The sequence below is a fragment of the Lactuca virosa genome, chromosome 4, assembly GCF_052849685.1.
Source record: "Lactuca virosa cultivar CGN04683 chromosome 4, Lactuca_virosa_CGN04683_v6, whole genome shotgun sequence".
In the NCBI taxonomy this organism is placed as follows: domain Eukaryota; kingdom Viridiplantae; phylum Streptophyta; class Magnoliopsida; order Asterales; family Asteraceae; genus Lactuca; species Lactuca virosa.
In genome coordinates, this window is record NC_136429.1 from 500,450,577 (window position 1) to 500,522,665 (window position 72,089).

Genomic DNA, 72,089 nt, shown 5'->3' on the forward strand with positions numbered 1-72,089 from the left:
TTTAAGTAAAGTATTAGGTACTGATAAATCCTAATATTCTAAAATATTATATTACTTCAAATTTTCAGAACAATGGCTGAACAAGTGGGTAGCCATACACCAGAAGTGGGTGGAGATCCTCATCCTGATGAAGTAAATACTCCAGTATCCCCTCGTGAGGAGCGACTCTTGGGTAAACTTACTGGTGTTATTCGAAAGACTCTCGAAGAACACAAAAGAATGGTGATAAAGGCAAAGAGAAAGCCATCAGAGAATCTTCAAAAGGGGAGGCGAGACGTCCTTCATTCAAAACTTTCAAGAGTAATGGTGCTACGGAGTTTTCAGGTGTTCTTAATCCCATTGTTGTTCTTACATGGATCCAGAACATACAAAAAGTATTTTTTATCTCTCATGTGGTTAATGAAGACAAGGCTAATTATGCTTCTGGAATGCTCATCGGAGAAGACTTAGTCTGGTGGGAAGCAACATTCGAAGCTCTCAACGAGTATGACCAAGAGAATTTGTCTTGGGAATGTTCAGAACTCGCTTGCTAGGAAAGTATTGTCCTCTAGAAATGAGGAGAAGATTGGAGAAATAATTCCTCGATCTTAAACAGGAAGGAATGACTGTGATTGATTATGAAACTCAATTCAATCAAAAAGAACGGTTTGCTGCAAAGTATATTCCAACTGAAGACGAATAAAATTTAGTTATTCCTAGATGGACTACGGTATGAAATCTGCGATTTCGTGGCTAATCGGGATGTTCTGTCATTTGATAAAGCTGTTGAGTATGCTCGAAAGCATGAACATGACTTAGAAATACGTGGTGCCACTCTTTCTGTTCCAAAGCATCCACGTATTGATCGAACCATTCCTGTTTCCCCTATTCCACCAGCTCAATCTATTCGAACTGATCCTGGTAAACAAGTGTAATCTCATAATACCCCTCATGGCCGCGGTAGATCACACTCTTTTTCTCTTCAATCACCATCGTGTCGAAATTATGGAAAGAATCATCCGGGTGAATGCAGATTAGAAAAAGGATCAGTGGTTTGTTATGGGTGTGGAGAAATAGGCCACATGAAGCCCATTTGCCCGATGAAGAATGTTACATGCTTTGCTTGTGGTGTTGCTAGCCACAGGAAGCGTTTCTGCCCTACTCTTACTAGTCAAATGACGGGAAGTCAAGCTTCTGTTCAACAACCGGCGTGAAGTCAAGCTCCTGTTCAACAACCAAAGAGTACTCCAACTAAAAAGGAGGAGGTGCCAAAAGCTAAAGGCCGTGCATTTCAGATTACCACGGAGGAGGCACGTGAAGACCCGAATGTTGTGACCGGTACATTTCTAGTCAACTCTAGACCTGCTCACATCTTATTTGATTCTGGTGCCTCAGATTCTTTTGTGTCTCATGAATTTGCGCATTCCTTTCAAATTTCTTGCTATGCACTCGCACAACCATTTCATGTAGATACCGCGGGAAGTATATCATTACTTGCTGATAAAGTTTATAGGGATTGTGTGATAGAAATTGAAGGCTATAATTTTCTTGCTAACCTGATTCCTATCTCCTTGCCCAACTTTAATATTATTCTCGGCATGGATTGGTTGTCAAAGAATAGTGCAGAACTCTTGTGCTATGAAAAGATAGTACACATTTCTATTGAAAGAGATAATCCTATTTATGTCTACGGTGAACAAAGACTTAATCGTAAAAATAATCTCTTTCCTAAAAGCTCGAAAATTCATATCGAAGGGGTGTTCTATCTATCTGGCCTATACAGTTGATATCTCAAAAGAGGAGAAGAAAACAGTAAATGATGTTCCCGTTGATAACGAATATCCTGATGTTTTTCCCGAAGATTTTCCTGGACTTCCTCCGGATAGGCAAGTAGAATTCCGAATTGACCTTGTGCCTGGTGCTGCTTCGATTGCAAAGACTCCTTATCGTCTTGCGCCAGCTGAAATGAAAGAAATGATGATCCAACTGCAGGAATTACTTGACAAAGGCTTTATTCGACTAAGTACCTCTCCTTGGGGTGCTCCAGTGTTGTTTCTGAAGAAGAAAGACGGTTCGATGCGAATGTGTTGTTGGTTCAAAAATATGGTTTATACTTTGCTTTTCTTGGAAATTGGGTTTTCAGTCATGTAATATGTGTTTGCAGTTGTGTGTTCACGGCCCAAGTGGGTGTTTATGACCGTGAACTGGTTCACGGCCGTGAACCTGTTCACGGCCCATGTTCCATATAAATAGATGTAAGGGTGAGGAGTGCAGGTGTGAGTGGGTATGGCTAGAGGAGCTTAAGTGTGTGAAACTCAAGGTGTGTTCTAGAGAGAGAAACTAGAGAGAAGAAGAGAGTGTGTGTGAATCTCTTGTAAGGATCTTCATTCATATCATCAATACATTAGATTCATCTTATTCTTCTTCTCCTTCTTCTCTATTTTGATCTTGCATCATCCAATTGATTGGGATTCCGCACCATCAATTGGATCTGATTGATACGTCAAGCAAATTTGGGACTTACAGTTGGTATCAGAGCTTGGATTGTATCAATCAATTTAGCAGATCTGGAGCATTTTTGATCTTATTTTTGAAGGATTTTTGCGTTTTTGGATAGTTCTTGGCAAAATAATGGGGGTTTGTTCTTTGCGTTTTTCATAAAAAACGAGTTTCTGATCGAGTTTTGGAGCAAAAAGAGGTGAAAACCGCTGTTTTTTCGCGATCTGAAGAAGCTTTCATGTCCACCGAAGCAGTGTTCACGGCCGGGAAAAAGGGTTCACGGTCCGAGGTTCGTATACGACCGAGAAGCGTTCACGGCTTAACATTCTCGCACGTTCACGGTCTTCGCACGTTCACAGTCCTCGCCTCGTTCACGGCTCAACAACGTTTCCGGATTCGGACAGTTCACGGCTCAGCATCCTCGCACGCAGCATCCTCGCACGCGCATCAGCATTTATTCAAAAAATCCTGGGGGTTGCAAGGATCGAACCCGGGTCCCCTGCCTTCTAAGTCCAACGCCCCTTCCAGTTGATCTAACTTGCCACATGTTTCATTCCTTCCGGATTTAATTCAAAAGGAGTGGTTATCTCGGTTCCTAATTTCGCAATTTTAACACTTTTTGCCCAAAATTCAATTTTTCAAATTTTAAAATTTCATTTTCAACCCAAAAATTTTGGCTTTTAATTTTTGGCTTCCTAAATTGACTTTTGACTTAAAAATTGACTTTGACTTCCAAGTTTGACCTTTGACTTTAAACTTTGACTTTCTCGTTTAACTTTAAAAATTCAAATTTAGCTTTTCGGTTTGACTTTTAAGTTTGATTTTTTAAGTTTGACTTTTAAATTTGACTTTTTAAGGTTGACTTTTGAGTTTTTAGTCAAAGGTCATTTTTGGTAAACAACGAGTTCCTCAAACATCCCGGTCAATGAAGTTTCTTGTTCTCAAACTTGCATTAACACTGTTAAATTTCTTCGTGAGCAAATTGAATTAATAAAAAGGGAGAACGAAGACCTTAAATGGGAGGGGTACCAATTTAGGAAAGGCCAGAAACCATTGAAAGAGCAACTAGAGGCCAAGACTAAGGACTTTAGGAAACTACAGGAGGACTATAGCAACAAGTATGTCAATTATAGATATCTTCAGAAAGAACTTGCTACTGTCACTGAGGAACTTAACACACTGAAGATACGTTTTGAAAATGCTGATTTTAACTTTAAGAAATTCGATGTGTCAAGTGAAAAGGTTGCAACAATAATTGAAAATCAAATGAAGTGGAAGGATAAAAAACAAGTAGGTCTAGGGTATCATAGTGTTACACCTCCTTTCAATGACAACTATAGCCCACCCCTTGAGACCAACGAGGTAGAGACACCTACTCAGTTTGGCCCACTCCCTGAACCAGCACCAGCTTCAGTTAAGACTGAACAATCAGGGCCAATTGAGGGTGTTGAGATTAAAGATAATAATGTTTCTACTTCCTGTGCAGGTAAAGTAGCAGAAGATGAGAACAAGGAGAACACTATTGAACAAACCAATGATTCCTTGAAATTAGAATCTGTTGCTTCTAATTCTGTTACTCCTAACAAACCTGCTATTGAGAAATACAGGCCACCAAAACATGTGAAACAGTTGGCTTGCTGCAAGTGTGCTTGTAGGAACAACCAGAAACGAGGCAAGGGCACGCCACCAGGGGCAGGAAGAAACAACTTCCCAATGAAGAAACAAACTTGTTTTCACTGTGGAACACCTAGACACATTGCCAGAAATTGTCCTAAACGCGCATATATTCCCTATTACGCACAAGGATGGCAGAATGCGTGAAGAGGGAGATACTCCAAAAGAAGCCTTTCAAGGTCACAATCGCGCAATGGTAATTGGAATGCACAGAACGCGACAAATCAAAATCCCAAGGACAAGAAGGGAAAGTCGGACAAGAAGCCAAGCTCAAGAGATGCTCCAATGAAACCAAGACCGGTTAGGTCAAAGTCATATCGGCGATCGACTTCAAGTTCAAAAGCAAGCGATAAGGCACCCATTGGATCGAACAAGTAATGGGTTAAACTCAACTACAAATGGGTACCTAAGGTTCAATCTCCCAAATCTCCTAATGCTTCTAAAGTTTCTTCATCTTCTGTTTGTGATAAACAGGATATGTCATGGAAAGAGTACCTTGCAAAGATGACAAAGGTCAACCCAGTTTCAAAATGGACTGGGTTCCAAAGACCAACTGATCCCACTCTGTGCTGGAGCAGCTATGGAGGCATATCATTAGACTTCGGTTTGTTGGTAGGGGCTATTCCAGGCACATGATAGGAGGCATCTCTCAACTGTACAACATTCAGAACTTTGTTTGAGAGTATGTGTCTTTTGCGGGAAAGAAAGAAAGGAAGGGATCACTCATGGGTTTTGTGGTTAACGATGTGAAGAATTTTTAGATATGTTCTGAGATTATGCGTCCTGTTCTCAGACCTTCTGGATGCAAATTCAATCGGTGACATACAGTTTGAGTTTTATTCTTGATACTCCTGAGTTTTTCTTAAACTGATTCATTTTGAAGAAATTTTTTTTCTTATAGTTTTTCTTTAGTAGGTGTTGGTTGGGAAGTGATATCAAGAAAGTGATAACGGGCAGTCTAAACATGTGTAAGGGACTGAATCTGAATTGTCTAGACTCTGTGTTCAATGTGCTAGTAGGCACGAACGATTTGACAGTGTGGATTTAGATAGGATTGTTTGGACTGACCATATGACGCTCGGGTAGATTGAGCAGTGAGATAAACACGGGAACCCACGAGATACACTAAATTAATACGCATCTAGAACAGTGGTTCAACTTTTCCTTGATGTACGGACTTATGTCCTTAATTCTGGTTCTAATAGGGCGACTGGGGGGTTCTGATAAAGTAGGTCCGTAGGAAATTATTTTCTTGCTTTCTATCTGTCAGTCATATGTTGCTTCCTCTGCGTGATTGGAAGAGATCCGACCTGTAATGCAACATATGCAACTCGATTTCTATGCATCTTCTTTATCTGTGCAATTGTTGAATCATAAAGGTGACCCTCTTAAACTTGGTCTACCATAGCCTTCCAAGATCTGCAGTCGACTCCGTTCAGCAACCCCATCCGAAGTCATCATCATCCGCAGTTCACTATCTAGCTTTCTTAGTTTAACTCTTTATCTACTATTGTTAGAATACTCTCTTTTGTCCAGTATGCCTTGCATGGCTTCACTTAGATAGTTGAATAAATGTAATATTTGAGTCTCTATATATAGAGCTCAATCTTTCTTATTCAATATCAGATAATACTACACATTTTGAATCTCACATCTGGTGTTATTACTCTCATCTCCTTCTTACTCTCAAAGTTCACTTGAATATAACTGAATATTATCTCTATTCGGAGCAAGTCATTCTTGACTTAATCACTAAGTTTGATCTCACTTACTAACTTGGTCTAAATGAATTCCTTGTTAAGAATCAACTTATGTGTATACTTGATATGATACCTGCTGTCATTTATATTTCCTTACATTTCCGCACCTAACTCTCTAACTATCTAACTCTAACTTATTATTATTGTTGAGCTTTTAGATCCTTTGAGATAAACTATTCCGCAACTATACGTGTTCTAACGTTTGTTCAAGCGTGTCTTAAGTTTTTCTCTCAACAATTGGTATTAGAGCCAAAGTGGTTGCCTTTTGAAGCAAAACTCTGATTTTCAAAAAGCCTTCTATACCACTGAAGCTCATTTCTTCAAAAATAAACAAAAAAAACTTTTCAAAACAAGGAAATATGGCACATGCATTATCTCTTAATGTATCAAACAATGTTGGTGGTTCGAATAGAGCACCGATACTTGTGGCGAATGAATATCATCACTGGTCTCAGAGAATGGAAAGATATTTAAGGAGACTTGGAAGAGACGTATGGAGATCTGTTGAAGAAGGTCCTCATGTTCCTGTTCTTACTCCAGTACAAACCGATGGAGCCACAGCCAGACTAGGAGGAGGTCAACCAGCGTTGAATCGTCCCACCAAAGATGATCTTGACAAAATGGAAAATGACGCTATTGCCTTTTATGAGATTTTGTGTGGAGTTGCGCCTGACAACTTCGACATAATCATAAATTGCAAGTCCGCAAAGGAGATCTGGGATGTTCTTAAAAATCTGTATGAAGGAACTGAACAAGCTCAAGACAAAAAGCTTACTACTGTACTCAATGAGTTTAATAACTTTAAAGCTCATGCGGGTGAAAGTTTGGAAGATTCCTTTAAGAGGTTTAATCTGATAGTCACAAAGCTATCCAATGCTGGCACGATTCGAAGCAACCATGAAACAAATCTTCAGTTTCTAAACGGTTTAGGAAGACACTGGACGACTGCCAAAATGATTGTTCAAGGGGATAAAAAAATTCATTCTCTGTCTCTCTATAAGCTCTACGGTGAACTGCAAGCCCAAGAGTCTACGATACTCAAAGAGTGTGCAGACTTCGGTGGTCCACTTGCTCTCGTAGCACAATCTCCTCACTCTCAATCATACTGCACCGCATATGACAACCCTCCGTAGTCATATGAAGCAGACTCAGAGTATGACGACGAAGAAGAACTTCAGAATGCAATCGCTCTTGTCAGCCAAGAATTCAACCGATTACCACCTTCATTCCGAAAGAATCAACAGTATAACAAACCACCTTTCAACCGTAATCTTAACTCTCAAAACAATCACTCTCGTTTCACTAAAAAACCTCACCCAACACCGCAGTCTCAAAATACTCAACCCAAGGAGGCACCACAGTCCATCCAAACCACTGACTCCAGTACTCCCTCAGAAGACAAAAGTGATGTTGTGATTTGTCACAAGTGCAACAAAGAGAATCATTTTTCCAAAGACTGCAAGGCAAATATAGTAAAAGATAGAGCATTCTATCTCAGAATGGCTCAAGAAATGGAAGAAAAAGAAAAAGGAAGGGCATATGTTGCTCAAGTAAAAAGAGACCATCAAGTTTGTGCCTCTGGGGATGAAGATGAGGACATTAGCAGCATCAAAGGAAAGGGAAAGATCTGTATGATAGCGACTGCTGATGAGGATGGCTCTACAAAGATGGAGAAGAATTATTGCTATATGGCGAAAGATGGGACACTCAGCATTGTCGAACAGGTAAAACTTATGATCCAAACTCTAAATTATAGCATGCATGATTGTCAGCCCTTCATAGACAATCTTAATTACACATGTGCTGCCGTCCTTACAGAGTATTGTTGGTCAAACTTTTAAAACAAATAAAATAATCATATCATTCTATCTTTTAATAAATTGACCTAATTCAACTCTTGTAGTAAAGTGACTCAAATTTTATAAATAATTAGTTTTTCATAAAATCAAGTAATTATCATAAAATTTGACAAACTTCATGTTTTTTTTTTCTTTTTTTTTCCTTCAACTTGAAAAAAAAAAATACATTTGCATCAAATATAATAGAAAACAACCCATGTCTCTGATACCACTGTTGGGTTTTAGTATACTACAACATCCTATGGTGCACATACAACCCTAAATACCTTGGATCTATGTTTTCTCTATTATACATGCAAATGGTTTCCAAGGCATTAAACCTATAACTAGCATGCGTTTGACATAAACCATATAATATACTAGTTAGGGAAACATACCTTTTATGTGGCTTGAAGTCTTGATGTATTTGGCCTTAAGAGCTTAGCACCAATAGTATGAAATGCCTCAAATGGAATCACAACACACCTAGGACAAAGGTGGCTCTTGAGAGAGAATTCCATGCACCAAAACACCTCCATATTTCTCTAAGAAAAGAAGTGGTGATTTTGGCTATGGAGTAACCTATTTATATGTAGGATTCCAAGGGTCATGGGTATAACCCATAATCCATACCCATGGGTTTTATGATCCATGGGTCATGTGGCCCAACTCTTTATGTATCCATACATAAACTTGGTCCAACATGGATCATAAGCCCAACACATATAAATATAACTAATTATCATAATTAGTCCCCATAGATTTAATTAGTCTCTTTTGATCACTAAATTAATTCCAAATTAATTCTTGATCGATACTAATTAAAACATATGATTTCATATTAATATATTATAACTTATAATATATTAATAAACCATAAATAACCTTCTCTCAAAAGTCCATCCTAACAAATTGTCCTGATGATATGCAACCCAAATGGACCATGCTACTCTCGGGTCAAGTACATACCAATAATAGTTATGGGCTTAGACATCTAATCCAACAACTATAACAAAGCATTAGATGAGAAGAACATTACGTCCCAATAGATGCTTCACGTAAGAGGACGATTGGACAATAAAAGACTCAAAATGGCTATGTCAGAAAAGGACTTAATGTTAGAAAAAGATGCAAGAATGTTGAGTGAAACACAGTTAGAAATAGCATTGAACCAGAGAGATTTAGCTCAGAGTGAAATTGTACGTTTAAATCTTTTAACAGAGGAATTGTTTAATGAAAGTGAAGCCATCGAGAATCTTGTTAACAATGGGACTACTGACAATACTTACAATTGGGGTTGGTCCAATGGGTACTCTACCGCAACGGACTCATCACCCCGATTCAATAAGGACCATCCCTACGTCCCGCCGGACCGTGAATTTTTGTTTCCAATCAATGACAAAACATTTCCTGAAGATATCAAAGCTCATTTTGGTAGACTTCACGATCTGAGTAACAACTGTGTTATCGAGGAAATTCTCCCTGAATTTTCTAATCCTATAGATAGCACAACTCTTCCCAGTTCTCAGACTTCATCAATTGCTGATGAGGAAATTGTCTTGGAAGGTCCCGAAGTCTCAATAGACTTCTCTTCTTTGCCGTCAGACCGCAGTATCCCTTACTGCAGTCATGAACCGCAGTCTGTCCATCTACCTTCCATCAGTTGTCCCACCAATGTATCCACTCAGACTTATTCTGCGGTTGTTCAAAGCTCCGAACCGCAGACCATAGTCAAAAGTACCATGACCATCCAACCAGTTCATCATGAATTACCAATCGAAAACTTTGAAGTTGGTCAATGTTCCCTGAATCCTGAACTCTCCAGTTCGGATGAATCAAGTCCTTGTTTTTCAAAATTACCAAACGTTTCAAGGAAACCGCAACTGAATGTCACTGACTGCGGTTCTCCTAAAACCGAGGCGAAAAAAGCTTTCAAAGAAGAAATTCAATCACGTGGCAAAAAGCGGGAAAATCTTTCAAAACAAAAGCAATTTGTCAAAATTACTAAGTCTAGGAGTCCAGAAAAACTTGTTTTCTCAAATTATCTGTCCAAAAACTCTGCAGTCAAGAAAACAAAGAAAAAGGAATGTACAGTTTCTAAATCCATCCCAAATTCATCTGACACAACCCAAAAGAAAGTAAAGTCTTTTCGAAGCAATGCTTTTTAAATCTATTCCTCAGATGATCCAAAATGGAAGGGTATCTTGCCAACTCCAACACTCTTAAAGTCACCTCAAAGTTTTAAGAAATCACTTCACAAAAGGTCTACACGTGTTTTTAAACCTGCAAAACCTGCTTTTACAAATCTTACTAATACCACTGTCAGACCTCACAACCCTCGGACTGGTCACAAGCATACTCCCTCACCAAGACCACTGACCAAACAAAATGTCAATGACAAAAGTTCAGTTTGCTAATGCTAGTGTCAAAAGATTTCTTCTCATGTCAAATCTCGTTCTTTTCGAAAACCTCGTAACTTTTCTCAATCTCACAAAACACCAAAAAATCTCAAACACCCAGGACTAGGTTTAAAAGTTAACACAAAACCTGTCACTGCAACCTTGTATCATGCATCAATTAAGAATTCATATGTTGCCCCGGGCTCCAAACTCGTTTGGGTGCCCCAACTGACCATTTAATTCTCAGGCTTTGTGCAAGGAGGACCAATAAGAAGAATGGTTGATCGACAGTGCCTGCTCCTTGCACATGACCGGAAGGTTGGAATACCTTCGGGATTTCAGGCCAGTTTGCAACGGGGGTAACGTTACATTCGGCAACAACGCGAATGGGATCATCCGAGGTTATGGTGTTCTTACTACTGGAAACTTTTCTATCCAAAAGGTCGCCTATGTGGAAGGTCTTAAACACAATCTCATTAGTGTTGGCCAACTATGTAAGGCAGGCCATCGGGTTGAATTTGATAACCAATTCTGCTACATAATGGCAAGCGATAGGAGCACTTGCCTGATCAAATCCAGATCCGAAGGGACTATGTATCCTCTGGATGTCTCTCTGATCATCGGCAAACCGCAGCTATGCTTCCTATGCAAAGCAGTATCCGAAGTCAGCTGGCTATGGCACCGCAAGCTAGCTCATCTCAACTTCAAATACATCAACAATCTGGTCACCGGAGAACTCGTCTGAGGTCTTCCAATCCTCAAGTTCAGCAATGATACTCGCCGTCCTGCATGTGAATGTGGAAAGCAATCCAAAGCAAGTCACCCAATGGTGATTGATTCTTCAATTTCTGAACCACTGGAACTCCTGCACATTGATCACTGCGGTCCATCTACCGTAGCTAGTCTTCATCACAAGAAATACATACTGGTTACAGTTGATGACTTTACTCATTTCATCTGGGTCTTTTTCTTAAGACTAAAATCAGAAACTCTGCAGATACTGATCAATTTTATCAAAGAAATTGAACTTCAGATCAAGTTACCAGTACGTCGCATCTACAGTGATAATGGAACCGAGTTCACTAATCATCATCTAAATAGTTTCTTGGTTTCCAAGGGCATAAGTCAGAATTTCTCAGCTCCATACACACCACAGCAGAATGGAGTAGTAGAGCGAAGGAACCGCACTCTGGTAGAAGCAGCCAGATCTATGCTCAATTTTGCCAACCTTCCTCTCTACTTCTAGGCCGAAGCAGTGGCCACAACATGCTTTGTGCAGAACCGAAGCATTGTGTGCAAGCGTCTCATTAAAACTCCTTATGAGGGCCTTAACAACCGCAAGCCAAATGTCCGATTCTTCCATATCTTTGGGTGTAGATGTTTTGTGATCAACAACAGAGATCATCTTAACAAGTTCGCACCGAAGTCTGATGAAGGCATCTTTCTTGGCTACTCAACAAACAAAGTTGCGTATAGGGTTCTCATTAGATGCACAAGGCTAATAGTTGAAAGCTTCGATGTCAATTTCGATGACTATTACGTCCGCAACACCGCTCCATCAACCGAAACCAAAGCAATCATGGAATGTGATGTTCCTGACTCTTCGGGTCCATTAAACATAATTGAAGTTAACTATGATGATCTCTTTGACCCAATAGAGACTGCTAAACTATCTGAGGTTCTTGTGTCTCCTGAAGCCCAAATGCAACATGCTGAAGTATCTGATCCTACGCTATCCGATGAGGTGTCACTAAATACTTCCACCTCGCCAGTTGAGGGGGAAAACTCAACTCCGGACCATACGACAACCATCGAGGTTCCAGTACTAGAAGAAGCAGCTCCAGTACCTCTCCGCAGAGGATTTCAACCATCAAACGTTTCTTCGGAATCGGATGATGAAAACATAGAGAATATCGACACCAGAACTGACCCGAGAGTTTTCACAATTCCAATAATCCAGGGGGAACCTTCTCAAGCTCAAGAGGAACTTCCATCAGCAATCCAGGGGGAACCTCTTCCAATTGCTCAAGAAAATGCTAATCTCGCTCTAACCGTCCAAGATGATTCTGCAGGCTGTTCTCAAGTCCAGGGGGAACTGCCGTCTCCAACCGCAGAGTCTTCCGATATTGAATACATTCCCTCTACCGCAGCTGTTGATCATCTGCAACCCCGTCTACACGTATGGACGAAGGACCACCCACCAGGTCAAATCATCGGCAACCCATCCACAGGTATCCAGACTCAATCTTCCAAGGATTTATCTGATCACTGTCACTACGCAACATTTATGTCATCGGTCGATCCCCGAACGATCAAAGAAGCATTACTAGAACCAGACTGGATATCCGCAATGCAAGAAGAACTAGAAGAATTCAAAAGAAACAAAGTGTGGCAGCTCGTTCCAAAGTCGCAAGGTCACACTATTGTTGGTACTAGATGGGTGTACAAGAACAAGTTCGATGAATCCGGTGCGGTCGTCAGAAACAAGGCAAGGCTAGTTACCAAGGGATATAGTCAACTTGATGGTATTGACTATTATGAAACGTACGCTCCGGTGGCACGAATGGAAGCCATTCGAATCTTCTTAGCATACGCAACTCACAAGAACATCAAAGTACATCAAATGGATGTGAAAAGTGCTTTTCTCAACGGTGAATTAAAAGAGGAGGTTTATCTTCAGCAATCTCCGGGTTTCGAAAGTCTTGAATTCCCAGACTACTGCTACAAGCTTGAAAAAGCAGTCTACGTTCTAAAGCAAGCCCCAAGAGCGTGGTACGAGACTCTCTCTGAATTTCTTGTCTCGTCCGGATACAAAAGAGGAGTGATTGATCCCACTTTATTTAGAAAAGCAAACGGTAATCACCTTATGCTTGTACAAATATATGTGGATGATATCATCTTCGGATCTACAGATCAGGGAATGGTGGATGAATTTGCTAAGCTCATGACCAACAAGTTCCAAATGAGCATGAATAGAGAGATTAGCTTCTTTCTAGGACTTCAAGTGAAACAAGTCCCTCAAGGGATATTCATCCATCAAGAGAAATACACACTACAAGAAAAATGAGTTTTTGTGACTAAAATACCAGAGACTGATTAATAAGTCTTCGATACTCTGTATCTAGGACTGACAAATTAGTCTCATACACTATCTAGGACTGATTTTAGTGTACGCATCATTAGAGACTGAAAAAACTTATTCGAGACTAAAATTCAATCCCTAATATGTTTACACTGGTTTAGGTTTGGTCGGAAACACAGTGGGGACTGAATTTCAGTCCAAATAGTCTAACACCAACTTTAACTTTGGTGGGAAAGTTATGTGGGACTGAATTTCAGTCCCTGATAGATTTGTGTCGGTTTTGATTATGTATGAAACTTTTTAGGGATTGAATTTCAGCGTTGTTACAACTGCACCAATTTTCATTTCAGTGAGAAACTTTTTAAAGTTTGAATTTTAGTCCTTAGTAGACATGCAATATTTGACATTTGAATGAACACTTATAATTGACCGAATGTTAGTATCTAAAACTAATTATTTAGTCAATATATTAGAGACTAATGAATCAGTCATGAATAAGAATTGTTTTGCGAATAGTTCCTACCACGAATAATTAACTGCTAACAATTTCCTTGTGATTTCTAACAACTATCAATTTGGTTTTAACCAATGAAAAATTATATATCAAAGAATTATAAAAATTTAAATCTTAAAAATAAGTAAAATAACAAAAGAAATGTTTTAGTTTTTTGGACTCCCCCAAAATTTTTAACTCCACTAAATTCTTTCCCCCTTCTCCGTTTTTCCTTTCCCCCCAAATTGATTGGTGAACAAAATACTGCTAGTCCGCCACCCACTCCAATCTCAAATCGTAACCTCCCAAATGACGCCTCCACAATCGACGTTTACCGTGGTTGCTATAATCTGTTCTTCTGTTCATCATATCCGATGTGGATCAAATATCCCGAACCTAGTTCTTTTGTCCGTTGTGGTGTTTGTTCGTTGGCCATGGGAATCGACGCCTTGAATCGGTTTAGGTTCTTGTTTTATTTGTAATAAACATCCAATTTCATATATAATATGTTTGTGTTTGTGTATGTATCATTCGTAATCAGTGTCTCTACATCTGTATCTATATATGCGTATGCGTGAATCGGTTTAGCCCTAGTTCTTCTGTTCATCGATATCTCCTCATCTGGATCTTTTCATGTGTGTGTGTGAAAATTAGTTTATGCAATTGCAATGATGTTTCTGGACAGTCTCATGACCTGCAAGCAAACATTTGGCCAGGTACTATGCTATGTGATTATATGAGGTATGGATGCATGTTTCTTTCTGTAGCCACGTGAAATATAGTGGCCATCACTTGCTAAACAGGATTCTCTCATATGTTTAAATTGAATATTCATTGATGTTCTCCAAACTCTGTAATTGACATTCTTGATTTATCTAACTAGTTAAGTTATGCATGAAAAATCGAAAGTGAGCATCTTATATAAACTTTTCTTTTTGTTGTAACGACACATGGTAACTGATGCTTTTCCTTACAAGTTTCTATGGAGAACGGGCACTTACACTATTGTGTTCACGAGTCCATTTTGACTAGGTAAGAGAAACAAAGTTGGAAGAAAGAGGTGAAACACGTTTCTTACTTTTTTTATGGAGAGAAGAGGAAAGAAGATTGGTGGTAATTATCTCTCCAAACTTCCCTCCCAAACTGGGAGGAACCAAAGAGAAAATAAGTGGATGACTGTTAAAAGGTTTGCACATTTACGAAACTACTCTTAACTCTCATAACTCACGTCGTGTCCTCTATGTTTTCTCCGAGGCTTTGTCCCTGCTAAGTAAAAACAAAGTTCGTTATCTTCTTACCTAGTTCATAAGAAATTATATTGCAAATTTGATTACAACATTATTAGTAAAGTCCTGGTCTTTTATGGTTCCAGCAGACATTTAGGAACTCAAAATACTATATGTTAGTAACCATCTATTAGTGTGATTTTCTCTTTTTTTTTAATTTGTGGAAAACACCCTATCAGTGGTTCAGATTAAGAACTTATTAAGTTGATGCGGATAGAAGGGCACAATGTGAATGTTGATGACATGAACATGCTTTACAAGGACGGTTATGTGTCTGAAACAAATGTTACAAACATTGTAAGTTCATTTACATTTGAAAAAAATATATGTAACTTTTTATATTGAGTTATTAGCATATTTTAATAAGTCAATTTTCTTTTTATTGCAGTTCTTGGTGAAGAAAAGTATTATGATAGCACATTGGCACCTCATATTAATTACTGTCTTCCGGGCATCACATTTTGCAACTTAATTCTATGTATACATGAATTTTCAAGTAAGCCTTGTTTCAAATACAATATGTTCTTTAGTAAATTATTCTCCTTTGACTTTGAATATTAAATTGGATTTTTTTAAATGTTCTTTTACAATGTTAACAATGATTGTTTATGTATGTATTACATGTACTTTCTGGCGCCGTTGTTGATTTTTTCTTTAAAAAACAGATTATGAGGACCGATGGATGTTTAATTGGTGATGGAATAGATGGACCAATTACTAGAAGAAATGAACATAAGAGAAGAATTTAATGACTTGATTGATGTTTTGAACAAAGTAGAATCATACCATATGATGTCATATTGTTATTAAGAAAGAATTTTGTATATTGAATGATTTATTGTATTTCTGTAGTGTTGATTTTGTTGGAAAATTGTTCAAGAAAATAGTTAGATATAAAGTAGTCAAGGACTAATATCTAGTTGCTAGAAAGTCATGTTAGGGATCGAATGATATTGTATCAAAAAAATCATATTGGATTGAATAATATTGTATCTGAATCAGTCATTGAAAAATAATATTTGAGACTAAATTAGATAGTTTAGAAGATTGATATTTAGTCCCAAAATGATGGTATTACGGACTAATATGATATAAGTGGGGCATTAAAAGAAAAATATTGGAGATTGAACAATAGATTTTTAGAGACTAATATTTAGTCATTGAAAGATAGTACCTGGGACTGATACAATATAAAATAGAGATTTCGAGTAAACATATTGCAGACTGAATGATATATTAACAATGATTGATATTCAGTTCCTAAAAGATAGTATTAGGGACTGATATCACATCAAATCGGAGATTTGAAGAAAACAATTTAGAGATTGAATAAGATATTATCAAAGACTGATTTTCTGTCTTTGATACTTTGATGTATTAGGGACTGATTTTTAGTCCCGAATATGTAAAAAATCAACTATCTAGGACTAGGTTTCGGGGACTAGTTGGGGACTAGCTAAATCAGTCCCTGATTCTCATCAAAGACTGATTATTGATCATCGGAGACTGATTATGTCAGTCTCTGATACCCCTTTTTCTTGTAGTGACACCACTGAACTAATAAAGAAATACTTAATGGACAACTGTTCTTCGGCCAAGGTCCCTATGGCCTTCAGATATAAGATATATGCTGATCCTTCCGGCGAATCAGTGGATCACAAGACTTATAGAGGTATAATTGGCTCATTGATGTACCTCACCGCAAGCTGACCAGACATTGTCTTTGCAACAGATGTATGCGCAAGGTACCAGGCTGATCCAAAAATGTCACACATGACCGCAGCCAAGCAGATTCTAAGATACTTAAAGGGCAGCAAGACTCTTGGTTTACGGTACCCCGCAGGAAATGACTTCAGCCTACAAGCATTCACTGATGCAGATCATGCCGGATGCAGACTAGATCGAAAAAGCACCTCCGGTGGATGTTAATTTCTGGGTGGAAGACTCGTCAGCTGGTCATCAAGAAAACAAAGTTGTGTATCACTGTCTACCGCAGAAGCTGAATATGTGGCTGCAGCCAGCTGTTGTTCACAAGTCTTGTGGATGAAAACACAACTTATGAACTACGGATACAAAATGCTGCAGATACCAATTTATTGTGACTCCGAGAGTGCTATAGCGATTTCCCACAATCCTATTCATTACTCTAAGACAAAACATATTGAACTACGGTATCACTTCATCAAAGACCACATCCTGAAAGGTAACATTGAACTAATTTTTGTCCATACTCATGAAGAGATTGCTGATGTATTCACAAAGGCACTTGACTCTACAAAACTCAATAGTTTCTTACAAATGTTAGGAATTATGAATCCGGACCCACAATTCTTTTTGAATTAATAGGTACCGCAGACCATCCTTGGTCTCTGTTGCGGTCCTAATTGAATTTATTTATGATAGATAGTTTTGGTATATCCTATGCACCACAGTATATTCTATGTACCGCAGTATATCTCATCTACCGCAACTATATATCATATCTATCTTTCAATGGACCTTATTGTTAGTTGTTACTAATTTTGTTCAAGTGCTCTCCTCAGTTCTTCTACTGCAGTCATCTAACCATCCATCCGCAATAAAGTCTCAATCCGCAATCACATTGATTAATTTCTCAACTACTTCATAAATTCTTGAAACGTTGTGTGCTATTTAATGATACTTCATTAAATAAGAAAAACATTCTAAAAAAACATTCTTTGTGTAGCATATCACTGTCTCAGTTCTACTTTTCAAAAAAAAAAATCTTTTTCATTAAACTGTCTCTTCCTATTACCCCCAAAACGTCAAATCCGTTACATCTTCCTCCTTTATACAACGGATTAACCCCTCACCACACGTTCTTCAGACGTGAGGTTATAGGGACTGACATTTCATTAAATGCAACCTCTTTTGGAAAATTTTCAAAAAATAAAATAAATCTTTTAATTAACTCATCTGTAGCTGAGATTACTTCTCCTAATCTAAATAAACAAACCAAACGTTTTTTTTATCCGGTTCCACTTAGGGTAAAATCAATAAAGTTTCAAATCCACCACTATAAAACCCTCTTTTTCTTCCCCAAGAAAGCTTTACGCTTTCTGAAAACTCTCAAGACGAACTTCATCTCCTTCATCTTCTTGCACCCTGTTTTCCTGCAAGTTCTTCAAACTTTTTATAAAAATGGTGAAATCGGGTATCTCAAAGAAACATTCCAAGGCATCTGCCTCTGGTCACCCAACTGGTTCAAACTCTGCTTCAAGGAACCAAACGCCAACGATTGCTTCAAGCAATTTTAGGGCAGTGTTCGATGAGCATTCTTCTTACAATGCTCCAATCAAGTTGATGATCAAGTTCCTGTCAAATCATCCATTATTTGGTCCTTTTGACACCTTCATAAATGTGGTACCGCTATCCACACTCTTCAAATGTGCTTTCTCTGCATATCGCCCTCTCAATAACCTTCAAGAGGTGTATCTGAATCTGGTGAATGATTCTTTGGTTATTCTGACCAAAGAGAAATTTCGCAACGCCATCAATCTGTTAGTTCATCCTTTAAAAAAGTTCTTCACCCCAAGCATGGCCGACATTCTATCTGCACTTTACCAGATAGGTTACCAAAAGAAGCTGAAAGGCATAGGCGAATTCAAGAAGAATCAGTTGCCTGCGGTATGGCAGTTCATTTGCCATTTCGTGATCCGCAGTTTGTCCGGAAGAACCGGAGGCACTGATAACATGGGCCTCAAGCTGTTAGATTTAGTATGGAGTATTTTTACTGGCCACGATGTCAACTACGGTCAGATCCTGTGGGATGACTTCTTGCAGTACATCCCCAAGGAAAGTCCAAGAGAAAATCCTACCGAGCTCACCTTTGCAAGATTCTAGTCTCTATGCATCTCAGATCTTCATGCTGATGCAGAACTGAGCATGGGCAACGATGTCAACCTCTTCATCACCAGAGATCTAAAAAGGTACAACCCTTCTAAAGATCAATCTATTTTTGGACCCATTAGACGGCTACCAGTCCTCATATTGTCTACACTTGGACTTGAAACCATTGATGTCACAGATCACATAGAGGCTACAGAAGGTATTGACCCATACCTTCCTACCCCGCCTCTACCTAGTCAGAACAGACAAGCCTCATCCGCACCCATCAATCTTGGTAGTACCGCAGCTCCATCTTCCACCACTCTATCCAACTTACCTTTATCAAAAAGGCTCAAGAAGGTAGCCTCAGCCAACCAAGGCCCCCACAACATCACCAAGAAACATGGAACCCCAAAGAAGAAAGATGCTCCCAAGAACACTGAACCATACAAGAAAAGGAAACTCAAACAAATTGTGCTTTCAGATGACAAATCAAATGACAATCAATCTCACTCTCCCTCCATGGAACTTATGAGTGATTCTGATGATGACGCACAACCCATTACTATCCTCAAGAAAAGAAAAACCAAATACACTGACCAAATGCGTGACCGGACTGATGCTGCAGCCTCTCAAAAGGCTCCGGTAGTCCTTGGGGTGGCCGCAGACCCATTCAATTCAACCATCGAATTCTACTCAGACACAGAAAGTGTGTCTGTTTCAGCTAATCGTGGAGACTCACCCCCAGCTCACTCCCAAGGGGATGGAACTGGTTCTCGCCTAAGGTCTCCAGGGCTTCCCGTCTACATTTCTTTTCATTTGAGGAGTTGAACTCCATCCTTTTGTCAGTAACCCACACACTTTAAACACTTTCCCAACTGCAGGGCAATTCTTCCGCCCTTGCAAGAACTGAGACCAAGGAAGCTCAGGAAATCCTACTCTGCTTACATCTTTTCCAGGTGGTTTAGGCACGGTGAGCACAATTGTGCAAGTATCCGTGGACCCGAGGGACACCTCGGTGCGTTTTCAAGGAATTGACGGAATTGATCTTAATGATTCATGGAGTACATACAAGCCAACCAATGAAGCTGAAGCAAAGAAATATGCCGTTTTCCGTAGGGCATTTCAAGCGAGAAAGGATCGACATGCCATGCAGCTTCAACAAAAACAACAAGAGATTCAATCAGTGGCAAAGTATTGGGCATACGCCATTAACAACGCCAACACCGTAACCACAATTCTGAAAGTACAGGAGTGGATGTCCACAGTGGCTGAGACGGTCCGCAACGCTCAGACCACTCTTGGTGGTGAAGGTTCATCAAAACTCCCTCCAACACCAAATGTTAGAGATTCTCAAGATGATGGAACCACAATCGAAGTTAGCTCCGCACCTACATTCGGGTTCGATGACTTTGATATCAATGAGGTAATTCAGCCTACCCCTTCTGATGACGACTTAATGATTTTTGATGAGGAAGAAGCTTCGAGTGGCTCTCAACACTCAACCTCCAAGCCTAAAGAGAAAAAGAAGAAAAGGAAGATTGCTGTGTCCAGAAAAGAATTTCTGAGTCTACAAGCCAAAGTAGATCAGATTCTTGCTACAGTTAAGCCCACTCAACCGCAACCTGAAGACATACCAGGACCGCAGTCCCTTATTGAAAGGATCGAACGACTTGAAACTCGTGAACGACTAGCTGCTGAGCGAATTTCTCTGAAAGTTGAAATGGGAATTCGACCTCTGGATACAAGTCGTAAGGCTGCCCATCAGCAGTTTATGGCTACTGCAGAGCGCCTCATCTCTGAGGTATCCGCAATAAAGGCAGATCTTCAAACAGCCATTGCGGATCAGTCAACTCATTCGAAGAAGCTGATAGATGAAACTCATACTGCCTATGAGTCCACCATCTCGGTCCTTCAATCTACCATCAACAGCCTTCGACGCTCTCTATCTTCCAACTTTCATGGTCCTGAGATTCTTCAACTTACCAAGGAGATTCATCGACTACTCTTCAACACCGCCATTCCAAACAATCAGCAACTGGCTGAGGCACTCAAAGCTCAATTCCAGGATGTGTGTGCTAAAGTCGATGGTCTTAAGCAATGGCTTGAGGAATCCCCGGCTGTGCATTCCTCAAGAGGGGGAAGTGATGAAGACCATCATTCAGACAACATCTCTCACCAACATAGGAACTCCCCTGTCATAAATGAAAAAGTTCCTTCACCGCAACCATCTCCTCACAAGAATCCAAGCCATCAGACACCACCGCAACATCAGTCACCACTGCAACAGGAAATCATTCAAGAATCTAATCCTTCTCCTGAGCGACCGTAGAATCTTCCCCACTTCAAGAACTTAGCATCCAAAATGTCATCCAAACATTCCAATGATTTTCCCGCAACGAAACAGAAGAAAGCCGACTGGAAAGCAGCCAAATTTGCTGAGCTAATCTGGAGAGAAAACTGATTCGACATCACCATGGATGAATCCTTAGTCAATTCTTGGATCAATCCCCACCGAAGATTTCTGGATGATGACTATAAACCCTATCTTACTTTTGTTGAACCCCCATCTGATGGTTACTAGGATGTTCCAATCTCCTCCAATGCAAAATACTTCACTGTATTTGAGCAGTTTGACCGCAGCTTACCTGATCACAAGAGACTGCCCATGGAATTCGAAAGACTCAATCGATTCCATGCTAAACATGCTTCTTCAATAGAGAAAATCTGGTCTAATGATAGATCATCCGCAGTCAAGAACTTTAAGCCCCGGAAATTCATGAAAGCTGACTTTATCCAGTATACTCTTACAAGAAGGAATCAGGACTACGTCCGCACCCAAGCTGACTTCCCATGCATGAATCCAGAAGAAGTCTTCCTGATAGCAAAGGTGTTCTAAAACAAAACTGAAAAGTATCCAAAGATGAAGATAGCATTTGAGAGGGCAAGCACATTTCTAAGGAAAACTGTCTGTGACTTCGCAAAGATTGATGCAGACATTCACCCTGCCCTTGCCAAAAAGTTCGATCTACCACCACTTGACCCTGCACCGATGCTTACTGAAGGTTATCAAGAAAGATCTCTGGGTGCAACAAATTTCCCAGATCTTGGAGTCATTTTAAAACGAAAGGTCAATGAAACCAAATATTTCATTCCTACGACTGCCATGAATCGTCTCACAAGGAAGCAACTTGAAGTTTGTCGAACCGCAGTTCAAAATTCAAAACACACAACTAACGAAGTCATGTTCGAAATTTAAGAAGAATCACCTGGTTAGAGAATATCAGAAAGTTTTGGTGGATTCTCATCAAGTTCTTAAAACTCGATAACTGAAGAAAAGTTGAAGAGGTCACTTAGGGGGAAATTGTTGAATCATAAAAGTGACCCTCTTAAACTTGGTCTACCGCAGCCTTCCAAGATCTGCAGTCGACTCTGTTTAGCAACCCCATCCGAAGTCATCATCATCTGCAGTTCACTATCTAGCTTTCTTAGTTTAACTCTTTATCTACTTTTGTTAGAATACTCTCTTTTGTCCAGTATGCCTTGCATGGCTTCGCTTAGATAGTTGAACATGTTGGATAAGGTGTATAAGTCCATAACTATTTCTGGTATGTACTTGACCCGACCCGGCATGGTCCATTTGGGTTGCATGGCACCATGCAATTGGATAAACTAAAATGACAGAAATAACACTTATGGTTTATTAATATATTATAAGTTCTAATATATTAATAATATTATTTATTTAGTTTGATCAAGAATTAATTAAGTGATCAAAAGATAACTAATTAAATATATGGGTAGATTATGTAAATCTTCCATATCTTATATAGTGGGCTAAGAGGCTCCATGGATTATCAAGTTGGGTTCCACCCATAGGATGCTCCATGGGAGTTACAAGCCCATGGGTCATGGAAATGAAGAGTCATGACACATTAGGGTTTACATGGTGTAACCCTAGATGTGTCAACACTATATAAGAAACCCATTCTCCACCAAAATAGGCGACACTAAGAAACAAGAGGGCTAGAGCCGATTTTGCAAGTGTAAGATTCTCTCAAAGTTTACTCCTTTGCATTTGGTGTTGTGTGAAGCATTTGAGGCATCACACTTGGGGTGCTAGACTCACAAGGTTTCAAGGATCATAATCAACAACAAGGTAAGTTATTCTATCTTTCATTCAAGTTAAAAATGTTCCCCATGTATGCTAGATAGGAATATAACCTTGGAATTCAACTTTCCATGATTATTAGACAAACATAGATCCAAGGTTATTAGGGTTGCATGTACACTTAGGAAGTGTTAGAATGCTCAAAACCCATCAGTGGTATCAGAGCCTAGGTTTGTTTGTTGTTTTTTTTTGTGTGCAAACAGCTTGAAAAAAAATCATTTTTCTGTTTTCTGCTCGTATGAAAGTTTGCACATTTGTTGCTGGAAATGGACTAGAAACATTACCCTAAACTATTTTGATGTTTTAAAGCTTGTTTTAGATGGTGTAATGTTTATGCTAATCCATTTACAATGGCAATTATTAAAATTACAAGTTTTTTTAAGTGTAATTTTTTGATTCTTGAAAGTGTTCATATTCATGTTCTTGAACTTATGAAGATTAGATGATCATAGGAATTGTTTGTAACCTTCATGGTAGTTTAATTCATGATCATAATGTGTTTTAATGGAGTCCATAACTTGTCCTCAAGTTATGGAAAACCAAAAGTCTCACTTTTATTAAAGCCATTAAAAGAACACAAGAGTTATAAAAATGAAGAGTCTTCATTTTTATTACTCAATTAATTCATAAGTTATAAGAAATGAAAAGTTTTGGAACTTTACAAAACTTGCCCTCAAGTTTTGGAACATGTAAAGTCTTGATTAAAACTTTAGTTCCAACCCTTAGAATTTTAAAAGTTAAAATTCAACCCTTATACTTTATAATATTATAAGTTACTAATATATATATGTATAACGTCAAGTCGTCTTACCGCTAGTACGCCTCATTCACGAAGCCGGTCTATAAGGGGGGTATAAGGTTGTTGCCTATAAAATGGCAACTTAATGGGTGTCCACTCTCACCCACCGCTTCCTTGATCGGTGGAGGGTCGTTAGCCGAACGGGTAGGACAAGGACTTATAAATTCTCATTAAAAGTATGATGAATATTATAAAGTAACTAAATGCTTTTATTAAATTCCCAATCTTAGTTACTTTAGGAAAATGTGAATAAGGTGCTAATCCATGAAATTACACTTTACACTTTGTTTAAGTCGTTAGTGGAGCTCGTGTGGTTAACCGGCACACTAACTTGGACTTAACAAGGTAGGTAAAGGGTGACTTAAAGTTTATTATAGGTCGGTGGAGCTCGTGTGGTTAACCGGCACATCGATTGAGTAATAAACATTGAGTGTACCAAGTGATTTGCATGGTTACTTCACACCTCGTTTTGTGATCCTCGGTATCCCAGTCACAAAACTTGGAGGGCACACTCGAGATTGAAACATGCCTTTGAAAAGTTCATTGAATCTCAAAAGAATCTAGGAATTTCTAAGAACCAATTAAAAACCTAATATTTATATTTCGTTTTTCATGGTGGAAATCGGTAAATCGTCATTCACCTACCTTTCAAATATGTTATAGCTTGGATTACGGCATATCTCTTCTAAGTTATAATATATTGTGATTGGATCCTAGCCTTAATATTACATTTGGGTGTTTTATTAAGGACTCTCTTAATATCTAAACTAATCTTGTTCTCTTCTTTCAGATGTCTTCAAACAATGCTGCTTCTGGCTCTAACCCTAATGGCTCCTTTACCCTTATGAACTTGTGTGGGAAAGTCACTTTTGATGGATCCAACTTCAATGAATGGATCTGAAACATGAGGATGATTACCCGCTACGAGGACAAAGAATATGTCCTTGACAAGGAGCTTAAGGAGATTGATGAGACCACTGCAACTCCCCAGGAGATCGCTGACTTCCGGGCACATGAAAGGGATGCTACAAAAGTGGCATGCATCATGTTGGCCACCATGACATCGGAACTCAAAAAGTCCTATGAGGACTTCTACCCTTTTGAAATGCACCAAGATCTGATGGAAAGATACCATCAAAGTGCACGACAAGAGAGGTAGAAATCATATGCTCTATTATAACAACCATGATGAAGGACAGGGAATCCGTCACGAGCCACATGCAGAAAATGCAAAGGTATGTGGATCGGTTGCTGAAGCTTAATGCGAACTTCCCGGAGGAGCTTGCAATAGATATCATTTTGCACTCCTTACCATCGTGCTATGATCAATTCCGCATGACATATCACATGAATAAGGAAGAGGTCACACTCAGCAAACTTCAGGGACTCCTCAAGACCGCAGAAACAGGTCTTAAGGGTAAGTCGGTTGTTAACACTCCTACTCCAAACTCCGCCCCGGTTTTGGCAATCGGGAAAGGTAGAGGGAAGAAGAGGAAGAGTTCTTCGAAGGGTACCAAGGCTAGGACCCTTGATGGCTCTTCTTCAAGTGGAACCAAGAAAGGTTTTGTCACTCCTTCTTCTGACCCTAAAGAGGCTGAATGCTTCTATTGCCATGAAAAGTCACATTGGAAGCGGAACTGCCCAAAATACCAGCAAGATGTGAAGGATGGGAAAGTTAAACCCAACCATGCAGGTATTTACACTATCTTATCTAATAACTCACCCCATTCTAACTCTTGGGTCCTTGATACTGGTTGTGGTATTCATATATGTTCTGATTTGCAGGGACTAAGAAGAAGTGAGAATGTGGAGCATGGAAGAATAAACTTAATCATGGGGAATAGGAAAGCTTTACCTGTCACCAAGATTGGAGTTTATACTTTATTGCTAAGTAGTGGGTTTAGTTTAGATTTGAATAAGTGTTGTTATTCGCCAGAAATGGCAAGAAATATTATTTCCTTTCATGCATTGTATAAACAAGGTTTCACCTTTTCATTTGATAATGAAGTTGGTTCGATTAATGCTTTCTTTAATAATGTTCTTTATTTTAAAGCATTACCTTGTGATGGCGTGTATGAAACTGTATCTGTGGTTGATAACTTAGGAAATAATGTATTGTGTATTGATTCTGTTAATAATAATAACTTGGATAAAGCATCATTATGGCATTGTCGTCTTGGACATATAAGCAAGAAACACATAGGCCAACTCCAAAAGGATGGAGTCTTGGAGTCATTTGACCTAAAGTCAGATGATAGTTGCGAATCATGCTTACTTGGAAAAATGACAAAGTCACCCTTCACAGGTTCTTGTGAGAGGGGTGAAGGTTTGTTGGATCTTATACACACGGATGTGTGTGGACCCTTCAAACATGCCACAAGGGATGCTAATCGTTATTATTTGACTTTTACTGATGATTACAGTAGATATGGATATGTCTACTTAATCAAGCATAAGTCAGAGACTTTTGAGAGGTTTAAAGAGTTTAAACAGGAAGTTGAGAATCAATTGGGCAGGAACATTAAGATGCTTCGATCCGATCGAGGTGGTGAGTATCTTAGTTCAGAGTTCCTCGACTATCTTAGGGAATGTGGGATTGTCTCACAATTGACACCTCCCAGGACACCGCAGTTGAATGGTGTAGCTGGGAGGCGTAATCGAAACTTGTTGGATATGGTTCGTTCCATGATGAGTCGAGCTTCGCTACCAATCTCATTTTGGGGGTATGCCTTAGAGACTGCCGCCCATATCCTTAATCTAGTTCCCACAAAGAAAGTTGCCAAAACTCCTCATGAGATGTGGACTAGTAAAGTACCCAAACAAGACCACATTAAGATTTGGGGTTGCGAGGCTTTCGTGAGACGCGAGACTCATGATAAGCTCGAACCTCGAAGTGAGAGGTGTATTTTCATCGGCTACCCACAGAAATCGTTTGGTTACCTCTTCTACAGACCTAGTGAGAATGTGGTCTTTGTAGCTAGGAGGGCTTTCTTTCGAGAGAGAGAGTTCATAAGCCAAGGAGACAGTGGGAGGCAAGTTGACCTTGAAGAAATTCAAGAGTCAAGTGGTGAAGGAACTTCAAACCCTAGCACTCAACTTGAGGAGGAAACTTCTGTTGAGCCAATTGACAAGTCTGTACCTCTGAGGCGTTCCACAAGGGTTAGGAATGCACCTGAGCATTACTATGGATTCCATATTACTGCGGAAGGTGATACACTTATCAGTGATGGGACACTGATAGGTCTGGATGAACCTAACAGTTACGCGGAAGCCATGGAAGGCCCTGAGTCAGCCAAGTGGAAAGAGGCAATGGACAGCGAGATACAGTCCATGTATGACAATCAAGTTTGGAACTTGGTTGAGAATGTACCAGGTCGTAAGACTATAGGGTGCAAATGGATCTTCAAGAAAAAGAACGACATGGATGGTAATGTACACACTTATAAGGCACGACTGGTTGCAAAGGGTTTCTCACAAATTTCGGGAGTTGACTATGATGAGACCTTTTCTCCAGTGGCCAAGATTAAGTCTATTAGGGTTCTGTTAGCCATAGCTGCATTTCATGACTATGAAATATGGCAAATGGATGTCAAAACCGCTTTCCTTAATGGAAAGTTGGCTGAGGATGTTTACATGAGTCAGCCAGAGGGTTTTGTCAATACAGAGTACCCTAATAAAGTGTGTAAGCTTGAGAAATCCATTTATGGGTTAAAGCAAGCACCTCGCAGATGGAATCTTTGATTTGATGAGAAAGTCAAAGAATTTGGCTTTTCTAGGAGTGAAGATGAATCTTGTGTATATGTCAAGGCTAGTGGGAGTATAGTTAGTTTTTTGGTATTGTATGTGGATGACATACTACTCATAGGAAATGACATCCCAACTCTGCAGGAAGTTAAGTCCTGGCTTGGGAAGTGTTTCTCTATGAAGGACCTAGGAGAAGCTGCCTATATTATAGGGATAAGGATCTTGAGAGACCGGAGTAAAAGACTAATTGGACTTAGTCAGAGTACCTACTTGTATAAGGTGCTGAAGAGATTCGGCATGCAGGACTCCAAGAAATGAGAGTTACCCATCCAGAGTAACGCCAGATTGAGTAAGACACAAAGCCCTAGTACTGAGGCTGAGATAGCAGAAATGAGTCGAATACCTTATGCTTCGGCTGTAGGATCGATCATGTATGCTATGACGTGTACTCGACCTGATGTAGTCTTTTCTTTGAGCATGGTTAGTAGGTATCAGGGGAACCCTGGCAAGGCACACTGGACTGCGGTAAAGAATATCCTCAAGTACCTACGGAGGACTAAGGACTGGGTCCTTACCCTCGGTGGGAGTGAAGACTTGAGAGTTGTAGGGTATAGTGATGCTAGCTTTCAGACTGATATGCATAATTTCCGCTCTCAGTCAGGCTGGGTCTTTACGTTAAACGGAGGAGCAATTTCTTGGAAGAGTTCCAAGCAAGAGACAGTGGCTGATTCAACTTGCGAATCAGAGTATATAGCAGCTAGCGAGGCAGCAAAGGAGGCGATATGGATGAAGAACTTCATTGGAGACCTTGGAGTTGTACCAGCTATTAAAGAGCCAATGGAAATTTTCTGTGATAGTGAAAGTGCAGTTGCCTTAGCCAAGGAACCAAGGGATCACGGGAGATCCAGACACATCGACAGAAAATACCATTTCATCAGACATCGAATAGAAGAAGGACTCCTCGTGGCAAAGAGGGTATCATCGGATGAGAATCCAGCAGATCCCCTCACGAAAGGACTGACTCGGGTTAAGCATCTCCAGCATGCTCGGAGCATAGGGCTGAAGGATGATATTAGATTTAGTAGTTAGATAACCTTGAAATTTGTAAAGTGTAATTGACATTAGATGATGAATAAAAGGTGTTTTATTTATGAGTAAAGTGTTGCTATCTCTTGTCGATCGTTTACTATATTTCTTTTGCATGTTTTGACTTCCAGAATAATTATGTTTGGTATATCATATTATTCGAACCTCCACAGTTGGTCATATGTCGGAAGTAGGTATGAATCAAGACTGTCATGATTGGTTGCAGAGGTCTAAGTTGTTGGACATGGCTACAACACTCATGAGTGCTCATAAGTTCTAAGCATTGGACTCAACCCACGCTCACTGGAATCACTTCATGGAATTTATCTCGAGTGATCGTGAGACGGTAATATCATATAAATCTTCAAACCTAGATATATGATTTGTTACTTATGAGTTGGTTATGCATTGATTGTACGAAAACGCATTGGTAACTCGATGTTATAAAACGTGCTTTTGTGTATAATTCAATGAGTGGTAGAACAAACATATGAGTCAAAGTTTATCTGTTCCTTCTTGGATTAGAAGCTGATATCTGGGCCCCTCGATGATTTTGTTTTGACCTATGTACCGGGCCCGGTCAGAACTAAGTTGATGTGTTCAATTAAGTTCTTTGTCAAACAAATCGGAAATCGGGAAACAAACTGCTGGACAATAAGTAAGACATTGTTCCATGTATTTGTCCGGCTGATATCTAGAACAGAGGATTATATGATCACTTATCTTAAATGGCGTATCATCATCTTCTCAGTTCCGAGAGACCTTGAAAGAGCTGCGATTGCCGATCGGTTCCTGAAGTATTGCAGTTATAGTTATTAGACTTATCCAAGTGGGTGACTGTTGGATAAGGTGTATAAGTCCATAACTATTTCTGGTATGTACTTGACCCGACCCGGCATGGTCCATTTGGGTTGCATGGCACCATGCAATTGGATAAACTAAAATGAGAGAAATAACACTTATGGTTTATTAATATATTATAAGTTCTAATATATTAATAATATTATTTAATTAGTTTGATCAAGAATTAATTTAGAATTAATTAAGTGATCAAAAGATAACTAATTAAATATATGGGTTGATTATGTAAATCTTCCATATCTTATATAGTGGGCTAAGAGGCTCCATGGATTATCAAGTTGGGTTCCACCCATAGGATGCTCCATGGATGCTCCATGGGAGTTACAAACCCATGGGTCATGGAAATGAAGAGTCATGACACATTAGGGTTTACATGGTGTAACCCTAGATGTGTCAACACTATATAAGAAACCCATTCTCCACCAAAATAGGCGACACTAAGAAACAAGAGGGCTAGAGCCGATTTTGCAAGTGTAAGATTCTCTCAAAGTTTACTCCTTTGCATTTGGTGTTGTGTGAAGCATTTGAGGCATCACACTTGGGGTGCTAGGCTCACAAGGTTTCAAGGATCATAATAAACAACAAGGTAAGTTATTCTATCTTTCATTCAAGTTAAAAATGTTCCCCATGTATGCTAGATAGGAATATAACCTTGGAATTCAACTTTCCATGATTATTAGACAAACATAGATCTAAGGTTATTAGGGTTGCATGTACACTTAGGAAGTGTTAGAATGCTCAAAACCCATCAGAACAAATGTAATATTTGAGTCTCTATATATAGAGCTCAATCTTTCTTATTCAATATCAGATAACACTACGCATCTTGAATCTCATATCTTGTGTTATTACTCTCATCTCCTTCTTACTCTCAAAGTTCACTTGAATATAACTTAATATTATCTCTCTTCGGAGCAAGTCATTCTTGACTTAATCACTAAGTTTGATCTCACTTACTAACTTGGTCTGAATGCATTCCTTGTTAAGAATCAACTTATGTGTATACTTGATATGATACCTGCTGTCATTTATATTTCCTTACATTTCAGCACCTAACTCTCTAATTATCTAACTCTAACTTATTATTATTGTTGAGCTTTTAGATCCATTGAGATAAACTATTCCGTAACTATACTTGTTCTAACGTTTGTTCAAGTGTGTCTCAAGTTTTTCTCTCAACATAAATTCTTTCTATTTGTGAGCCATATGTTGTCTCCTCTGCGTGATTGAAGTGATCCGACCTGGAATACAGTATATGCATTATTCTACATCTCAATCCCTCTATCCTAGTTTGCCATATGTTGTCCCTTCTGCATGATTGAAAGAGATCTGACCCGAGACACAACATATGCACCTATTTCTAAATCTGACTTCCTCCTTAATAATTGTCTATTCACCTAAAGTAAGGAGTTCTTTGGAAGTTCTTGATAATCAGGGTATATCGGGAAGTGGGGAACACGTTCTAGTGCAACTAAAATTGAACCATTTAGAGGTTGTTTGTAGATCTCGTTGCTTAATTTAAGTGGACAACAATACCCATGGTCGTCGTCAGCTAAATGGTTTATTTAGAAAATTTTGTCAGTATTCTTCGTGTTTAAGTGGACCACAATACTAACAATTGACCAGATCTATTCATGAAGGTGAAGGTATGGATAAACAAAGTTAAGACTGTCTCACAACTTTCATCCCAATTATTTTTGTTTTTGTTAAATTTGTCCATAGTTTTCCTCTATGCACAAATTTAGGGGGAGAATTAAAAAAATTCAAAAATCAAACAAAAATCAGAAAATTAAAAATCCAAAAATAGTGTTATTTCTGTTTTAATTTTTTCAGAAAATTAAAAAATCCAAAAATATTGTGTGCTAAGTTTTCTTTTAGTTTTTTTTTTGTCTTGAAAAGTGAATTCAGATGTAGATGAGACTCATGGAGACTGTATAGAGATTTTCTGAGCCAAGGCTTCATCCGTGATCATCGAAGAATTCTGATTCGAAGGAACAAGAAATGAAGACTATTCTTTCAACATTCAATCTTTCAACCCCAGAAGCAAGGTGAAGCTGACTTGAAGATTATGTGACAGATTGCATTGAAGCCTCCTCAATCAATTTGCTGCTATCTTGTACCTGCTGAAGTGATACAGAAGATTAGTTCTCTTTATCATTCTCTCTGAAGATTCTCAAGCTGAAAGCGCTAAATTTCAAGAATCTCTACAAGAAGCCTCCTCACCGAATGTGCGTTCATAGTCAAATTTGGAAGAAAGGCCCAACTGCTTAAGATGAAGTCATGTATTGAAGATTCATCAAGTTCTTCTTGAAGCTGTGAAGAAATTGAAGATTCACGCTGAAGCCAAGCTCCAAATGAAGATTGACAAGAAAAGCCAGCTACTTTTTAGGGGGAGTTGTTTGGGTCAATTAGAAAAGAAAGCTATAAACCAATGGGGAGATTATTGGGTCAAAAATATGGTTTATACTTTTCTTTTCTAGGCAATTGGGTTTTCGGTCATGTAATATGTGTTTACAGTTGTGTGTTCACGACCCAAGTGGGTGTTTACGGTCGTGAACTGGTTCACGGCCGTGAACCTGTTCACGGCCCATGTTCCATATAAATAGATGTAAGGGTGAGGAGTGCAGGTCTGAGTGGGTACGATTAGAGGAGGTTAAGTGTGTGAAACTCAAGGTGTGTTCTAGAGAGAAAAACTAGAGAGAATAAGAGAGAGTGTGTGAATCTCTTGTAAGGATCTTCATTCATATCATCAATACATTAGATTCATCTTATTCTTCTTATCCTTGTTCTCTATTTTGATCTTGCATCATCCAATTAAATGGGATTCCGTACCATCAATTGGATCTGATTGATACGTCAAGCAAATTTGGGACTTACATGTGTATTGATTACTGTGAGCTAAATAAGGTAACTATCAAGAACAAGTACCGCTACCTCGCATTGACGATTTGTTTGGTCAACTTCAGGGTGTTAGCTATTTCTTGAAGATTGATTTGAGATCTAGCTATCATCATTTGAAAGTACACGAGCATGATGTACCGAAGACTGCTTTTCGTACTCGATATGGGCATTATGAATTCCTTGTCATGCCATTCGGTCTAACAAATGCTCTTGCTATATTCATGGATATGATGAATCGCGTATGCCGCCCAATGCTCTATAAATCTGTCATCGTATTCATTGATGATATTCTAATTTATTCCAAGTCTGAATTTGATCATGCCATTCATATTCGTGAAATATTAGAACTTCTTCGAAAGGAGAAACTATATGCTAAATTCTTGAAATGTGAATTTTGGCTTCGCCAAGTTCAATTTCTCGACCATGTAATTTCTGGTGACGGTATATTCGTAGATTCTACCAAAATTGAAGCCATTCAGAACTGGGAAGCGCCCCGTAATGCTTCTGAAATTCGTAGTTTCTTGGGTCTCGCGGGATATTACTGGAGATTCATTAAAAAAATTTCACGTATAGTTGTACCTCTCACAAGTCTTACACGAAAGGAAACAAAGTTCGAATGGGGTGAAGCCCAAGAAAAAGCTTTCTCAACTTTAAAAGATCTTTTGACTCATGCTCCGATCTTATCACTCCCAGAAGGTGATAATGATTTTTCCATATATAGCAATGCTTCAAGGTTGGGACTCGGTTGTATGTTGATGCAGCGTGGTAGAGTAATAGCCTATGCCTCAAGACAACTGAAAGAGTATGAAAATAATTATCCCACCCATGACATCGAACTCGCTGCAGTAGTATTTTCCCTAAAACTTTGGAGGCATTATCTTTTTGGTACAAAATGCCAATTGTTTACTGACCACAAAAGTCTCAAGTATATATTCAGTCAGCAAAATTTGAATATGAGACAACAACGAGCCATGGAGCTGATCAAAGACTATGACTGCGAAATCTTGTATCATCCTGGAAAGGCCAATGTAGTTGCCGATGCACTTAGAAGAAAGGTTTATCATAATAGTGTGTGTTATGGTATTACTCACACTACAGTAAAGTTCACTATTCTAGATGAACTAGAGAAATGGCAAGTAGAGGCCTTAAAGCCAGAAACTATGAAGAAAGAAGGGAATCGTACATTATACTGATGTTTTACTTGATGATCCACGAGGATTGAAGGTATTCAAGAATCGGATATGGATTCCAAAAATTGGTGGATTAAGACAGAAGATTTTAGATGAAGCTCATAAGTCTAAGCTATCAATACATCTTGGTACAAGTAAAATGTACTATGATGTAAAAGCTGATTATTGGTGGCCTGGATTAAAGAAAGACATTAGAAGATACGTACAGGAATGTTTAGTATGCTTACAAGTCAAAATAGAGCACCAAAAGCGTTACGGAATTCCAGAAAGTCTCAGTGTTCATGTGTGGAAATGGGAAGAGCTGTCAATGGATTTTATTACCAAATTGCCAAAGACTGCTAGACAGAATGATAACATTTGGGTAATTGTCGACCGTCTGACTAAGAGCGCACATTTTCTTGCCATGCGTGAAATGGCTCCAATGGAGAAATATGCACAAGTATACTTAGATGAAATTATTTGCACGACACGGTGTGCCACTAAAGATTATTTCCAAACGTGATACTCGCTTCACTTCTCATTTTTGGGCGAGTATGCAACGTGAATTGGGATCTCGAGTTTCTCTCAGTACAACTTATCATCCGCAGACAGATGGTCAGACGGAGAGAACGATCCAAACAGTAGAAGATATGCTTCGTGCATGTGTCTTGGATTTCGGTGGTAACTGGGACAAGTACTTACCTCTTTTTGAATTTTCATATAATAACAGTTACCACGCTTCAATCAAAATGCCACCATATGAAGCATTATATTGTCGGAAATGTCGTACTCCATTATGTTGGCGTGATGTAGGACATAAAATCCTTGGAGGCCCTGAAATGATTCAAGATACCACTGACAAGATTCAAATTGTACGAGAAAGAATGAAAGCGGCCCAGGATCGAAAAAAGTCCTATGCAGAAAAGAGAAGACGACTCATAGAATTCTAGGTGGGTGATTTTGTAATGCTGAAGGTATCCCCGTGGAAATGCATTATGCGATTTGGGAATAAAGGAAAACTAAGTCCTAGATTTGTTGGTCCTTTCAAAATCATACAGAGAATTGGTAAACAAGCATACCGCTTGGAATTGCCTGAAGATTTGGAAGGTATTCATGATGTGTTTCATGTGAGTTATCTGCGTAAATGTTTAAGCATATATGATGAAACGGTTCCGTTATCTGAGGTGAAACTGGATAATAAATTAAGATATGTAGAAGAACCTGAATAGATCGTAAACGAAAGAACGACTAATCTACGCAATAAGGAAGTGGAGTTGATTCTTGTCAAGTGGAAACACCATCGAGGCCCAAATTATACTTGGGAAAATAAGAATTAGATAAGAGCGAAATATCCCCATTTGTTTAAATCGTTGTAATTTCGGGGACAAAATCCTCAAAAGGAGGAGGTATTTTTAACATACACGTTAATAACCTTGTTCGATTATCGTGTTTTGTAAAGATTATTAGCTTAAAATGAATAATATTATACGTTTTTGAGCGTTGCGTTCTAACAAGATAGTTTTTACGAGATTTGAAGTAAAACTATGTTTAGAATCACTCGAAATGTATTAGAAGTCTTATGAGATTCCAATCAAAAGTCAAATATTGAAATTAACAAAAATATAAAGTTGGAAATAAATAAAAATAATGTTATTGAAAGTTGTAGATTATCTCGTTAGAAACATTTAGGCGAAAACCTCATCGAAATCCGAGTTATATAACGAAGAAGTTATGACCAATCGAAGATCCGCGACAAAACCGGCAAAACACTATTTAGCGTAGAAAATGAGTTTTCAACAAACTACTTTTTAGCTTTAGTGATCTAAATGAAAGTCGTAGTATTCGTTAAACCGAGAATTTTCATAAAAAGAACGTCAAAATATGACTTCGTATGAGGAAGTTATGATTTTTCTGAGTTTCAGTATAGCAGTATACAACTAAAAACTCGAAATAAAGATCGAGTGATTTTTAGCCGACACAACCTAAACGATAATCGAAGGTCTCGTCAAGAGTAGTACAACGGTAAAAAGACAGAAGAAAATGGACGTCGGATGAAGAAGTTATGAATTTTTAACAGATTTTCCTGTCCCGGTCTGTTAAAAATAATAATATTAAAATTAGTCAACATAGTCTAAACAAAACTTGTAGAGTATAATCTCGCCTACGCGTGCATATAAAGAACGTAAAAAACGGAGCTCATATGCGAAAGTTATGAAGTTTTGAAGTTCGGGGCACAAAAACCGAGAAAATTCGCATTTGCATGGTCCGGGTTCGGCCACGTAGCACCTGCGCATGCGAGACGCGTGTCTGGTCCGTGGCATGACAGAAGCGAGCCACATCGCCCTTTCCTTGCGAGCCGCCCCGTGTCCGAAGTAGGTGAGTGATCCGAAGGCGCGGTCCAATCCGAAGGTGACACGTGCCCTCCCCCTCTCCTGCGAAGCTGCCGCATGTCCTTCTCTCTTCCCGTCGGTCCGAACCCTCACACCTATATAAAGGGTGTGAGATTTCCCAGTTCCTTCACCGTTTTAGCCCACTTTCTCATACTTTTCACACTTTTCACCTCCACAAACCTCCTTACAACCCCCCGAAGCCCCGGTATCATATCCAACACCCGAAGAACATCCCGAGGCACTAGAAGTCCGCAAGAAAAGAGTCTTTCGGTTTCTAAACCCGACCCTCGCAAAGCCCGGTTTCAACAATAAAGCCTTTTTCTAGCAACGAAGTGCTGCCCAAATTACTATTTTAACCTTCGGTTATTTCACGGTGAGTTCAAATTATAGGAACAATTATATGTTATGTGTTATATGTGCAATATGCTTTCCCGTTTTATTATGATAATGAGCTATACCTTTGACCACGAAGTGAACGACTAAGCATCACTTGGGTATTGGTATGTAGCCTTTGACCATGAAGTGAATGAGTAAGCATCAATTTGGCACTGGCAGAATGCTAGATAGGGTTGAAAGCCTGTAAATTCTACCAAAATGTTAATTTCGAAATCGTTTATTTTCTGTGCCACTTGGGCTGAAGTCTTATTGATGTATATCAAGTTGAAATTGTTGTATCTCACTGATTGTATATCTTTGAATCAAATCATTTGTTGATATGGAAAGCTTGTCACATGATTCACATATGCCTTCGTTGTTCTTTGTTCCTCTTCGCTTCTGTCATATTGGTATATATATGGCATAACGTTATATTGTATCTATTTTTGAACTCACTAAGCGTCACCGCTTATCCCTCTCAGTCTTTAACTATTGCAAGTAATAAGGATCCAGTATAGATACATACTGTTGGAAGATTTAGAATAGTTAATAACATTATTTTTGTATTTAGTAATCGTGTATGTATAAAATTATAATTTCCTGGGTAATTATGTCATATACTAAAACTTAGTTGGTTTGTATCCAGTCTTTTGAAATTAAACTATCAATGTAAAATATTGTTTATAAATATGCATGTAGCATGTTTTGGAGTAATATGATGTAGTTTTAGAGAAGGGTTCTCTCAGCATGCTTGGAGCATGGGATGAGTATTGTTTTAATTCAAGTATTAAGTTGATCAATCGAAACATTATACAATGAATAATGTGTAATCAATATGGTGACTCAGTAAAAAGTGTTTTATTTATATTCAAAAGTTTTGAGATCATATTGGATTCGATTATTATTGTCTTTCACTTTGTATGTTTTGACTTCCCGAATAACTAGGTTATTCAAACTATCCACAGTCGATCATACTTTGGAAGTAGGTATTGAAGTTAGACTATTATGAATGGGTTTGTAGATTGTCTAAAGGCGTTTAGACATAGCACAAGTTTGCTACAGTATTCATGAGTACTCCTGTAATAAGATTTGAGTATTTGAATCAACCCACGCTCATTTGAATCACTTCATGGATTTTATCACGAGTGATTGTGAGACGATAATATCTTATATTCTTGAAACCAAGACATGTGAGTTGTACTATACAAGTCGATTGCATATTGATGCTACGAAAACGCACTAGTAACTCGGTGTTATAAAACGTATTGTTGTGTGTGATTTGATGAGTAAGTACAAGCAAGCATTTGAGTCAAGGTTTATCCGTTCCTTTTACCCTTAGTGGGATACAAGCGATATATGTGGGCCCCTCGATGATTTAGTGATGACAAGCCTAAGCGCTTGGCCAAGCCTGGACTGATTTGATTTGTTCAATTAGTCAGTCGTCATAAATTGGAAATCGAGAAAGAACAGATGGACAGAGAGAATGATTATAATCCATGTCTCAGTCCATATGATATCTTGTAGAATGGAGGAATATATGATCCCTTATCTAATGGACGCGTCATTGACTAGGTCAGAGTTCGTCCGCGACTTTTAAGAGCTACGATTGCTAATCGGGATTTTCGAGTCATACTTGCAATAATAGTTATTAGACTTATCCAAGTGGGAGACTGTTAGATTAGGTGTCTAAGCCCATAACTATAATTGGTATGTACTTGACCCGAGAGTAGCATGGTCCATTTCGGGTTTCATATCACCAGTACAATTTGATAGGATGGATACTTGAGTAAGAGGTTACTTATGATTTATTAATATATTATAAGTTCTAATATATTAATATGAAATCATATTATTTAACTAGTATTGATCAAGAATTAATTTGGAAGTAATTATGTGATCAAAAGAGACTAATTAAATATATGGGGATTGATTTGGTAAATCAATAATTCTTATAGTGTGGGCCAAATGTTATTTAGGATGGGCTAAACCAATATGGTACTCCATGGATAGTCCATGGAGGTTTAACCCATGGAGCCTAAGTAATATGAAAGGTCATGGGCATTAGGGTTTGCATAGATGTAACCCTAGACTTTGCCACACTATAAAAGGACTCCCTTAGCACCCAAAATCGGTGACTAGAGTTCTTGGAGTTCATTAGAGCCGATTTTGGAGCTAGCAACATCTCTCTCAAGTTCTCCTTTGTCCTAGGTGTGTTGTGAACCGTTTGAGGCATCACACTTGGGGTGCTAAGTTCTTAAAGGCCAAATAAAACAAGTTCTACAAGCTACATAAAGAGGTAAACTCCTAACTATTATTTTATGTTGTTTGTGTCAATTGTATGCTAGTTGTAGGCTTAATGCTTTGGAAACAATATTGCATGTATAATTAGAGAAAACATAGATCCAAAGCATTTAGGGTTGTATGTGCACCATAGGATGTTGTATTATACTAAAACCCAACACATACCACCGACACCAGATAATTATTCGAATGAAAGGTCTCAAACTATAACGGTTGGACTCAAACAAGAGTTGCGCAATAGAGTTAAAACCTAACCTTATAAAATTATCTAGTATCAGTAATATGTAACTTAGCATATTCGCTTACTAGTTAGCTGATGTTAATGAGAACTCCTAAAAGCCCAAAGCAAGCAACATTTGAGCATCGAGTAATCAGGATGAAAGCATAACCTAAACAAGCCATCCTATCACTTGTTGATCAGTACTAGCATGTAAGTCTACAAGCTCATATATTAGGCATATAAAGGCATCTCTCCTAGTTGTTCTATCATGAAATCATGAGCAGATCCTTAGCCCTATAATCTAGCATGCGATTCACAATTCAAAGCATAACACAAAACATGTATGGTTATTTTGGGAAAACTTACTTAAGCTCGGTCGATTGCATGCACCACACCCCTTTCTTTTATTAGAAAAACCCTTTTTATAAAACATTTCTTTTTATGAAAAATCTGCCAAACCCTCAGTTTGAGTTCAAACATACCCGAGAGTATGCATGAATCCCTTAAACCAAGGCTTTGATACCAACTTGTAACGTCCCAAAATTCAAAACCAAAAACTTTTGTTTTCATATAGAATAAAACATCAACCAAACGTTTTTTGTAAAACCAAAGGGAAATCATAATGCATTCATAATCATCCAAAACACATCAGAGTCAAATAGGTGAAAAAGTCATGGTGTGTGCGATGCGATCATCCCGAGCTCTTCCCCTTCGAACCGGGAGTACCTGAAACGTAGACTAAAAACCGTAAGCACCTTAAGGGTCAAAAATGAAAAGTACCTTGAATCGGGTATTACAATCTTATTACAAGTTCTACTTATTTTAAACTGGCGACTTAACTTTTAATTCTTGCAAAATGGCCACCATTTCATAAGTGTTGCAAATAGAATTTGAGTATTTCCATATTTAGTCCTTCCCCACCATTTCTATGAAATTATTAGTCATAAGTCCCACTTAAGTGAGTCAATTATTGGTTAAACTCAGCTTTCACAACTATGTAAAATTTAACCTCTATTTACAAAATGTGTTAAATTTAACTTTATCTCCTCAAAATTATATACTTACTAATAATATGATTTTTTATTAGTATTGTTGTTGTTGTTATTCATTAAAATCTTATTTATTTTTATTTAATTAACAAAAGTGAAATTTTTTAGCCTTAAAAATATATGTTACATAATTTTTGTGACATTATCTATCTAAGTGAATTGAAGCTTTCCAACTTGGTGGTGGATTGTTATAAATTAAGAAGGATGTATTGTTAACTAAATCTTGTGTATAGTAACCGTAGACAAATTAAAACTTGATTAAATTACATTAACTAAGGTTAGTGATTTGATAAACTTTTCGCATCATATCAGATAACACGTGATCTACAATACACATGTCATTCCTTCTTAAACTTTTATATTTCCTTATGCGATGTTTAACTAAAATGATCATCCAAATTAGGAGTGAGCATTTAAACTAAATCGTTCGGATCAGACTGGTTTCGTAGAAGTGGGTGGACCATGGACTGGATCTACGAAGACTAACCTGTTCCGGAGCCCAGTACGGGGATGGGTTTTTCTAGTTCGTGTACCCGTTGGACCAATACAACTTTATTTACATACAATACTATTTTTTGAATCCTAACCAAACTTACTTCCCAAAACTATAACAACATGTTGATAATCAAATCCCTATATTGTTGGTTGGAAACATGCATAAAAGAAGCACATCAGCTTTCCAAAAGTGCCTTACATATGATATAAGAAGCCCATCATACTATCATATTGTTAATTGGAAACATGCACGAAAGAAGCACATCTACATTCCCTCGAGTCCAACCTTTGTGCCGATTTTTTTGGAAGTCATGATCATGTTACCGACGTCATTTTTTATCGAGAATAGTAGAGAAGGAGAATTGGGTTTGGAAACGAAATCTATTGGATAAGGAAAAAATATTCGCAAAATATTAACCCTTTTAAAATTCTGGTCCAAACCACTTTGTACCCGGAACAGGTAAAAAACCAGACCGGATTTGGACAATACTAACATTCGATAACCGAACCTCTTCTAGTAGACCATTGTTGGTCTAGGTACAGTTCTCATTACGGTCCGGTCTGATGGTCCAAATGCACAGCCGTAATCCAAGTTATAGGAACGTTATCATTTAATCATCTAAATATAAATCATGATAATTAAGCTATTAAAATTTCAAATTTTTCTCATTTCCTCCTTATTACCTCCTAAGCCTAGTTTTTTTGTTTCCCTACTTACGTTGAGCCTATATGTAGTTTTTCTTGTGTCTCGACACACACACACATACAAGCCACTGGGTAACCTCACCACAACCGCCGACTATGAGGTACCCACTTTCCCTCAGTGCCTCACCAATGTGCTGACCACCACCTCCATCAACCAACCACAAACAAAAGTTTTTGGGAAAATACCGCTAATAGACAAAAAAGGGGGCCAATTTCAAAATTTAGTCATAAAAAATGACTTTTCCGGCTATAGACACGCATTCCGCGGAGGACCCTCTGCGGACCTCCGCGGAGCGTTGTTTCCACCGCGGAATCTAATAAAGTGACAATTTTTTATTGTTTACAAAATTGCTCCGCGGGGTCCTCTGCGGAGACATTAACCCCTCCGCGGAGGGGATGGTTGGCAGAGGTTTTAATCCCTCCGCAGAGCCAGTGGCGAGGAGCTCCGCGGAGAGATTAATGACTCCGCGGAATGAATGGTTGGAACGTTTTTTGACGGATTTTTTGATACAAATGTTGTTTTTTCATTTTCTTATCTCCATTTGCGATCAAATTTGTCTAGTGTTACTAATTTATTTTCCAAAAGAAAGATGAGTTTTGTTATTCTATGTACCGGGGTTTTTTGGCAGATAAGTAATGGGGTTAACACCTACGTTAGACCTAAGTTTAACAACTTAGGTATACTGCTTCCGCCAAACTTTGATCGTCGAATATTGTTTGATTTGGTCAAAAGTAAGGCTAATTTGTTCCATAGTAATATATCATTGTCATTTCAACACCCGGTTCATGGGTATGTTATGAATATTGTAGACGAAGCAGATGTTCATCAACTCAGAAATGTAATTTCTGAAACGAAGGAGATTGTGCATTTGTATTTGGAGGTGTTTGAGGGATGGGTCGAACCGACAGAAGCGGTTGAGAAGATTGTACCATACAATGTTGAAAACATTGTATCTGATAATGTTGAAAACATTGTATCTGATAATATTGAAGAGTGTCCAGAACAAGAAACTGTTGCAGTGAATACAGTGGAAGAAGAAAATTTATATGAGTTTGGAAGACTGGGTGACAAAACTTTGTCAGATGGTGAAGATTCAAATGAAGGCTGGTCAGAAGATGAGTTCACACACGGGAAAAAAGCTTCAGACATATTTTATGGTATGCCTCCCATACCTGATTGTCCTGATCCTATTGTTGAACCCGGACCATTTCATAGTTTAGGTCCAAATGATGATATGTTTGTTCGTCAAACGTATGATAACAAACAACAACTAATATTTGCTTTGACTCTTAAAGCTACCAGAGAAAAGTTTCAGTTTAAGACCAAACATTCTAACAAAAATCGTTATGAGGTATATTGTGAAATTGAGAACTGTAGTTGGCGTTTATATGCAAAACGCATTGTTCCCACTGACGAATTTGAAATCAGGAGTTTCAACAACGTGCACAGATGTTCGTCATTACAGATACACCCTAATCATAAGCATGCTAATAAAAAAGTCATGGGTACTATATTGCATGAGATTATGGGAAAAACTCGTTCCAAGGTTTAGAGGCCTAATGAAATATCAAGGGATTTAAATGCTTTGCTGGAAATTAATGTAAATTACAAACAAGCTTGGCGTGCAAAACAATATGCTATGGAATTGTTGTTGGGATCCTCTGAAGAATGTTTTTCCAAACTTCCTATCTATTTTCACAATTTTAAGAGGCATAATCCCGGTACAGTGGCGTATATACAAACAGATTCTGAAGATTGTTTCAAGTGTTGTTTTTATGCCATTGGGAGCACGGTAAATACAAAAACTTGTTATTTAATATATAATTATTTGTAAAAAATTGTAGAGTGTTTATGTGTTCCATTTTAATATATTGAAGATACGAGCGTTCAAACGTTTTTGTCGTAAAGTTATAATTATGGATGGTGCGCATTTGAAGGGTGATTTTAAGGGAACCATATTGCATGCAGTAGCTATGGATGGGAACAACCAGATAGTGCCCCTTGCGCACGGAATATGCAAAAAAGAGAGTGGTCTTACTTGGACATGGTTTCTTGAAAAGTTGTATGAATGTGTTGGTGATTGTCAAGAATTGACTTTTGTAACTGATCGGGCCGATGCAATTCGGGTTAGTATTGAAAATGTCTTCCCTCAAGCTCATCATGGCGTGTGTGCTTTTCATCTACTAGGAAACATAGTACACAAGTTTGGGAAAAATGACAAAACAAAAGTGTTGTTTTGGAGGCTTGTGAAAGCTTACAAAAGAAATGTTTTTGAAGAATTGTGGTCTAGATTTAGTTCTACTAGGCCGCAAGTAGCGGCGTATCTAAGTGAAATTCCGCGTGCTAAATGGACTAGAGCATATTCCCCGTCGAAACGGTACGATTACATGACCTCCAACAGTGCAGAGTCCATGAACGCTTTATCTGTAGATGCAAGGAAGATGCCTATAATACCCCTTCTTGAGTTCTTCCGTCGTCTTTCTCAGGAATGGTGTAACAAGCGTCGCATCGATGGAGGTATGAAATTAATTTAGACTTTAATTATCTCTAATAATAATTTAATTATATATATATTCTTTACAGGGAAACGTTCAACAGTGCTAACCGAGTGGGCTGAAAAAGTAGTTACTAAAAATGAAGAGCGTACGACAGGATGGTCCGTTTATGGTGTTTCAGATGCAATATATCAAGTGCATGATTTCAAACATGGTGGCATAGTTGATCTGAGGCAAGAGACTTGTACATGCAAATATTGGGAAGGAACTGGGTTGCCTTGTGGTCATGTCATAATGGTCTTAAAGCACTTGAAAAAAACTAACTTCGGACATTTGGCTATAGATGCTTACAAAATGGAAACGTACCGGAGTACGTATGAGGAGCCGGTTTACCCCCTTCCAGAACCGTGTGATTGGGAGATTCCTTCTGAGATGATGGTTGTTAAACCCCCGATAATGGATACACGTCAGGCTGGTAGACCAAGAAATAGAAATCGTATCCCGTCACAAGTGAGGAACCTATAGTAAGAAGGTGTAGTAGATGTGATAGTACAACACATAATGCAGCGACTTGTCCGGCATTGGTCCCAATGAAACCAAAAAAGGCTAGAACAAATAGTGCGCCATCATGTAGTAACACAAAAGGGAAAGGGAAAGGGACACAAATGACGCAAGAGACGGTAGAGACGCACGGGACACAAGAGACGCGCTGGACGAGTGGGACGCAGAGAGAAGACTATTGTTCAACGTTTGATTTGAATGATTGATGGTGTATTTATTATTAATTATGTTTTGTTTTAGAGGATATTAATTTGTGTACTTTGAAATGGTTTGTTTATTTTAAAGATGATTGATAATATTATGATTATCAATTTATGTTTTGTTTTAGAGGATATCAATTTATGTTTTGTTTTAGAATACTAACTAAAAAACGAAGATAATACATTCAACAAACCAGAAACATATATAGCAAACGTACAACAACAGTAATTAACTTAAGGGAATTGCACACGTACAACAACAATAATTAATTAACTTAAGGGAATTGCAAAGGATACTTTTCTTTCTCCATTGTTATGTAGTCGTCCCTAATTCGTATTTTATCTTCCATACGGTCCTGTTGCCTCCCAAGTTCTATCATTTCCGCATCCTTGCCAGCTAGCCATTTTTCAGACAGTTTGATATTCTTCTTAGCTGTTTTTATCCAATCCTCATGATCTTTGATTTCTTGTTTAGTATTCGCCATCCTTTCCTCAACCTCTTTGCACTCCACCGCAATGAGGTCACGACGTTCAGTGAGAGCTCGAGATGACGCTTTATCTTTTTTTGTTGTTCTTCAGCCCATTGTAGTTGTTGCAAAGTATCCTCAGACATATACCCGTCTTTTAAATTTGGTGATGGGGCAAGAAAAGGGTCGATCGGATCACAATAGAAACAATCAACTTCATTGCACGAGCAAATATACAAACTTGAAGATGAACTCATTTGTAAATTTATAAAATATTTATAACTCTATACCAAAAATCCAACGACCATCCATGACTATATATAGTCCCTTCAACTCCACAGAGAGGTGTTTGTAAGTCCGCAGAGTTGTTTGTCTAGTCGTTGTCATCCGCAGAGAGGTGTTTGTCAGTTCGCAATAATGTTTGTCAGTCCGCAGAGTTGTTTGTCTAGTCGTTGTCATCCATACTTTATTTATTTAAAGGTAAACATTTTTTATTAAAAGGTAAATATTTATTATTAAAAACTAAACAACGCCAACAGACCATTACAACTACGGTTAACATACAACTGAATACAAATTAATATAGTTCAACTGAATTGTCGTGGAGGTAAGACGACAACACTTTCAACTGGTATTTCCCAATGCCTGCGGGTTGGAATAGGATTGACCGTCTCAGTTTGATAACCATTTCGATACACCGTGGTGCTTAACTTTAAATTTGCCATTCTATGGATTTCTGCAATTTCAAGCCTTTGTAGTGAAGCTATAGCATGCTCACAAGGTATACCACATTTTTGATTTTTACCGCAACTACAAATACCACGATCTAATTGCACAGATTCGGTTGTTGAATACTTACTCACTTCATATTTGTCGCTAACAATATGCCTAATCCTACAACCATCCGAGTGCATAAATCTTTTATGAATCACCTTAAGTGCATAAGGCGTTAAAAGACCAAGAAAATCGCCTATGAAATGTACTGAATGAATAAACAAAAATTATGATGGCATAACGTATAATAACATATCAATTGACCATTTAAGTTATGTCCTAACTTATAATTACCTCCAAAAGCAGCACGTTGAAGATACACTGCTTGCATCGAGTCATGGACCATTTCAATGATTGTTGTTATTGGAAACTCATGCATGTTTCTTCTAAACCAATTGACAACGTCGGGAATGTCAATGAATTTAATATTGAAACGTACTCTAGGAAAAAAAGCCCGTACCCATTTTGCAATGGGAATATTGTCAAGCCAATGAAGATGATTCCCATTAACCTAATTTTGTAAGTTGTTCAAACATGCATAAAAATCAGACATATTATACGCTTTACAAGTCTTCCAGAACAACTGCTCTACCACTGTATTCCACGCGGTGGAAGCGCGTATTTTCTCGGCTATATTTTTACAACAATAGCCATGATATGAATTAGGGTAGACTCTTTGAACTGCAAAGTCTATGGAATCAGACATATGGCTTATGAAACCAACTTCTGTATTGTCACCTAAACATTCTTTAAGCCTCCTCATGAACCATAACCATGAATCGTCACAGTTTATGGTTCCCAAAGCAAACGCTATGAGAAGGGGTTGATGATTTCCATCTAAAGCAACCGCAATGTACATGGATGTTACGTACGTCCCAATTAGAGGTACATGATCAACAAATATGATTGGTATCATAGACGTGACAAACGTACGAATCTGCAAGTGAAGATAAGAATATTAGGTATATAACAACCTAAGGTAATTAAATGATTTATTATAACGGATTACATACCACACATCCCAATGGCACAAAACAAATTTTGAAACGATTGTACTGATCTTTCGTAATGTACGTGAAGGTGTTTGGATTGGTTCTTTGCAGATTATGGAAAAAACTCGGTAGAGAAACTGACTTGTCAGTCCGCGTAGAGAAACTTTTTATACACAGTAAACCTTGTCAGTCCGCGTTACCAGTCTGCGTTACTGAACTGTCAGTCCGCGTAGAGAAACTTTATATATATATATATATATATATATATATATATATATATATATATATATATATATATATATATATATATATATTAAACGTAGTATCTATACGAAATTCAAATCTTTAATTGATAATAGAGATCAATTTACAAAATGGCGTCCAATGTACCAAGTTCATTGAATGCAACAAATCCATCTAATGCAGCCTCTCCAACAAATGGTACATCTCCATGGACGACAACAGAGTTGTTGGTCCTAACACAATGCTGGATTACCATTTACGAGGGTCTACCAGTAGTGGCTCCCCCTCATTGCCTTGTAGGTGATGAATGGTCCCGCCTAATAGCTTTGTTCAACTATCAGGTCGGACAAGGACAAGAACGACTAAAACCTGATATTGTTAGTAAATGGATTGATTTAAAGTTTAAAGTCACATGGTTCAATCGATGCTACAATCATGAGAAAATGCGACGCTCTCAAGCAGATGATGAAGAACTTCTTCAAGACGTGAATGGATATTACTTGTGCGAGTTTGATGGAACTGATTTCGAGTATACGGACGTTTGGAATCTGGTAAAAGATAAACCTTTTTTCATGTAGACGACTGTTTTATTTCCCATGTTTTATGTAATGTTTGTTAGTCGTAAGAAACCTTTTGCATGTAGACGACTCTTTTGTAATGTTTTTATGTTATTTGTAATGTTTATTGTGTTTGATTGTATGGTTTCGTAACATTTGTTGCTGAATTACATACTAGAAACAAGTATTTAATATTATTATATATATATACAAAGTTCCTAATATCAACTTATATAGTTAGGCCTATATAGTATCCCAAATAACATTTGCCATCTTATTTCTGTAGAGAAATCCCGCATCTCTACGTGCCGTAGAAATCTTCACTGGTACCCCCGAAACAATCATTTCCATAAACATGCATACAAATACTCCACAATCCCCTTTGTCAAGACTATATTCTTGTTGTGGCACATCTACAACATCAACAAACTCCAGCTTTGCTTTGTCTTTGTGTCCAACGGGGAAATGGTTCCAGTACTCAATGACATCTAACTCTGAGATAATACTATCTCCAAAACTTGTGAATTCTCCACCAGTTAAGTACTTTGAGAAGTAACCCGCAATTCGTGCTGAATCATAAATTTCTACTTTCCAGGTATCTAAATGTAGCACCGCCATAAACCAATGGGCACTAATAACATTTATTACGAATAGAACCTGCAAAAAATAATATAAATTAAATACTCGTAATTTCAGTAATATTATATTTATAAAATAATAATTATTAAAGTTAACTAACCATATCCACATCCTTCCATTTAGGACAACCTCCAAAACCATTTGCTACATTCCTTAAAAATAATGATTTTCCGGGTTCCAAATTGATTTCTTGTGGAAATATCGTCCACCTAGCGTTCGCCGGCCGCCTTTCCATCAACAAGGAACTCCATATCGCAATATGCTGTACATTTTAAGATAAAAATGTTAGAATTATTTATATAAATTCTAGTCTAAAAAAATAGTTAAAATTTTAATTAAAGGAATGTTACCGAAGAAAGTAACCACCCTTTTTCAGTAACAGAAAGTAACCTCGACCAAAAATCCATATCTAGTGGGAGAATATGCAGCCTATGTTTAGTGATGAGTTTGGAAGAGAGCACACTCCATTCTTTCCAAAAACTCATCGGACTATTACTATAAATACTGTCCAACAAGAGATGGTTTGAAACGTCACTACTCTCTGCATTGACAATGTCCTCATTTGTTTTTTTTAGGACTCTCCTCTATTTTTTTCTTTCTTGTCTTGCTGATTTTCTTCAATTTTGCTGTCGATTGCATCTAAAAAATCAACATGTCAAAAATGTAATATTTTAGAAATATACCAAATTTAAAATATGAGTTTTTTACCACTGTGAACGGAGTCCGCTGATACCATGCAACAGCCCTCTTTCGTTGCGGCCTACCAATAGGAGTCACTATTTTTGTGTCATGTTCAGTCACGTCTTGTGACGGCTCACCATGTGTAGGTGTAGGTGCAACTTTCTCCTCCAAACCACCATAGTCGAACTGTGTATCATGGTAATATGGTTCTTCATCCTCTTTATTTATCATCTCCTCCTCCTCCTCCTCCTCCTCTACAAACCGTTTGTTTGGCTCATCTTTTTAATGTAATACACGATGTACTTTAGATGATAACTCAGCCACAACACCTAGTAGACGCTTCACTAATGCCTTTGTGCTACTCTTCTTCTTCTTTACGACCCTCGTTGATGTGTCGCTTGACGTATAAGTTGTTTCTATTTCAGGATGTTGCGAGGAAGAAGCATTTGTGGCAGATTCAGTCGAACATGTATCCGACTTGTACATAGTTCTTCGAGGAGGCGAGGCAACAACAGGTGGACTATTTCGGACCGGACTATGTGTCGGTGGAGGAGACTCTTCATGGTTAAGAGTCCAATTGACATTGCGAACATAAAACGGCAACATCAGCTCCGTCCCATCTGCCACGACTGGAATAGGTACGTTGTTAGGCTACAAAAATTAAAATCAAATTGTTAGTTTAAAATGAAAATACGTTGGAATTTGTAAGTATAAATAATCCTTAATATAAAAAGCATACCACAAGCACGTTGATTATTCGACGACAGTTATCCCAAGATAACGGTGTTTTACTTCTCCACGACCTCATCCGCAGCAATTATGTCGGGATGCGTACATAAAATTTGGTTGCCTCGGGGAACGTCTCCAAAATCCAGATCTATAGAAAGAAAATTTAAGTATCATGCTATTATATTTTATAGTACAAATCGAAGTTCAATGTTATTATCGTATAAAAACAAAACAATGATAAGTAATTAAATTTATTAGAAAATAACCTTAAACGGCAGCATAAAACCAGGAACGATATACTTGTGTATTTTCTTGGATTCGGGATTGGCCTCCTTGAATTGTCTAAATTCTACTATTTTCTTAAACATTCCATGCATCATCCGCGAAGTATACCTCCAAAAATACGTACCCCATGCAAACCTGCAATTTTCATATTGTATATTATAGTTATTATTATTGTATTCTATTTTTACACAATATTTAAATGTAATACATGTTCCAATCATCTCTATTATCAGCAAGCTTGTATATTGAAGCGGGAATGCACGTTTTAACGTCCCGTCCGTGGAGTCCCTTCAACACAAAAACAAGCTGGATAAGCATCACAGCATCTTCATCTTGAACTGCCAAATATTTTGGAGACATAATGAAGTCTTCCAAATCTTTCAACCGCATACGCGCATCAGAAATGTCTGGGAACAACCGAGCACGAAGACTTGAATTTGACCGGCCTTTTTCATCGTGGAGTAAATCCACATAAGGACCAACTTTTAAACCACAAATGAGAATATATTCCGTTTCACCAAAATCCAAATGCATCCCTTGTATATAAAAAAAAACCTCCCCATTTCAAATACTTCTTGAGACCTTACTTCGTGCAACATCATCAAATGCACAAGTAACGGATCACCATGTGGGATATGCATTCCTAAGAATATTCCAAACGGCGAAGCTTCGAATAATTGTCGTTGTGATTGTGTTAGCCGCAGAAAATAATCTTTAATGATAGTACCCACCACACCTTTTAAAGTTAAATCCGCTTTTTGATTGAGATCTAAATGCTGCAAAACATAAGATTTAATTTAATATAAAAGGACATGAAAAAAAATTAGGAAATTATGTTTAAGGTCATTCCGCGGAGGCTTTAGGTCATTCCGCGGAGAAGGCTCTGCGGATAGACCAACACCTCCGCGGATAGACCAAATCCGATTTTTTAAACAGCATACTTCACTCCGCGGAGGGTGCTCTGCGGACTGATATAACCCTCCGCGGAGAGACATACACCTCCGCGGAATGGATCATCACCATTCCGGAACCCACCTGTCGAACTCCATTTTTTGCTATCCACTTAATATAATCGGTTTTCAACAAATTTCATACATATACAACATTAATCCAAAGAAAGGAATGTTAGAAATACCCGGGATCCTAAACCGTCGCTCAAAATATTGGGGAGATTGTCCTCCATTACTGCCGGAATGACGTCGTAATCGAAGTCCTGGTCGCCGGTTTGGACGTCGGAAAATGACGTCGTTTGCTATCGTGGTCGCCGGAATCTTCGGTGTCGCCGGAATCTTTGGTGGTAAGTCAATGCGGAGAACCGTCTTTGTCAAAGAGGAATCGGGGGACCAGTGGGGGGACCAAAGAGGAGGGTCCGATTTTGTCAAAAAGAAGACGGGCAAATGACAAAAATACCCCTCTCCGCAGAGGTAATATCGATCCGCGGAGGTCCGCAGAGGGCCCTCCGCGGAATGCGTGTCTATAAGTGGAAAAGTCATTTTTTATGACTAAATTTTGAAATTGGCCCCCTTTTTTTGTCTATTAGCGGTATTTTCCCAAAGTTTTTGTATGTCACACTATTTTGTTCTCAAAAGTCACCACAACCATTGGAATCAGGTACACTCTCTGTCTGTCTCTTTTCTTTATTTAGTCTTTTCTCTTGACCACTACTCCTTTTATCTCCCACCACTCCCTCCATCTACTTCTTTAGCGAAACAATCATCGTTGGTGTTTACCTATATCATATCGTAAAAAATCCCTAACTCACTCTGATAAGACACAAGACCACATTGAATGGCCACTTAGAACCAAACCAAACTAAAATCCCCTCCTTAAACTAAAGTAACACAAAATATATGAAAATAGAACCCTGTTTTAGTAAACCCCAAAATATTAGCTCATGTTATATGAATTGATTTTTATATGTACAATTTTGCAGGTTTTAGGGTGAAAAAGGAATATATTTTCAAGCTAAAAACAAACATTTATGAGGATTTACCTGGTTTCAATTAAGTATATAGCCTTTGTTGTTGCAGGTGATGTGTAAAATCCATTCTTAAATTTATAAAAGGTTTTACCAAAATTGGGGAGTATTACACAACTATGTACCAAATCGTATGACAACATAGCTTTGGTAAGACCGGATTGCCGAAATCTAGGAGAACGGGTATGATTCAGTTTCGAAAATTTGATTATCAGTACTAAAGACAAAAAAAAAGTAAAAAGGGGAATTTAATTAACAAAGAAACATAAAGAAAATAAAAGCTAAAGAAAAATGATTCAGAAATAGATAAATATATATATTTTTTTACTTAGATTCGATTACACCCTTCATATATGGTTAACTTCTATTTATGTAATTGATATTAATCATCATCTAACAATTCCTAATTTGGTTAAGCTTCTTGGTTCGATTATAACCCTAATGATTCTAAGGAACTTTAATGGCAATGGTTATGTAATTAACTATCCCGATTATCAGTCTTTAGTTTGTATTATACAAGATTTGATCTTTATTGATCTCAATGGTCATGAAAATTAATTAATACACAAAATGGTCATCTATACCAATTAGTCATAATTGTCAATGGTCATGATCAACTATGATTCAAGTAAACACAATAAGATTGATCCTTTAGAATATATTTACTCGGCAATAAGCTATAAAGATAGAAAACTTTAACACATATAGATCTTTCATCAAACAAACACAATGAATTAAATAACTAATAATATCCACGTAGAATTCAAACCATAAATGTAAGAGTTCATCTACATCTAAACAAAAATAAAAAGGTTTTTTTAGCCTAAAATCATAAACGAGAACAAAAAGAATTCATAATAGTGTGCTAAATATAGATAGTAAAGCAAACCAAATGAATCCATAATGATTTTGCTCTCGATCCTTAAGATTCCTGCTCCTAGTTACCCATCCGGCCTTCAAATTGCCTTTAGTTCTCTCAAAATGACACCTATGATTGTATTTTTAGTGTATAATATGAGATATCCCCTTCGGTTAAAGGGAAAATGAAATTTATAAATTTTCTAAACCGACAGTAAACATGATGTGTAATGTTGTTGGTCGCATCGTGTTCTCCAATACTTCTGCAAGAATCTTCAAGATTCGACGTATACCACAAATTAATGTGATCAACGCGCCGCATATGGAATATGCACATTGCACATAGCTGCTTGATTTGCTTTGTTAGTTTCTATCATTCATTCTCAGTTTCGAGCTCCATTTTTCTTCCTTTATGCTCAACGAAATTACCTATCTGCAAAATAATAATCTCAAGCATTATAAGTATCTTATATTTTCAAATGCATCAAAATACAGCTTAAATCATTAAGATATTGCATAAAATATATGTATAAAATAAGTGATATCAGCACATATTATACATGTTAGGTGACTTCGCATCATGCCCTGCTTTTTGGTCTATTAAATGGTAAAAATTAGTACGAAAGTGTAGTGGCAAGTATTAGTCCCTTGGCTTCATTCATCACCCTCAAAGACTTGATAATATGGAAATGGTTCTAAAATCTGTTCTATTAATTGGTAATTTACCATTTTAAATTCATGATTAAACTAATCATATATATTCGTATCTATGGCATCATGTAATTGGAATCTTTGATAGCTTAATCAATAATTGTGATCATTACTGTTTAGTGTAGGAGATTTCATATTGGTATAACAAAATTATCCTCTTTTTTTAGCAAGCTACGAAACTCAATTTGTGAGAAAGACTTCGTTAAGGAGCAAGATCCTCTCATTCGATGACATTTTCCAATACAAACTTTGAAAAAAAGAGCATGTTGAGCTAAGAGAAAAAAGAATATATGAGATGTCATTAAGATATGAATGAGAAAGTGAGATTTGATTAATTATTTTTGATCATCATATGAGAGAGAGAGTGAGAGAGATAATTATTTTTTTAAGAAAAAATATATCTTTTTCTAAAAATCCATGTAGAGGTCATGTTAGCACCACGTGAATAAATATGGGATCAGAATTGCATAGGTAGCATGACATGTAAGCTTCTAACCTATTATATCTACTATAGCTAGCTACAATGCAAAAAAAAAATGTAGGTGCTTAATTATCACGTATGAAACTTAGATGACTAAATAGTAAGAATTTTATAAATTGGACTATGAATTAAGTAAAAAGTCATAATATTACCTCTTACTCGGTCCAGTAACGTTGTTTGATTTCAACATGTTTAGCCTCTTAGCCGATTGGCTAACCTCTTACCGAGTCCGACAAAATAATACACCGACTGATAAATTTGGAATACATTCCCACTTTTAACCCTTGGCTTCTTCTGCTTCCATTGCTTCCTGCCTTTCTCCTATAGTGCTACCCCTCCAACTCCTTTATGATTCCCGTGTCGATCTCATCCAAAGAGAAATCTCCAACCGGTAACCTTCTTTTCTCCCTTTGTGAAATCGTTTTTCTCATCTGAAATTGAAATCAATATTCTATGAAATTGAAATCTCCATCTCCATCCAAATCGCATCCATCAATGAAATTGAAATTGCAAAATCGATATTCAGTGAAATTAAGATCGCCAAATTGATTTTTCACATGGCAATTATATTCTTCTTCTTTTTTGTACTTAGTAGTAGAAAGGATATCTATTTTAATTGGCATTAGAAGAAGTAAGTGGGGAGTATCAAGAAAGAGTGTAAACCGATGTTGAGAAAAGGAATTAATATAAAGATTTAAAATATAACACCAAGTTCCAAGTATAATTACTTTTGTGTTTGTGGGCATTTAAGGATTAAATACGAGATTTTTGTGTGGCGGCCACAACGTGGTAATGATAGCACCACGACGTGGCGATACCAGATGAAATACACATTCCTCTTGAGTGTCACGACGTGGCAAGATATTGGCCATGGTGTGACAACCACCTTCATGCAAAACCCTAATTATTCGGTCCTTAATGCCCATTTAAGGGATGTGATGGATAAGGTTTGCACATCCTCAACCTTCATTACCTCCCTTTCACCCTAAAAAAACCTTAGCCCCCATTGTTGAGTTTTTGAAGCTTTTGTGGTGATTTTGGTGGCTTAAAGGAGAAGAAGGTGTCCTTGAGTGTATATCCAACAAGCAAGCTCCTCCTCCATATTCTAGCTCATATTCTCGACAATTGTGAGTGCTCAAGTTCCAATATTTATGTGTTATGCTTCTAGATCTAGGCTTTTATGATTTGTTCTTCATGGTTGGGTTAGTTTCTGTGGTTGGAATCCATAAAGTTGGAAAATTTATGGATCCTTGAGGCCCCCTTGTGTTTATATGTTCCAGATATGAAGTATGATCGAGTCTTGATTTCTTGCATGGGGTTTTGACCTCATTTTCATCATTTTTTACCTAGCTTGATTTCAATATATACATTGGACATGCGTATCTATAAATCAACGATTTTTATGAATCATTGGGTGTGAGAAAGACTTTTGGGAAGTGTGGATATATAGCTTGAAGGATTAAGACCTTAATGCATTAAGCTGGTTAAAACAGTTCCTACAACATGGACGTTTAGCTCCCATAATGTGGCGTTAGGTGGTCTCGTGACTGTTCTGTCGTGAGGTCACAACGATGTGGCAAATGATTGGTCACGACGTGGTGACCGACTAATGGACTTTTGATTGTTGACTTTGACCGTTGACCTTTGACTTTTGATCAAGTTGACTTTTGGTAAAATTAAAGGTTTTTGGGCTATAGAATGAGAATAATTCCTTGATTGTTTTATAGGTGACTCGTAGTACCCGTTCTTGGACTGTGTGTGTTGTACTATTTATTTGCTAGACTGGGAGGGGAGTTTTCTTACTATACTTTGTACTGCATAATGTATCCATGTGTGTAGGATGTTTATATGTTGTAGTGATCTATTAGATTGGTAGATTTGTATGATTACCTATGTTTGATATTTATTGTTTACTTGTTTAAATATGCCGACATATTATTGTTGGGTTGAGGTGGTCCTGCTTTGTGTTGTAGGCTAAGATACCCCGACGGTGTATGTGTATCGTAGGCCATTTGAGGCAGTCCATTCAGACTGTAAGCCCAAGGGAGCGTTCTAGTTAGTTTGTAGGCTCAGGAGAGTGCTCTAGGCGTCATGCATGCCTTGTGAGGCGGTCCAGACCGACTGAAGGCTCATATGTGCATGCATTTTACGTGTATTGTTGTGTGGGTATTTTGGGAGAACTCACTAAGCTTTGGCTTATAATTGTGGATTTAAATGTTTCAGGTACTTCATAGGATCGGGGGAAGGTCAAGGTTTGATCGTACACATCATCTTGTTGATTTATGTTTGAGAGTTGTTATTGATACTCAAAATTTATGGTTAGTTTTAAACGATGATTTGAATACTTTATGGATTCTTTTGGAAATGTCTTTAAAAGTAAAAAAATTTACTACGGTTTTTGGGACGTTCCAAGTTGGTATCAGAGCCCTGGTTACAATCAGACGCCCTGGATACAAAAAAATTTACTATGGACCTGGTAAATATTTTTCCTAAGTAATTTCTAAACAACTAAAAAGGAGGAAGCGATGTGTACAATCAGACGGAGCTCAATAGAACGTTATTCCCCAAGATACCCATACTTGTTATATGTATATTGGTGATATGTTAGAACTGCATGCTAGTTCATAGGTTAGGGATCTTGAAGAATTGCATGATAGAATTGCTTGATATATGATATCTGATAGCATAAGGGATTACTTATTATGCCATATGAAACTGAGATTATTGTTGTAGTTGCTAAGTATATGAATCATGAATGTACATAACTAGGATTTTATAGCCAGAGAATGCTTGATTTGCCCTTATTTCCTATTCCTTTTTTAGTCGTTGGCTTAGGTTAGAATCAATTATTTGGCTGTCTATTGAATCTGGATTTATGAATGATTAGCATACATAAGGAAACTGTAGTGTTAGTGAAGGCTTCATGAGTTGGGTGTGTGATTGTTAGAGTGCCAGCAGAGTAATGAATTGGCAGTTACTCTTTAGATAGTAAGTGTAGGGTGTATGTGTACCCTATTATCAATGAATAGATCTCTTTACTTGTATGACTTAGATGTCTCGTATTTCTCAAAAAAGTGATTCGATTGATGGGATTGGGCCCAATGGCCTAGGAATTTTGGGGTGATCCTTCCAAACAAGTAAGGGTAGGTGTGAAAGGTAGGATGGTCACGCACTGCTCGAAGCATAGGACCCGTACGCGTATCGAGGAAATCACAAGTTCTGAGGAATGAGTGGTCGAGTAGTGTGTGTTAGGGTATAATGTGATTTTCTGATGTGTTCCGATATATTTTCAGCTTGTTGACTACGAGAGTTCACGCGACATCCCCATTTTTACTGTTATTTTAAAACTTTTTATTTATGCTTATTTAATACATATTTTATTCATTATTATGGAATTTGGTCCATTAAAGTATGTCCAAAGAAATGTCTCTATTGATTGGGATGCCATACCTTGTACAAGAAACATAAGCATAAACGGTGACTTACAAAGTCTCAATAAACTAGTGACATACGTCTCCTTGAATCTATCAGCCGATACATACATCATTATCCACATATCATTATTTAATTACCTACGATTTAAATAAACTGAGTGGGTTAGGTTGGGAAACTTGGTGAGTACATAGGGTGTTCAACCCATAATAATATAGTTAATATGTTTCATTATCAAATAAACAACTAGCCTAATTACCCATCTCCGTTTTTCTTCTATATTTAATCCTAAGAACGTCTCCTATGGATCATCACCTACATTGTCATTTCATGTATAATCATCACCTATCATCGTATATTTTCATCACTAGAGACTTCTCCTAATATTCGTCACTTATCATGGTATTTTATATTTCCATTGCTAAGGACTTTTCCTAATGTTCATCACCTAATCATCGCATTGAATATACGGCTCTTACATCGCATGAACTTGAAATTCATTGGTAGAGTACATCGCACGAATGCATGGTTCTTACATCGCCTGAACTCGTGATTCATTGACTTCTCCTAATTATCAGCACCTAATCATCATATTGAATACACGGTTCTTACATCGCCTGAACTTGTGATTCATCGACTACTCTTAATTATCATCGCCTAATCATCACATTGAATACATGGTTCTTATATCGCATGAACTTGTCATTCATCACCTACAGGTTGCAAACTGTCGATGCCCTACCAGACAGTTTAGCTTAGTTTGTGGTTGTCATCTATAATCTGGCAGATGACTACAGTGTAATCATCACCAGTAAGGGTCAGGTCATCTCCTAGTCATTTTCCATCTCTCATCACCCATCACTACCCGACATATATATATATATATATATATATATATATATATGTGTGTGTGTGTGTATACGAAAATACTTGTATAATAAATCGAGTAGAATCACATCATATAAGTTCATCCAACACATATTGCAGATAATAGGCGCACATAGCATTTAATTATCTAAATACTTCATATTTATGTGTAAGATGAAAGTAACTATGCACTCACCTCATAAAAGTGGATGCCTCAGAATTTGGGCAGAGTTTCGCCTTGGTCCTTTATATTTTCTTCTAACGTGACCTAGGTACGAATATCACTAAGTCTTAATCTTACTTTCCTGGAGACTAATTGATAGTCTAGATTCCTCACTAATCCCAATGTCTACATCAAGATCTATCAAGTAAGGAACAACCAGGTAGAACCATATCAGAGGTAGGGTCCGTTTGGTATACAAAGTATACTGTTTGGAAATCCCACTTTAAACACCTCACTAAATCCAGCCAAGACAACATCCTCGTCAGTAGATCAATCAGTATAATGAATTGGAATTACAAATAATCCTATCCATAAATTCATAACAACGACTTATGAATGTAAATATAAATTACACTAAAATAATATTGAGTGTAATTTAACTTATAGATATTCCCTAGACAAAAGTCTTAGAATTGCACTAGTAGAACTTTGTCCTGCCAGCTTCAAGATGTCAGGATCCCAAGGATCTCTTGACTTCGCTAGATACTTAAAAGTAAGGACAAATGGGCTCAAAATTAAGAGAAGCTCGAGAGAAAAATGTTTGAAGGGTGTGGGATTGAACTGAAATTCGACTGCTATTTATAGAGATATTTCGTTTGTACGCCACACATAGATTGACTGTGCACCGCACATCTATTTGGAAAAGGGTGATGTGTCATTTTCTGCATGGTACCAGATGTCGCATTCTGGGTGGAGTGACATCATGCGTGGTGCACTCTATCGTTGTGTGCGGGTGCGCACAAAGAATTTATATTTCTTAGAAAAATCATATCTTCTCTATACAAACTCTGTTTTTGACACGTTTTATATCCACACGTAGCTATCGACGAGATCAACAAATTTCATTTAGACTCCGTCGGCTAGTTTTGGCTTTGTTTTTTTAAGTTATATTTTTAACTGGCTTAAACTGTTAAAGTCCATTTAAAATTCATAACTCTCTTATGAAGTCAGATTTGAGTTTAGATTTTTTTATCGATGGAATCATATCAATGATATCTTCGACTTTCGTTTAGATTTTTTTTCCTAAAAATCGACCAATTTAAATTTCAGTTTTGGTGCTAACACTGTTACGCTGAAATATTAAAAAAATCATAACTTCGTCTTATGAAGTCAGATTTGAGCATTCTCTATATGCACGCTCTCGGTTTAAAGACTACAATGAATTTCGTTTAGATCACTTAGGATAAAAATTAATTTTTCAAAAATTCACTTTCTTCGATACGTAGAGCCATGCTGATTTAATCGCGAAATTTCGAAGAAGCATAACTTGTTCATACGAAGTCGGATTTCAGTGTTCTTTATAACTTTATTTAAGTTCATTTTTCCTAAATAACCTTCTATAAAAAAGTCATTTTTATCGCTTATAATATCTTAAGCGTCTAGCCCGAATATGTGGGTGTTACAATTATCTCCCCCTTCGGATGATTACGTCCAAGAATTATCAACAAGGCAGGGCTTGTATAATGAATCTGCATGTTACCTTTCAATCCTAGGTAATAATCGTAAGTCTTATGTTTTTTTCTATAGAGTTTCCAACTCTTAGACTTTTTGACTATTGGTGGTGCTCAACCTTGCACATGCTCTAAATTTATCGGAAACTCCTGCTCCATCTACTTTGATTATCGTAACAGGCCAATGGGTCATGTTCTAATGACCTCTTATTGTATGATGCAATGGCTAGACTCAGGTCTCTTTGAGTCATACTCGAGAATGAAGGATACTCCCCTTCGTGTTCTAATGTGATATAATCACATTATAGCAGGTAGCAATTCTAGCTACAGGCTGCTTAGTCTTTAGTGATGACTGTGATACTTCTATGAATTACTTCGATTATCTTTCCCTTCAGTCTAAAGCCAGACACTACATCGAACTTACTTCGTAGATTAGTTAGATTTGATTCGATATGACCACTAAGGTCGGAATTAATATTTATCTTCGTAGTCATTATCGAAACAAAGGTAATGATGGAAATGAAAAAAATAGCTCAAATACTTAGAGACCTAGTAACCTTGTGACTTTCCCTGATCTAAGTGCGAGTCTTGTGCTCCTGGTAGTATAGGCCTCTACTACCTTTCACACCCACTCATACTCGTCCCAAGAATTGCCTCACAGTTCACTAAGTTATCACAAAAAGAAATCACACAGAAAGCACATAACATAATTTAGGAAACTGCATAATCTCCAAAAACAGTTACAAGATTTATTTATATTACATGCCTATTACATTAGGCCACTCACTATAATACTACTCATCTTCTTGGTCATATTCTAAATTCTGGATAAGCCACTCTCAATTCTCGTTCTATTGTTGTTTCGTCAAGGATCATATGATATGCCCTTGCCTTCGGCTTCGACGACACATTTTGCATTGCTGGGTCGTTTTTCTTTGGGCAATTCTTCGAAATATGCCCACTATCTCCACATTCGTAACACTTATTGTCATTGAATGTACAGTCTCTAGAATAATGACCTGCTCTTCGACATTTGTAATAGATCACTTCTCCGTCGCATCTCCCAAAGTGCTTCTTCTTGCACTTATCGCACCATTTGGCTTCACCGCTACCTCCAAATTTCTTGTTGTTTGGGTCAGACTTCAAGAACTTATTTTTCTTGTTGTACCTTGAAGTTCCTTCCAACTTCCTTTTCTCTCATGTCTCACCTTTTTCTAGACCATTCTCCTTTATCTGGTTCTCCACATTCCTAGCTTCCTAGATGGCTGCTTTGAGAGTAGTTGCTAGCTTCATTGTTGGCCCATAATCTGCTGGTAGTCTCATAGCGAACTTATTTACTTTGGAAAGTTCGGTAGGAACCAAGTGAGGGACTAGCTTCATCTTTTCAGTCAAATCTGTAGCATTTCACTGACACTCACCTTCCCTTTCTTCAGATTCTGGAATTCATTGTTGATTTCTAGAAGGTCTTGTTCAGAGTAGTACTGCATTTTCAATTGCACTAGAAAGTCTTGCCAATATATCATACTAGCTTTTCCATCAGGCATGGTATCATCCGGTAACTTCCACCAACTTAATACCTTAGTCTTCAATTGTTTGACTGCGACAACGGTCTTCTGATTCTTGCTACAGTCGCAACTTTCAAACACCATCTCCATTTCGGAGATCCAATCCATGATTTCCATCATACTAGCTTTTCCATCAGGCATGGTATCATCCAGTAACTTCCACCAACTTAATACCCTAGTCTTCAATTGTTTGACTGCGACAACGGTCTTCTGATTGTTGCTACAGTCGCAACTTTCAAACACCATCTCCATTTAGGAGATCCAATCCATGATTTTCACAAGTGTTGGGCTTCTAAAAAGACTTGGTGGCTTGGATGCCATGAAGTTATTGTACTTGCATCCCCATCCATCGTTCCTCCATCTGGTTGGTTTCTTCTCACCACACTTGGCTCTGCTTGGCTAATAGTCCGCCAGTAGTTTCCCTCCTTAGACTATTCTTCATTCAGCTTAGGTTGCACAACAGGTGCAGTGGGTTCATCCATATTATCACATAACATTTGTCTCATCTTCTCCCTTTGTTCGACCATCATAGCCAGAATCATTGCTTGGACTCCTGCCATCATGACAGGTTCAACTGCTGCCATAACTTCTGGGTCATGCTTGATTACATGTTGAGGTTCAGGCTGTTGGTTTCTATTGTTGTTTCCTAATCCACTTCATCTCCTCAATATGACGTTCTATACACCTAAGTGGCATTCAATGTACCGAGACGAGAAATTTAAGATTGGGAAGGTTTACACGCGTAATTCTCCTTATCACTCCGAAAAGTTATATGTCAGTTCTAATACCATAATTAAACATGTAGAAACCTGAACACATAAAATTTCCAAATTCAAGGTCGGCAACAAACATTAAATCTGATCAAGTAATAGCTATTTAGGCAACCTAAAGCATGCTACAAATCATTCAGCACATAAAAGAAAATTAGGCATCTTAACCAAAAGTAACTAGGGCTTATGTTAATTCAGTTGTACTGCCTAAAATAATATGGAGACACACCTCATGATTATTTCTTAGCATTCTAAATTTAAGTCTAGAGATTTCCTAAAATTCCTAGTTTGCTTAAACTAATGCTATGATACCAGCTATGACATCCCCATTTTTACGGTTATTTTAAAACTTTTTATTTATGCTTGTTTAATACATAATTTATTCATTATTTTATAATTTGGTACTATAAAAGTATTTCCAAAGAAATGTATCCATTGATTTATTAAGGTTTGGGATGCCATGACTGATACAAGAAATATAAGCATAAATAGAGACTTACACAGTCCCAATATACTACCGATATATATCTCCTTGAATCTCTCAGTAAATACATACATCATTATCTACGTATCATTATTTAATTACCTATGATTCAAATAAATTAAGTGGGTCAGGTTGGGAAACCTGGTGAGTACATAGGGGTTTCAACCCACAATAATGTAGTTAATATGTTTAATTATCATATAAACAATTAGCCCAATTACCCATCCCCGTTTTTCTTCTATATTTAATCCTAAGAACTTCTCCTAGGGATCATCACCTACATCGTCATTCCATGTATAATCATCACTTATCATCATTTGTTTTCATCACTAGATACTTCTCCTAATATTCGCCGCTTATCATGGTAGTTTACATTTCCATTTCTAAGGACTTTTCCTAATGTTCATCACTTAATCATCACATTGAATATACGGTTCTTACAATGCCTGAACTTGTAATATGTTGGTAGAGTACATCACAAGAATGCACGGTTCTTACAACGCATGAACTCATGATTCATGGACTTATCCTAATTATCATCGCCTAATCATCACATTGAATACACGGTTCTTACATCGCCTGAACTCGTGATTCATCACCTTCTCCTAATTACAATCACTTAATCATCGCATTGAATACATGGTTCTTACATCACCTGAACTCGTGATTCATCACCTACAGGTTGCAAACCTATAGGTAACCTACGGGACAGTTTAGGTTAGTCCATGGTTGTTATCTATACTTTGGCAGATGAATACATTGCAATCATCGCCAGTAAGGGTCAGGTCATCTCCTAATCATTTTCCATCTCTCATCTCCCATCTCTCATCACCCATCACTACCGATATATTTATATGTATATATATATACACACGAAAGCACTTATATAATAAATCGAGTAAAATCACATCATATAAGTTCATCTAACACATATTGAGATAATAGGCACATGTAGCATTTAATTATCTAAATATTTCATATTTATGTGTAAGAAGAAAGTAACTATGCACTCACCTGATAAAAGTGGATCTCTCAGAATTTGGGCAAGCTTCGCCTTGGTCCTTTATATTTTCTTCTGACGTGAGCTAGGTATGAATATCACTTAGTCTTAGCCTTACTTTCCTAGAGACTAATTGATAGACTAGATTCCTCACTAATCCCAATGTCTACATCAATATCTATCAAGTAAGGAACAACAAGGTAGGATCATATCGGAGGTAGAGTCCGTTTGGTATATAGAGTATACTGTTTGGAAATCGGACTTTCAACACCTCACTAAATCCAGCCTAGACATCATACCCGTAAGTAGATCAATCAGTATAATGAATTGGAATTACTGATAAATCTTATCTATAAGTTCATAGCAACGACTTATTACTATAAATATAAATTACACTAAAATAATATTGAGTGTAATTTAACTTATAGAGATTCCCTAGACAGAAGTCTAGGAAATGCACTGGCGGAACTCTGGCCGGCTAGCTTCAAGATCTCGGGCTCTCAGGGACCTCAAGGCTTCATTAGATACTTAAAACTAAGGAAAAATGGGTTCAAAATTGAGAGAAACTCAAGAGAGAAACATTTGAAGGGTGTGGGATTGAACTTAAATTCGAATGCTATTTATAGTGGTATTTCGTTTGCGTTCCATGCACAGATCAACTGCCTGGCATGCATCTGTTCAGAAAAAGGGTTATGTGTCATCTTCTACGTGGTGCCACATGTCGTATTTTAGGTGGAGTGGCAGTGCGTGCGACACACTTTTTCGTTGCGCGCGGGTGCCCGTGAAGAATTTATGTTTCTTAGAAAAGTCATATCTTCTTCATACGAGCACCATTTTCGACGAATTTTATATCCACGCGTAGCTATCGACGAGATCTACAACTTTTTTTAGACCCCATTGGCTAATTTTGAGTTTATTTTTAAGTTATTATTTTAACATGCTTAGACTGTTAAACCCTGTTAAAAATTCATAACTCTCTTATATGATATATGTTCTTAACTGTCTTTTTATCGATGGAATCATATCAATGAGATCTTTGACTCTCTTTTAGATTGTTTTTCCTAAAAATCGACTGATTTAAATTTCGGTTTCGGTGCTAACACTGTTACGCTGAAATATTAGAAAAATCATAACTTCGTCTTATGAAGTCAGATTTGAGCATTATGTATATGCACACTCTCAGTTTAAAGACTACTACGACTTTTGTTTAGATCACTTAGGCTAAAAACTAATTTATCAAAAATTCACTTTCATCGATACATAGAGCCGTGCCGATTTAATCGCGAAATTTCGAAGAAGCATAACTTGTTCATACGAAGTTGGCTTTTAGTGTTCTTGATATGTATAAAATCCTTGTCACATATATTATAACTTTATTTAAGGTCATTTATCCTAAATAACCTTCTCTCAAAAATTCATTTTTATCGCTTATAATATCTTAAGTGTCAAGCCCGAATCTGTGGGTGTTACAGTTCAAGATCAGGTGCAGATGGCCTAGAGAGGGCAGGTTTGGGTAATGATGAGATTTGTGAGTTGATCACTATATAGATTACTTTGGAAGTCAGGGACGTGACCTCAGAGGTGTTTGGGTCTATCAAGACCACTTTGATTGATCTGTTCGATGAGCGTTATGATGTCGTCACTAAGGTTGCTGCTTCTGCAGCCATCGCAGCTGCAGGACTTCGGGGAGGAGGTTCTATGTAGTATTGGGAGTTTAGAAACACGAAGCTCCCGAAGTTCGACGGGTTCAAGGACCTGATTGTCGCTATGAGATAGATATATCATGTTGAGGTGTTGCTTTACATGTGTTCATGTGTGGAGAACCGGAAGGTGAAGTTTGCACTGAACCTTCTTCCCCTGGGGGGGGGGGGGTAAAGACTGGTGGAAGTTTTCCATTAAAAGTCTTTCTATTATGGAGCGGGTTGTGGTGACATGGGAGTAGTTCACTAAGATGTTCTCTACTGAATATGTTCTACCGGTCGAGAGAGAGAGAGAGAGAGAGAGAGAGAGAAAGAGATAGATAGATAGATAGATAGATAGAGAGAGAGAGAGAGGGTTAGCCCAAGAGTATCTATCACTAAAGCAGACGGCATAATTGGTGACAGAGATCACCAAGATGTTTACTGAGAGAGCCCTCTTCTACCCCAAGTATGATGCTTCGGAGCAGGTTTAGATGTCACGATACTTAAGCATGCTCAAGACTGAGATTCAAGAGTTTGTGTAGACCCAGCAATATCGTTCCCTTTTAGAGCTATAGTCATTTACCCAAAGGAGAGAGATTGAGATTAATACATAGGAAATGGAGAAGAGGCAATCCCCAATCCATATTTAGTCTGCAGTAAAGTGGTTCAAGCTCGTTGATTCCCAATCTGGAGGATAGAGTGGTCGCACTTGTGGAAAGTGCGTTAAGGTGCATGATGGTGTATGTCGTTCAACGACTGGGTTCCACAAATGTGTCAAGGAGTGGCATTTTTCCAGAGATTGTCGTCAGTAGCAGTAGCAACAACCCCCGGAACAGGGAACTCGAGTTTTTTTATCATTGTGACCAGGCCGGCCATGTGAAGGCCAACTATCCATTGCTTGCTGCTAGGCTCGTGTATGAACTGACTCCTATTACTCTTTGGATCATAGAGGCTGTCAGGGGATGGCTGAGGCCCCAAAGGCTAGAGGTCCTACATTTCAGCTAACTGCAGAGGAAGCCAGGGTGGCATCTAACGTCGTTACTGGTATGTTCTTATTTATAATTCTCTTAAGTTAATTTATGTATTCTTATATTTATGCTTCTGATAGGTACCTTCTTATGGAATTAATTGTCTGCTCTAATGCTTTTCGAATTGGGTGCGATTCGCTTATTTGTTTCTCAATCTGTTAGTAGGGATTTTGGTATGACCACTGGGGAGTTGGAGTGTCTGTAGCGAGTTTCCATCGCCAACGAACACAAGGTTTCTACTTCGATTGTTTTATGTGGTTATACCTTGGAGATATTTGGGGCGCCCTACCCGATTGACCTGATTCCCATCCCTATTGGAGATGTGTGTATGATTTTATGGATGGATTGGCTGAGCAGATTTGGAGCTATGTCTGATTTTGAGAGGCATCTTGTGTTGGTTCGAACCCCATGTAGGGGAGAACTAACCATTTATGGCAAGGGTACCAAGGTTGGTTTGGATTTTTGTTTGGCTTCCAAGGCTATTCAGTATCTCCAACATAGATGTTCAGGTTGTCTCTCATATGTGGTCGACACTCGAGTTGAGGGGAAGAAGTCAATTTTGGATGTGCTAGTGGTTAAGGAGTTTGCATATGTTTTTCTGCAAGATCTACCTAATGTGCCTCCCGTGAGGTAGGTAGGGTTTTGGATCGATCTGATTCTAGGTGAGACCCTGATTGCTAAGGCTCCGTATCACCTCGCAGCACCAGAGATGCAGGAATTTTCCTCTCAACTCCAGGATTTGTTGGGCAAGCAGTTTATCCAACCAAGCATTTCACCTTGAGGAACGTTCATTTTTTTTGTGAAAAAGAAGGACAGTTCTCATCGAATGTGCATAGATTACCAGGACTTGAATAAGTTGAAAGTGAAGAATCATTATCCACTTTCGAGGATTGATGATCTCTTTTATCAGCTACATGGTGCGTCACGATTCTCTAAGATTAATTGAGGTTGATTTACCACTAGATGAGAGTCAGATACAAGAATGTGGAGAAGACAACTTTCTGAACTCGATATGGTCACTATGAGTTCATGGTGATGTCGGTTGGGCTCAAAAATGCACCTGCAGTATCCTGCAACGCCTCACACCAAGGGTTAGGATGAGTACTGATGCAAAGGAATAAAATCATTACAAACGCATCCAGAAAACTTAAGCCAAACGAGGCCAACTACACTACCCATGACTTAGAATTGGGAGCTGTAGTGTTTTCCTTAAATATTTGGAGACACTACCTATACGGAACAAAGTATGTCGTGTTCACCGACCACAAAAGCCTTCAACACATCATCAACCAAAAGGAGCTCAACATGAGACAACAAAGGTGGGTCAAATTGCTAAATGATTACGAATGCGAAATTTGTTATCATCTGGGTAAAGCAAATGTCATGGCAGATGCTTTAAGTAGGAAAGAACGAGCAAAGCCACTTCGTGTAAAGGCTTTAACCCTAACAATCCACTCCAATCTCACCACCCAAATTCAAGATGCTCAGCTGGAAGCACTCAAACCGAAAAATATCATAGAAAAAACATGTGAGGAATGGACAAACAGTTCGACCTCAAGGAAGATGGAACTTGATATTTCATGAACTGAATTTTGACCCCAAAAGTTTGGTGAAGTCACAAGTCTAATCTTAAATGAAGCTCATAAGTCGAGATACTCAATACATCCCGGATCAGATAAGATGTTTCTCAATCTTAAGAAGATTTATTGGTGGCCCAACAAGAAGGCAGAGATTGCCACATATGTCAGTAAATGCTTGACTTGCTCCAATGTCAAAGTAGAGTACCAGAAGCCATCTAGTCTACTACAACAACCATCAATCTCGGAATGGAAATAGGAACAGATAACCATGGAATTCATAACGAAGTTTCCAAAAACTTCAAGAGGTTATGACACCATTTGGGTAGTGGTTGACCGCTTGACCAAGTCCACCCACTTCCTAGCTAACAAAGAAACTGAAAAGATAGAGAAACTCACCAGGACCTATCTCAAGGGAATTGTCAGACTGCATGGTGTGCCGATATCTATTATCATGGACTGAGAGAGCAGATTCACTTCAATATTTTGGCAATCATTGCAGAGGTCCCTAAGAACCAAGCTAGACATGAGTACTGCATATCATCTGCAGATGGATAGCCAGAGTGAAAGAACGATACAAACTTTGGAAGACATGCTCAGCACTTGTATGATAGACTTCGGTAATGCATGGGATACTCACTTTCCATTAGTTGAGTTTTCATACAATAATAGTTATCACACTATTATAAAGGTCGCTCTATTCGAGGCCTTTTACGGACACAGATGTCGTTCTCCGATTTGTTGGGCAGAAGTTGGAGATACTCAACTAACTAAAAAACATGCTAGAGGTACTCTACTCACTGGTCCTGAGATCATTCATGAAACAATAGAAAATATTTATCAGATAAAGGAATGATTATAGGCTGCAAGTAGTCGTTAGGAAAGCTATGCTAACGTGAGTCACAAACCCGTGGAATTCAAAGTCGGAGACCGGGTCCTACTAAAGGCCGCAACATGGAAAGGTGTCATTAGATTTGAAAAACAAGGTAAACTAACCAGCCGTTACATCGGACCTTTTGAAATCCTAGAAAGGGTTGCTCCGGTGGCTTACAAAATCATGTTATCTCAAGAACTCGAGCAAGGTTCAGGATACCTTCCACGTGTGTAATCTTAAGAAGTGTATCTCTGATGAGAACTTTTTCATTCCTCTTGATGAGATCCAGGTCAAAACTAAAATTCACTTCGTGAAGGAACCAATGTAGCTCATGGATCGAGAAATCAAAAGCCTCAAACAAAGCCGCATACCTATAGTAAAATTTCGATGGAACTCTCGTAGAGGGCCGAAGTTTACTTGGGAACGCGACGATCAGATGAAACAAAAGTATTTGAGACTATTCAGTGGTGCTCCCTCCACTATTGGAACATAATAATCTAGAACTTAATAATTTCGGGACGAAATTCCTTTAATGGGTACGTAATGTGACAACTTAGAATTTAGGTCTAAAAATGTAGACAGTGAGTTCACCGCGAACCTCTTTGTAATTTGACCTATTGAGATTTAGTGCATATTTTGAATAATATATAGTGTCATTACAACTATTATAAGATACCACATGGTATCTTACTTCCAATTGTGGAAAATCTCAAACGAATCAAACAGTTCAAACTACAACCCAAGTTAATATGTCTGAAAATTTGAAATTTCATATTAAGCAGTTGCGAGCGAAGAAAACAATCTAGTCTTGTAATACATGTTCACTTGTTTCCAAAAATATGAAGAACTTCCTAAACTTAGTTCTTGTCACACCCCCAAACCAAGGATGGCGGAAACGTCCGGGGGTGGAGGACTTCATGTATAGTATCACAACAACGAGTATAATAGTGCTCAAAGTAAATACAACCATCATAAATATAATTGAAAAGATTACACCATAGAATAAGTTTACATGTTTCAAAATCAATTACATTATGATGACAAAATGAACTATATGACGATTTATCGTCCCATCCTCAAAATGCCGTTGGTTTTCCTGTTTCACTGATTTCCTGAGAATACAAGTAGTTTTGAAAAAGTGTCAACAATTAAGTTGGTGAGTTCATAAGAGTTTTGTTTGAGAAAGAAACCGTTTTCCTTGTAAAAGCGACAAAGTATGTTTCCAGAAAATCCAATATTTTCTTTATTAACTGAAATGAATGCTTCTATGTTATGCGATAATGAACCCTAGAAAGACCCATATATTCCTTCAATAATCGCCCAGTGTATATAAGTTATATAAAATTTAAGTTAAATAAACCGTCGAATATAATCGGTCTGCCCTAGGTCCACAACCAAACAAGGAACAGGAAGTAAGGCGGGCCCACCAATTCTAAGTCGATTATGACTAGATTCTTATATAACTCTAGCATATACACTTAGCAATTATAGCTGAAGTCTAACAATTCTAGACGAAATATAGTTTTAACAGAGATATGATTCCAAAGAAAATCCTATATTTTCCTTATAAAAGTTATGTGGTCCTAAATCCCAGGACCGGAAATAAACAAGTATTTTCCATACTTAAAGATATAAAAGTGGTTTTAAATTGGCATAAAACCCTTTTTAAAGTAGAAGTTTCCATGTAAACTTGGAAGATTGTTAACTACATATGTGAGTCGCTATAACCATACTATGACGAGAAATAACCTGCACAACGTTTTTCAGACGTTAAGATACTATGACTCTGGTCACCCGTAGACCTGCAGGTCCCACTGTAGCTAGCAGCAAGGTGTGGGGTGTCAAACCCAATATAGATCTATACACAATTATCACGCTCTCCCTACAAGAGACTCTGGTTATAACTTACAGGAATTGGGATCCCGTACTCGAACGTACGGGGAGAGAATTGCCTCACAGCCTAAGTTAACTAGTTTACACATAGTTTCATATTAAAACCTCTTCCGTGAAGGAAGTAAAATCACCTTTTCTGAATAAATTAGTGATATGGAATCCTTAAACTATTACTATTATAGTTTATTACGTAAGATATGAAAAACCCATTTGTTTTGAGAGTAAAACCTTTTTCATGTAGTAAAAATCCATAAACTATGCTTATTGAAGTTTATTATATGTATTCGAAATGAATGAGTAAGCCTTATCATGAATGACTAAATTTCAGTTTAAGATGATAAACTAACAAGAAAATACATTCAATATTTAGAACTTATTGTTATACACTTTGCTCAACATAATACAAAGTGTTATGAAAGTTATAAGCTGTTAACTAGTTTTTAACCTTTCAGCACTGTTTTAGAAAAATCATAGAAAAATCATACGAAGTCGAAAACTAAATCCGTAAATTCTAAGAGTTCAAAAAATGTGTCTAGTTTGTTCATAATTTTTATTGTGATTTTTGGTAGTCTTTAACTTGTGTTAAAATGTTCATATTCACAGACTGGTCCGAATTCAATTTTGAAATGAGAGGCAGTTTTGTAAAAATCACCATAAATCGTAGAAAAATCGTATGGTGATGTGCAAGTAGTCATTTTAAAGGTATGAACCTGAACTATGTGCACCTAATACAGTTTTGAAAACTAAAATGTTTAAGTTGACCAAAACAGTCCGTGATTGGAGTTGAACTTTTCTGATGAAGGCTGTTAAATGTATTTAGTTGTGTTCTTGGTGTTTAATATTGTATTCCCCCCCTTAAAACTTAAGAAAAACATGAAAAGATAGGGGTATGAACTCACCTTATGTGTTCTTAGAGGATGGATGTTGGAGAAGAGAAGTGTTCAACTCAAGAACACTTAGAAGATGCCTTGATGAATCGAGAACCTAACATGAAGGTGACGATGTTTGTGTAAGATTCCTATGGTTTTGAGTAGAAGGATGTGTAATAATCATAGGAAGAATGAATTATACTTACCAAGAGTGGAAGAAAGCTTGATGATCAACCTTGGAAGTCTCGAAATTGAGAGAGAATGGTGAGAGAATTTGGAGTGTGATCCTTGGAGAAAAAATGAGAGAATGAAGGAAGTGTGAGGAGAGAGGGTGGGTTGTCCAGCTCTTAAGACGTGGAAATGGCTGGAGATTGATGGAAAAGTACAATGATTGACTAGGTATGGGTGAATAGTGACTAGGGGTTGTACTATGAAGGTATGGGGAGGTTGCTTGTGTCTTTGTCCAAAGGATAAGTCAACACTCCACCTAAATATCTTAACAATTAGATCTTATTCTTAGGCAAGGATTTTCCCCAAAAGATAGTTAAAATATGAACATTTGGGGTTTACTATGTTAAAATATGAGTTTGGGTGAAA

The 72,089-nt window shown here is 37.8% G+C and overlaps 2 protein-coding genes and 1 long non-coding RNA gene across 4 annotated transcripts; 1 reads left to right on the forward strand and 2 right to left on the reverse strand.

Annotated features, from left to right (window-relative positions):
• The first annotated feature begins 13,947 nt into the window (after positions 1-13,947).
• LOC145169413 (uncharacterized) lies at positions 13,948-15,976 on the forward strand. Of its 2 annotated transcripts, XR_013742474.1 has the most exons (5): positions 13,948-14,440; positions 14,757-14,910; positions 15,190-15,307; positions 15,399-15,506; positions 15,676-15,974. It is a non-coding gene; the product is annotated as an uncharacterized LOC145169413 (long non-coding RNA). The 2 variants fall into 2 exon arrangements; XR_013742473.1 differs by having other exon boundaries at positions 13,948-14,910; positions 15,676-15,976.
• Positions 15,977-45,436: 29,460 nt separating this feature from the next.
• Positions 45,437-46,482, reverse strand: LOC145107004 (uncharacterized). The gene is made up of 3 exons (XM_079043899.1): positions 46,216-46,482; positions 45,918-46,134; positions 45,437-45,831 (listed from the first exon to the last, which is right to left on the reverse strand). The coding sequence occupies exons 1-3, from the start codon at positions 46,480-46,482 to the stop codon at positions 45,437-45,439; spliced, it is 879 nt and encodes a 292-aa protein (XP_078900025.1).
• Positions 46,483-47,658: 1,176 nt separating this feature from the next.
• On the reverse strand, positions 47,659-48,461 carry LOC145107005 (uncharacterized). Its single transcript, XM_079043900.1, has 3 exons — positions 48,405-48,461; positions 48,155-48,316; positions 47,659-48,072 (listed from the first exon to the last, which is right to left on the reverse strand). Exons 1-3 carry the CDS (start codon positions 48,459-48,461, stop codon positions 47,659-47,661), a joined length of 633 nt encoding a protein of 210 aa, XP_078900026.1.
• Between the last annotated feature and the right edge of the window lie 23,628 nt (positions 48,462-72,089).

Bases quoted from the DNA above. Each gene is read 5' to 3' on its own strand.
- LOC145107004 (XM_079043899.1), bottom strand. From the start codon at position 46,482: ATGTACATTGCGGTTGCTTTAGATGGAAATCATCAACCCCTTCTCATA. The intron at 46,135-46,215 runs GTAGAGCAGTTG...TTACAAAATTAG, and splicing joins CCACCGCGTGGAATACAGTG to GTTAATGGGAATCATCTTCA. The intron at 45,832-45,917 runs GTAATTATAAGT...TTATTCATTCAG, and splicing joins TCAACGTGCTGCTTTTGGAG to TACATTTCATAGGCGATTTT.
- LOC145107005 (XM_079043900.1), bottom strand. From the start codon at position 48,461: ATGGATTTTTGGTCGAGGTTACTTTCTGTTACTGAAAAAGGGTGGTTA. The intron at 48,317-48,404 runs GTAACATTCCTT...TAAAATGTACAG, and splicing joins AAGGGTGGTTACTTTCTTCG to CATATTGCGATATGGAGTTC. The intron at 48,073-48,154 runs GTTAGTTAACTT...TATTTTTTGCAG, and splicing joins AATGGAAGGATGTGGATATG to GTTCTATTCGTAATAAATGT.